This window comes from Acinonyx jubatus, chromosome D3 (genome assembly GCF_027475565.1).
Source record: "Acinonyx jubatus isolate Ajub_Pintada_27869175 chromosome D3, VMU_Ajub_asm_v1.0, whole genome shotgun sequence".
Classification (NCBI taxonomy): Eukaryota; Metazoa; Chordata; class Mammalia; order Carnivora; family Felidae; genus Acinonyx; species Acinonyx jubatus.
The window spans coordinates 21797338-21858285 of NC_069392.1; the positions used below are offsets into that span (position 1 = coordinate 21797338).

At 48.5% G+C, this 60948-nt stretch overlaps 5 protein-coding genes across 7 annotated transcripts in view; 1 reads left to right on the top strand and 4 right to left on the bottom strand.

Moving 5' to 3' along the window:
* The window catches only part of OSBP2 (oxysterol binding protein 2), a 191020-nt gene extending 180907 nt beyond the window's left edge, over window positions 1-10113 (bottom strand). The window contains exon 1 of the mRNA XM_053206344.1: window positions 8939-10113. Within this exon, the coding sequence (XP_053062319.1) occupies window positions 8939-9021 (83 nt within the window). The 5' untranslated portion in view covers window positions 9022-10113. The remainder of the gene's footprint in view (window positions 1-8938) is intronic.
* On the bottom strand, window positions 7282-16103 carry CD3H5orf52 (chromosome D3 C5orf52 homolog). 2 transcript variants are annotated; one of them, XM_053206354.1, is made up of 4 exons: window positions 15678-16103; window positions 13440-13548; window positions 10422-10574; window positions 7282-9066 (listed from the first exon to the last, which is right to left on the bottom strand). In XM_053206354.1, exons 1-4 carry the CDS (start codon window positions 15941-15943, stop codon window positions 9040-9042), a joined length of 555 nt encoding a protein of 184 aa, XP_053062329.1. In that variant the 5' UTR covers window positions 15944-16103; the 3' UTR covers window positions 7282-9039. The 2 variants fall into 2 exon arrangements, with proteins under 2 accessions (XP_053062329.1, XP_026906478.1); XM_027050677.2 differs by lacking the exon at window positions 7282-9066 and having other exon boundaries at window positions 10260-10574; window positions 15678-16100.
* Window positions 16035-21946, top strand: DUSP18 (dual specificity phosphatase 18). The gene is made up of 2 exons (XM_015081507.3): window positions 16035-16471; window positions 19154-21946. Exon 2 carries the CDS (start codon window positions 19223-19225, stop codon window positions 19787-19789), a length of 567 nt encoding a protein of 188 aa, XP_014936993.1. The 5' UTR covers window positions 16035-16471; window positions 19154-19222; the 3' UTR covers window positions 19790-21946.
* A 12239-nt stretch (window positions 21947-34185) lies between these two features.
* Window positions 34186-45116, bottom strand: SLC35E4 (solute carrier family 35 member E4). Its single transcript, XM_015081505.3, has 2 exons — window positions 39385-45116; window positions 34186-35145 (listed from the first exon to the last, which is right to left on the bottom strand). The coding sequence occupies exons 1-2, from the start codon at window positions 40001-40003 to the stop codon at window positions 34712-34714; spliced, it is 1053 nt and encodes a 350-aa protein (XP_014936991.3). The 5' UTR covers window positions 40004-45116; the 3' UTR covers window positions 34186-34711.
* A 93-nt stretch (window positions 45117-45209) lies between these two features.
* TCN2 (transcobalamin 2) lies at window positions 45210-59851 on the bottom strand. 2 transcript variants are annotated; one of them, XM_015081491.3, is made up of 10 exons: window positions 59703-59851; window positions 59138-59348; window positions 55016-55208; window positions 53841-54010; window positions 52639-52800; window positions 51395-51567; window positions 51071-51257; window positions 50057-50222; window positions 48182-48297; window positions 45210-45796 (listed from the first exon to the last, which is right to left on the bottom strand). In XM_015081491.3, exons 2-10 carry the CDS (start codon window positions 59199-59201, stop codon window positions 45735-45737), a joined length of 1293 nt encoding a protein of 430 aa, XP_014936977.3. In that variant the 5' UTR covers window positions 59202-59348; window positions 59703-59851; the 3' UTR covers window positions 45210-45734. The 2 variants fall into 2 exon arrangements, with proteins under 2 accessions (XP_014936977.3, XP_014936976.3); XM_015081490.3 differs by having other exon boundaries at window positions 59138-59351; window positions 59703-59849.
* Between the last annotated feature and the right edge of the window lie 1097 nt (window positions 59852-60948).

The window sequence follows — 60948 nt, forward strand, 5'->3', positions numbered from 1 at the left end:
ACTGTAAAAAATATATTTCCGGAACAGTTGGGTAATATTGAACAAAGAGTGGGTTTTAAGAAATATTAAGAAATTGTTAATTTTGCTATATGTGTTATAATGGTATTGATTTTTTAAAAGGATTTATCTATAGAGATACATTCTGATGTATTTATGAGTGAAATTATATGATATTTGGATTTACTTTAAAATAATACAGTTTTAGGGGCACCTGATTGGCTCAGCCAATTAAGCATCCCAACTTTTCTTAGGTCATGATCTCATAGTCTGTGAGTTCGAGCCCCATGTTGGGTTCTGTGCTGACAGCTTGGAGCCTGGAGCCTACTTCGGATTCTGTGTCTCCCTCTCTTTCTGCCCCTCCCCTGCTTGCACTCTGTCTCTCTCTCCCTGTGCGTCTCTCTCTCAAAGATAAATAAACATTTAAAAAATTACACAAAAAAATAATACAGCTTTAAAAAGAATGAGGTGGGTGGGGAGCAGATGAAAAAAGAATGGCCAGATGTTGACAGTGTTGAAGTTGGGTACACAGGCATACATTATATTGTTTTCTCTGTTTTTGTGTAGGTTTGAAAATTACCACAAAACTGCTTTTGTTTTACAAATGTTGGGCCTTTTACAGAACTCACCTCCTACCTTTCCAACAACTCTGTAAGTTCCCCTATGTTTACATAATAGGAAATTGAGGTTCACAGAGCTAAAGGCCTGCCCCCAGTCACACTATGGGCAAATGGGAAGCCAAGATTCAAACAGAAGGTTTTCTATCCACAAAGCCTGTCCACCTGTGCCAGAATAGAGACTCCAGACACCTGCCTCCCACCCCCAAAAGAAGCCTTCCCTGACTGTCCCTGAGGACCTTAGGAACAGGAAAATACTAAGAGTGACAGTCAGTGAAGGCCCTTGTGAGCCGAAAGACCCTGGGATAGCTGATCCAACCTCATGCAACAGAGCTGGTCACAGCCACCACTTACACCTGAGGTCAGCTCAAGGTCACATTGCTAACTGGATAAGAACTAGGCCTTTCAGTTCCCATTGGTCTTTGTTCAAAATCCAGACAGATTCTCCTATAGGCTTGTAGGCACAGATGTCGACAGTAGTTTGTGCCTCATTTTCCCCAGGAAAAGATATGCATGAGCTGAGAGGGAGGCAGGACGGCAGGTAGCTAAGAGCACAAGTTTGGAAGGAAGGCCTCTGTTCAAATCCCAGGTTAGCCACTTTCTGGCTGTATGCCCATTAGTGAGTACCTCGTAAAATGAGTTGGTGTGGGTTTCTTCTGCTATTACACAATTAGGTCTGTTGTACCTCTGGCCCTTTTGCTAAATGAGAGTAGCTGGCTGGAAGCCCTGTGTGAGGGAGAATCACAGATAGCAGAGTCAGGAGGCTTCTATTCTGTGGTGCCAACATCCACACTGCAAGCTCTAGGTGACTAGTAAAAAAATTTTTTTTTAATATTTTATCATTTTTTTGAGAGCAAATATGAGCGGTCAGTGTGTGTGTGTGTGTGTGTGTGTGTTGACAGAGAGAATCCTAAGCAGGCTCCACACTGTCAGTGCAGAGCCAGATGTGGGGTTCAATCCCATGGACTGGGAGATCATGACCTAAGCCGAAATTAAAAGTCAGTTGCTTAACCGACTGAGCCAACCAGGAGCCCCTGACCTGAGATATTTAATTCAATTTCTTTAGAGAAGAGCCATACTGTTTTCTGCCTGGGAGAAATGTTACCTGCACTTTGGAAACTTGAGTATAGAGAAGGGTAGGACAGTAGGTTGGAGTGGTTATCCAACCCCCTCTCCATTCCCATCCACCCCAGGTTGTGTATGAGTTTATTATATACTGAGTAGATACAAAAGAATATTATAAACTATGTGTAGGACATACAAATAACAGTACAAGTGACACCCATGAGCTTACTAACTAGCTTAAGGAATAAAATGTCCTATTTTAGTTCACTTTTCTCCCTCCTCCCTTCTTCCATAACCTGTTGACTTTGAGCCCAAAGCCTCCATGGATTTTTTTCAAGCCAACTGACTCCTGTCTCCTCTTTAGTTGGCTAAGAGAATATTCTCGACTGCTACTTCCACCTGATTCATTCATCAAGAGCTCTCATCCTCTTCCACATTCCAAGCACCTGTTGAAATTTCTCATTCATCAGTTATCCATCTTTAAAACTGAAACGCCCCAACATGGCCTCACCAAGCCCCCTTAACTGTTTTCTTTATCTCCGACAGAATTTGTCACCTTCTAAATGATTTCTTTGGTTTATTTATGTCTCTTCTTATTAGAATATAAGCTCCAGGATGGCAGAAATTTTTATCAGATTTATTTCACTGCTCTACCATCAAGGCCTAGAAGAAGACTTTTCATATAATATGACTTCAATGAATACCTGTTAAATGAAGTCTTCTTTCTAGTTCTCTTTGCTGTTGAGTGTTTAGTACTTTTAGAATTTACTATACTTCTTTTTCACTGGAGTCTCAAGAAAGATGGGAAACCAACATGGGTGCTACTAGTGCCTCCTGAACTAGAAGTCTCAAAGTCAGTGGTTCTTAATGTGTGTGTGTGTGGGGGGGGGGGGGATTGAGGACCCTTATAAGATTTTGATGAAACCTACAGAATCTATAAATCAGCATTTACATCTAAAATTTTACATATAGTTTATGAAGACCATGAACTTCATCTTAAGGACCTGTGCTCTTAGAACATTTCTGGAAAGATGCGTAGAAACTGTTAACTTGGTTGTCCCAGAGAGGAGGAAGTGGGGAGTTCTCATTTCATTATGTACCCTGTACATTTCAATTTTGTATAAAGTGTAAGTTTAAAGTTGTAGAAACTAGTTAAATATTTTAAAGGAACCTATGTTCTGGCACTTAGGGGTGATCACAAACTCACATGTCTTCAGGGGCCAGGGAGGTAAACGCACTTGGCCAATGGTGGTGGTTGGGGCTGTTGCTAATCAGAACTTGGATATCCCACTCAAAGTGCTTAACTTTCACAGCACGGAAAACATGGTGTTGATCAAACTCGATATCCCCACTGTCAGCCCTCAGAGGACTATTGGTTAGCAATCTCTGTTTTGCCCTCTGCTTAGAGTGATAGAAATCCTAGGTTGTGTTTGAAAACCTTTCTGGGTAGTCAAAGAATCCTCAGTGCTAGCGTATGCAGAATCTCTGAAGCGGTAGAAGGAAAAAGAAAATAGAAAACCTCTTGGAAATGACCTGGGAGCTCCAGAGAAAATGGTGGTGCATGATACAAATTTTACAAAGGGGTAGCCAAGTCTCCCTTTTGCCTATTTGTCCAACCCCTACCTAGTGGGGCCTCCCAGTCCCATTAGAGAACAAAGGGAGGATGGTAGACAATGACAACACCAGGTATGAGAGACAGATGGGGTAGGTCTGGGTCCAGGAAGGAGAGCTAACCTCAGGGCAGGCTTCATGAAGGTGGACCAGGAGTCAGGCCCTGAAGGGTCTGGGCTTAATATCAAGTGGAGAGGTGGGAGGGCTGTATTCCTAGCAGAGTAAACAGTAGGATCAAAGGTTCCAGGTAGAAAATCAAGAGGCCTCTTTGGAGAAGAGAATTCATGAGGTTTGGCTCATGGGAAGAAACACAGGAAATAAGCTTGGAAAGCTAGGTTCCACAGGATTAGGTGCTCCTGGTCCTCTAATTTACATTTGGAATGAAGCTAAGGAACTGTTTTTTCCCCTGTGACCACTTCATCCTGCAGAGCCTGTGTACTTGGCCCCATAGAACCACCAGAGGAAGGCTTGGTTGGGGTCCCCCAGTGACTGACCACTGCTCCATGACCAGGTTCCCCCAGGTAGTCATTGACTTACAGAGGCTCTGAGGCCCTGAATGGGTTATAGATGTATCTCAGTCCATCCTTTTCCTCCTGAGCAATTAACTAAAATTCAGGGAAGAGAGAAGTCCATCAAGACCCAGAGATGGGATGTATGTTGCCCAGGGTCTCAGAGCAAATTGAGGGGCTCACTCTCCTCTTTTTTCCTCAGGCTGTCTCTTAAAAATAAAAAAGCTTATTTATTTATTTTGAGAGAGAGAGAAAGAGAGAAAGCATGTGCACAAGCAGGGGAGGGGCAGAGAGAAAGGGAGAGAATCCCAAGCAGGCTCCTCACCATCAACATGCTGCCTGACACGGGGCTCGATCCCACAAACTATGAGATCATGACCTGAGCTTAACCAACTGAGCCACCTAGGCGCCCCGCACCAGGCTGCCTCTTGAGGTTTACATGTCAACTCCAAGTACATCTCAACGATCGCCACCACAATCCTCTTCATATTTACCCCATGAGGTGCCAGGCCTCATGCCATGTTCCTGATGTGAGCATTATCTCACTGAGTTCTAAGAACAAGCCTATAATGTAGATACCACAATTATTCCCATTATCAGATGAGGAACTAAAGCTCCGAATGGGGGGGGGGGGGTGGAGGGTAAAATAGCTTTCTCCTGAGAGATAGAGCTGAGATTCCGATTCAGAGTCATCCAACTACAGAGCCCATGTACATCAGATGAATGAAACCTCACTGTGGCAGTGAAGAATGAGGACACATGAATCCTCAAGGCTTGTGGGCAGCATTTCCAGTGGCTAAAGGGTTAAACAGGGCAAGTGCAGCCCCAATAGTTCTTCCTGTAGAACCCAAAGGAGGTACCAGCCACCAACAGCCAGGATTTTCATCTGATTCATTTTCCCCCACTAGGGACTATTCAAATGTAACCTCCATGAGGGCAAAGGATTTGAGCCAGCCAGCAGCTGAGAGATCTAATGTGAATAATGGAGGGCAGGAGGGCATGTGCACTTGAATGACAGTGACTTGGTGACAGAACCTTTAAAATGCTCCCAGATGAGCAGAGTGGCTAAAGTAATCTCATTAGGAATTATTCTGCCAAGTGATAAATAACATTAGTAAAGCAAAGTTCAGCCTGAATTATCATTTGGGATAAACCTGGATTAGCTAAGAGCAGGAGTTTCTCCCATCCATTCAAATGCAGTTATTTATGGGGCATTATGTGTGCAAAGCCCTTTGCCACATCTCAGGAGCTGAGAACTGGAAGGAAGTGCAGGTATCAGCCACCAGGTTGCAGGTGGGAAAGCTAAAGCCCAGAGAAAGCTTACTTGAGAAGGTAGGGAGCCCCAGGCCTGCTTCTAGCTCTGCCTCCTCAGCCCTCACAGCTGGGCAGAATTCCAAAGTCATCAGCTGGACCAGGCTCTGTACTACAATACCCAAAGTAACACTTCTCAATTCAACAAGGGGCTGGACTGGGATAGGTCCCCACCTCTCTGTGCTACGGGTCCCCAGGAATTGAATGACTTGGCCTCCCTCCCAGACCCCAGCACACAAGCTCCTGCCTTCCAGCAGATCCTGACTGAGCTCACAACTGTCTGCTGACCCCTTGTGGTCACTGTGGGATCTGTCCTGGCCCAGTAGCCTGGGCCTTGGTTGCTCCTCTGGGACATTCTGGCCTAGTAACCTCACTTCTCAAGGCGCTTTCCCACCACTTACCTTGTGGGGTCCTCCCTACAATCCCAGGAGGCTAGGAGAGCCAGGATCCCCACTCCCACTTTACAAATGAGTGGCAGCATCCTGCAATCCAGTCCTAAATCCACCATGAATTCCTTACTTAACCTTGACAAATCAGTTCCCCTCTCCCTGCCTCACTTACCCACCAGTAAAATAAGAGAAGTGACCCGCACCAGGCAGCCCTAAGGTTTTTTGAGCCCCACAAACTCCCAGAGTGGAGAGGTGACTTGCCCACCCAAGGTCAGAGTGAAGCCAGGCAGAAGCACTCCCAGCCAGCAGGCCACCCCACTTCTCCCCACTGATCAGGAAAACTGAGAGGCATCACAGCAAACAAGAAAATGAGTTAATCCACATTTGTGTTCTCATTATGTGCTGAAGGGCCACATGGATAGTTGAGTGGATGGATGGATGGATGGAGGAATGGATGGATGGATGGATGGACGGACTACTGGGGTGGATATGTAAGAATTCTGGGTTCACTCTGAGCTGCAGCTGTAGCAGCCAGCTGCCTCCCCCTGCTCCCTGACAAGCTGCGGCTATAATTCTAGCTGTCTAGCCCCTTGGCAGCCCACATTCCCCTGCTGGGGTTCCAAAGCCACTGCCCCAGTCTGACAGCCTGGAGCTGGGACCCGCCATGAGGGGATTGAGTCTTCATTTAAGACTTCCTCCCCACCATGTCACTGACCACCGTGGCCAACAGCAGTAGCCAGGAAGAAAGTCAGCGGCCAAGGCCATGAATAGGCCCACAACATGGGTATCCCTCACAGAGCAATTTCTGCAGCCAACAATGGCTGGAATTGGGTTCGGTGCTGACAGTGAGGTTGAGGATCACCAGAGTGACTGGATGGTATGGAAAGAGTGTGCCCTATGCATTTCATGGGCTGGATCAAACCTACTGACTCTGAGCAAGTTCCTTAGCCTCTCTGTGCCTTGGTTTTCTCACCTGCGAAATGGACATCATACCTGACAACTATTGTGAGGATTGAATCAGGTAAAATATGAAATGCCTTGCATGAAACAGGTGCTCAGTAAATAGAAGCTCCCTCCTTTTGTTCCAGGTCATGGAGAAATTCTGGAAGGAAAACAAGGTCCACTGTGCACCCAGTACATTTTATACACTGGGAATTTTTTCCAAGTACTCTAAAGTAGTAACATGCATGTGGTGATAGAGGAGGAGGGAATGAAATGTATTTTCAGCAAGAATTAAAGGTGTGCTGAAACAGACTCGATCCCTTTCAAAGAGATTATATTCATCTGTGCCCTGCCCTCAGCATAGCTCCTCAGACGCAAAAGATATCCCACAGAGATTTCCTGAGGGTGAAACTGGGAACATGTCTTCACAGCCAGTGGGCAGTAGGTGGGACTCCTGTGCCCTACTTCATCTCGCTCATCTCTATCTCCCTAGCCCAGCCTAACTCTCCTTAAACAGCCTATCCATCCCAGGATCACTGACAAGGTCTTCTTAGCCACCTGGCAGAAGGCAGACCTGGGCTTTAGTCCAGCTGCTATTACAGCTGAGGCTCTTGCAACACCATCTGTGAAATCATGCTCCAGAAGGCTCTAGGTTCCAGGCCCTCCACTTTCAACTAGAGTAATAAAGATGGGAAACTTAACACATGGTGGTTAGGAGATGGTCTTCAGAGTGAGACAGGCTTAGGGTGGCTTTTGTCACTTATTAGGTGCCCAACCTTAGACAGGATTCTTACTCTCTGAGCCTTCTCACCTATAAAATGGGGCTAATAAAATTACCTACTTTGTCATTGGGAGGATTCAATGACTCATGTTTGAAAAGAGCTGAGCCTTGTGCCTGGCACATGAGTGCTAAATAAATGTTAATATGGCAAAAGTCTTGATTACCATAATGGGCTTCCAGGCAAAATTTCATTTGAACTAATAGTTTCACACATGTGTGCATGCATGTATGTGTATCCACTGAACTAAAGAATCTCTAAACCTCCTTAACTTCAAGATTCTATTTCTTGAACAATATCATCCCATCCAACACCCCTCCATTCTTTCCTTGCTGATTTTTCTTCTCTTTAAACTTCTTTTTCCCACCCAACAATTAAGTGGAGTCTCCAGAATTCTATCATGTCTTGTTCCCTGCTTAAATGCAACATCCCGTTTTTAATTTTTTAAAAAAAATTTTAATGTTTATTTATTTTTGAGAGAGAGGGAGACAGAGTGCAAATGGGGAAAGGGCAGAGACAGAGGGAGACACAGAATCTGAAGCAGGCTCCAGGCTCTGAGCTGTCAGCAGAGAGCCCAATGCAGGGCTCGAACTCACAGACCTCGAGATCATCACCTAAGCCAAAGTAGGACGCTTAACTGAGCCACCCAGGCACCCCTTTTTAATTTTTTTTTAACATTTATTTATTTTTGAGAGATAGAGAGAGACAAAGCATGAGTGGGGGAGGGTCAGAGAGAAAGGTAGACACAGAATCCAAAGCAGGCTCCAGGCTCCGAGGTGTCACCACAGAGCCCAACAAGGGGCTCAAACCCACAAACTGTGAGATCATGACCTGAGCCGAAGTTGGACGTCCAACCGACTGAGCCACCGAGGTGCCACAACATTCCCTGGTTTTTAATGTGAAAATGGGAAGACTAAGTCCACACAATCAGAGGTGAAGTAGTGACCTATAACATGACTCATTAGGTTGACATCTCAGCTCCACCACCTGCTCCACTCCCAAGGATCCCCCAATCCTTCCAGCCACAGCAAGAGGATGCAAAGACCCTCAGCCAAGGCCAGCCATCCAGGGGAGAAGGGTGCATGTGGCTGGAGGCTAGACTGGGGTAAGGCTCAGAGAGAATGCATTAAATGAGATCCAGGAAGCAGGGAGACCCCGGGGACAGTTTGGAGAAAGAGGGGCTGGGGCTGCTCTGTGTGTCCTGTAAAGACTCCAGGATCCCCAGAGCCTTTCCCCTTTCCTGGTACATCAGCTGATGGTCAAGGGAAAATATTTGTGGAAAGGAAACAAATACACCAAATTTAGGAAAGACACCAAAGCGCTAACAATGGTTGATCTAACAGAAGAGGTCTTTGGCAAATGTGGTCATATTGCTTGTTTGATAAAATTTAAACATTGAAAATATTAAAATAAAATTTAAATATTGAAAATCAATTATTCTAATCAGTTGTGATCAGCCAAGGGAACAGATAAGAGTCTGGGAAAAGACTGCTTTTACCCCTACTGAAAAGCAGCACACTCCAGTTCTCAAAGGAAGACCATAAAGGAGGAAAAGAAAAACATCATGAACATCTCCCCCTCCCCCTCCATCTGCAGGCCACCTGGGCTGGGGACTCCTGGAAATTCAGCCTAGAGGAAGGTCTGCTGCCAGGCAGCAAGACTGGAGAGGGCATGGTGAGGACAGTGAGGACAGCCACTGAGAGTACTGATGTCCTTACCTAGCAGGTGTTGTGATGCAGAATGACCACTCCATGGCAGTAAGGAAACCTGCTTCTAGTTCTCTGCCATTAACATTCTGCATGACCTTGGGTATATCAGGTCACCTCTCTGGCCTCAGTTTCCTTATCTGGAAAATGAGGGGACTTGGTTAACTTAAAAAATATATATATACTAGGCCCTTGCTCTATGCACTATGCTAAAGCTATAATACAAAGAGGAACCAGTCATTTATTTAAAAAAAAAAAACAAAAAAATAAAAAAACACCAAGTGCCTACTCCATTTACTAGGCATTGTGGTTACAGATGAGTAAGTCAGGGTTCCTGCCATTAAGACATTCACAATCTGGTTAGGGAGACAGTGAGAAAACAAGAAATGGCCAACCATATACTCAGTGCAGACAGAGGTGTGGGCACAGGAAGGAGTGGCCTTTTCCACTGGGGCCAGGTGGGGCAAGTGTCACAGAAGAAGCCTGGACTGAATCTTGGAGGATCCTTCGTCCCTGCTCTTGAAGTCCATACCATCTAATCGGGGTTAGGACAAATGCCCAACAGCTACCACCTAAGGCAGAATGAAGCCACCCTGGGTAATCCAAGTTCAGAGGGGAGAAGAAACCCATGTGACAAAGGCAGGGTGGGAGAAGGGTCAGGCAGGAGGCAGAGGAGGTCAGAAACACTTTGCAGGAAATGGCATTGAGATAAACTGAAAGATGAAGAGTTTTCTGACAGCCCTGGGGGGCTAAAGGAGTGTTCTGGATAAGGGGCCTGTGCATGTAAAGGCACAATGTGAGGACTGTCAAGAGTGTAGTTGGAACAGCAGGCAGGCCAGGAAGTGAGAACTGGCAAGGCTGGAAGCCAACGAGAGCCATCATGATAAGAGCCATCAGCAGGCCCCAGGCCAACCACACCACACACCACATCCTCACACCAGTTCTTGGAGGTTGGTTCCCTCACTACTAGCCCACTCTTTCAGATAGGAAAACAGAGGCTCAGAGAGGTTACAAAGTCACACAGCTGAGGGGTAGCAGATATAGCCCTTAACCTAGGTCTGTCCAATGCCCCACCTTGACCCCCTTACCACTAGGCAGTGGCACTATTGAATCCTTCCCATTTAAGGTACTACTGTCCCAGGACACCTGGCCTAGCATTTCACTTCAGACACATGGGTACCAGAGGTCGATCTTTGCCTTAACCATGGAAACCAGCTTGATTCAGCCTCCTCCCAGTTAGGCAGCTACAGGACCTTCAGGATCACCTTTACCAGAACAGATGGGATGGGTAGGGGAAGGAATATTACAGTGGCTGAGGGTTTTGGTGCTCCACTGTCCGCTGATCTTAGTTTATTATGGTTCTGTGATGGTGTAGGCTGGCTAGTTTCTAAGTCTCCTCCTCCTGTAGTCTAGTGTCATCATGGTTCAGGGGCAGATTATTCTACCTTGACTAGGGTGGCTGGCTTTTCCTGTGAGGATGGAGGTTGAACTGGACCTTGCATACTTGGATGCTTCCCAGGTACTGCTGGATGTTCATGGATTCCCGTCTCCAGCACCCCAGCTTTCTGAGCTGGTCGGTCATGAACTTTTTCTTCAGATGGTCATACAAGTGGCTCATCTTTCTCTTGGTCTTGTCTGAAGCTCTTATCTGACAAAAAACAGAGGCGACGTTAGGATGAAGAGGCTACTTCACAGAAAGAGAAATGCTCATGCTGCTGATATGGGGGTGGAAAATGTGCCAGATGGACCCAATATTCCATAAATATATTGACTCATAGGGAACCTCAGTTTCCCTATTTGTAAAATGTGGGCATCGAGTTAGATTACCCCTAGAGTACCTCCAACAGTCGGCAGCCCAGGGGCCTGATTTTGACCTCAACATCTCTATTTGAAAACTGGTCAGAAAGAGGTGCGGGTGGGGAGGGTGGAGGAAAAGACCATCTTGTTCCTCCTCCTCCTCAAATCCTATCACCCCGTCCCTATGATTCATTCAGTGCTTACCGCATATTGTCTGCGACATCCTCTGTATCACACTGAACTCTACTTATTTCATCTATCATATCATTTCCGTCCTGTCCCCAACAAGACTAGAAACTCTGGGAAGGCACATTCTCTATCTTATTCACTCATGTACTTATTCCAATGAGCTAGCTGTGAGGAGGATACTAACAAAAATCAACCACAGGTCTTCATGACAACTACAACATAGTCAGGAAGGTGGGACACATGCCCAAATATTTCTAAGTGAGGCACAGAGTGCTATATCCCTAAAAGTACAGAGTTCAAAGAAGGGAGATATCAAGAAAAGCCTCCTGTAAGAGTGACATATAAATTGGGGTTGGGGTTTGAAGGATGGGGAAGGGTTGGGCGTATGAAATAAGAATCAGGTGGGAGGTGATCTTGGGGTTGACATTTTCACAAACTCTCCCAGGGACTCTAAAAACGGATGCTGTCTCAAAACCCAGCACAATATAAGCAAAGGAAAACTCCATAAAGGCCAGTCAGTGTTGCCATGATTATGTGACAAAGGGAGTTAAAGAACCTAAGTGGATCTTGGGAACAAGGGATAAAGAGGGAGGGTGGGTGATTTCTCTCCGTGTGCTCAGATTATTCCCAAGACACAAGGCCTTTGCTGTTCTTGTCAAGGTCCTGAGAAATCAGTGGCTAGTCAAAGCTGCCTCTTTTCCTAATGTGCTTCTTTTCCCCTCTGTGGGGAGACAGAAAGACTGCCATGCTGGGCCCTTAGCAAGTCACCAGGTCTACAAATAAGGAGAAGATAGTCTTTGTCCTTAAGGGAAGATGTCCCATACCGTGGTCAGTCAGACCCAGGTTTGCAATTCTACAATGATGCACTGTATGATCTTAATGAATTTACTCCATCTCTCTGAGCCTCAATTTCCTGAACTAGTAAGTAGGTTAATAATACATAATGGACACTGAGTATCTAAAACACATAAGGGCTCAATATAGCTTTAAAAGGAGAACCTCTGGATGGCTGGAGGGTGTTTGGCACAGCCTTCTGGTACATATAAAGCACCTCAGGAGAGTCTCCAGTTACAGTATCTCAGGGATCCTCAACCCATTTGCCAGAGGTATAACATCCCCTCCCCCACTGGTTATAGGAATTGACCCCCAATCCATCCTGGGCCAATCAGAATAGCTCATACCCACTGGCCACTCTGACCGGGGCAACAATGGACCAGTGACACATCCTGGGCCAATAGGAGTCCTTCTCCAGGAATTGTCTAATGTGAGCAACGGTGGAAACACTCCATTTCCTTTCTAGGCTACAGGCCAAGGTTTCCTGGGGCCATGCTCCCCAGGGATAGCCAGCCAACATGCAAAAAGACACAGGAAAGAGATGAAAAGGGAAAATGGAAGATACATCCAATGGTATTGGAGCCCCTGGCTCCTCTCATCCCAAACATTAGTGATCCTGCCCTACCTATCCTTGATTATGTAAACACACTGTTCTCCATTTACTTGTACTAGTTCAAGTTCAGTTTGAGTCACCTGCAACCAAAAGGATCCTAATAGATCCTAGTTTACAAACGAGAAAGAGTCCTACAGGAAATGTGATTCCCCAAGGTCACACAAAGCTGGCTTGCCCATTGCCAAGTCCACCCTCTTTCCACTACACAGTGCCATTGAAGTTTAGCAGAAGGAGAAACACCCAGACCCCTGCTCTTCTTTTGGCCTCTAAGACCTTTAAGAGGAATTAGCATCATCTCCCGAGCCTCTTCTACTCTCTTTAATGTCAGAATCTCATAGGCCCATCCAGATTTGGGCCTGGAAGTTGGAGAGAAGTCAGTAGAGTCGAGAAGGGGGCAGCAACTCAACTCTGGGCTGCCTGCTCTGCTTGAAGAAATGAGTACATTCTCATAGTCCATTGTGTTCACCAGCCTCTTCCTAGTGCCCAACACAGTGCCTATCCCAAAAAGCCCCTAATGATATATTTAATGAATTAATTGAGCCTGTGTGGTGAAAACACTGTTTTCTCTCCCATTCTTCTGTGGGCTTTTGGGTAAGCAGGTCTAACCCTACTTAAAAGCAAAAAAAAAAAAAAAAAAAAAAAGGGGGGGGTGGGCTTCAGTTCTCCTCCAGAAAACAGGGGGAATCTCTGAGGGAAAAAACAGACCTAATAGTGTTGATGCCACTTCAAACTCTAAGACCCAAGATTTCTTTCTACAGGATATAGTAGAATCCATTTATGGATTCCCTAAATAGAGAAATAACATGATTGGAGGGGGAGAAATGCCACAAGAGCCAAGAAACATAGAATCCTCTCCCTAGCTCCCGCAGCCCAAGAATCGCTAGGACATCTGGGGTAAATCAGTAACCCTGAATCTCAGTTGCCTCCTCTGTAAAATGGGACTAGCTTTAAAGCACCTTGATGGCCCCCTATCACCTCTGAGATCTGTAATCTGCACCCCCCAAGGCTACTGGGGAGAGTGAAGTGAACACGGGTCAAGCCACTAATGCCCTCTAAGCCAAAAGCTTTTGATGACTTTACCTCCATCTCATAGACTCGTTGTGCACTGAGGTTGTCACGAATAATCACCCGGGGTAAGTTGCTCTTGGGCAAAAATTTTTTCACTGCTGCTTCACTGGAATTCATTAAGCTGGAAATGGAAGGGAAAAGTGGTGCAGGGTGAGATGGCTGGGGACATATGGCAGGGCTAGGACAGGGACTGATTTGCTGGGGTCCTAGGGGAATGACTAAGGCTTCTCCAGGATATTCTTAGGAGAGACACAACTCTGTCATAATTGTCAGAGGAGCAAAGGAGTAGGCCTAGGCTACTCCTCTTGCAGAAAATGCACTAAAGGGGTATTTCCTGGATGTTGAAAGGAAAAGCCATCCTGAGAAGGATGTAGAAAGGCCCAGAGCAGTCCACAAGAAAAGTGTGAACAGGACTCAGAACTGTCCTCAGAAGCAGCCATCTTAAGGAGAAAATGTAGGATGAGATGGAAGGTGGGGGTCTTAGTGGAAAGGAGCAAAAGTTGTACGATAAGGGTCAGAGGGAGGTGAGGAGGGGAGCATTTGCTCCAGAGCCTAGGTCTAAGAAAGACTGGAAGGGGGAGGGATCAGGGGAAGCAGGGAAAAAGAGAGGTTTGGAGGTTAGGCTGGTTAATAGGGAAATTCTAAGGGAAGAAGGTTTGGAAAAAGTCTAGAAAAGTGAGGGAAATCTGTGGTGGAGAAAAGTTTGAGAAAACCCTCTGAGATGAAAAATGAAGATGGGATGGGAGGGAGGCGGGTGGGGTGGGGAGGGGAACAGAATGGAGCCAAGTGCTCCAGGTGAAACTAGAGATAAAAATTTGGCCAAAATGAAGAATTTGGGTCAAAAATGGATATGCCAAGTTTTCACTTTTTGATAATTTGGTTGCACCATGAAATGGTTTTGCAAATATGTACCTTTAAGTGTTTTTGCCTATTTCAAAATAATTCTTCATATTTTCTTCCTAAAATTTGTAAACTAAATGTACAATAGGGAAGCAATTGAATAAATCATAATTAGGTCATGCAATAAAATACTATGCAGCCATGAATAAAACAGACATCCATGGCGTATTAGAGGAGGGGGGAGCAGATAGATAACACAAGAGTGAACTTTCTTGTGACAAAATTTTCCCCTAAAAGATGTATCACTATGTTGTGGTACATATATATGAATGGATCTGGAAAAATATACACGGTGGTTGTATGTGGCCATACATTTTGCTTGTTTGTCTGGTCTGGTTTTCCTATAAGTGTATATTACTTTGATAGGACAAAAAGGGCAATTTTTAAAGGTTAAAACATTTTGAAGGATTAAAAAATGTTTCTCTAGTTTACTTTCAGCCAATTTCAAACTATCGTTTTATGAATGTTTTTACATTTTCAGACTAGTATAAACAAATGTCCCCAGTCCCGCATTTACATTTTTCTGACAGCAAAGGCATGAAATGAAAAAGGCTCACATACAAAAAGATGCTCACATACGAAAGTCTCCTAATTCCTTTTTTTTTTTTTTAAAGACCAAAAATATTTAAAGATAATATAAAACACTCTTCACCCACTCAGTGGTGCACCAAATTTACCAATACTTCCTGGGAAAATTTAAAAAGGGGGGGGCGGGGGCAGTGACTGTACGTATCCCCTTTCAAGTAATAAGTGGTCATTTTGAACCAAATTGCTTTCCAACCCAAGGCCTTTGTGGGAGCCTAGAGGATGCTGCCAGGGTTGTGGAATGGACGGGAAGGAGGGGAAGTTGGAGTCTGTGGGGACTGGAGCTGAGCTTAGGGGCTTTGTCAGGACTACTGGGGAACAGAGAGGCTGAGGACAGGGATGTCAGAGGCCTGAGGGGGCCTGGGACTTGCTAGGCTCTAAGGAAATTCAAGGCTGGCCCAAAGGGCGCTGGGGACCCTGGCGCCACGTGATGTCAAGCTTGGGTGACTGAAGGGCCCGGGAGATTTGGAAGACATGTGGGTGGGAGATGGAGATTCCAACTTCTCCTGGGAGTCCGGGCTGAGGGCGTTTGGGCTCCCGGGGATGCGAGGAGCTGGACTGGGAAGGAGCTGAGGGGCTCGCACCTGCGAGAAATCCAGACTCTCTTGTAGTTTCACGAAGTGCCAGGCTCTGAGGGGCTCGGGGCTCTGGGAGAGCCAAGGGCGGGGGGGGGGGGGGGGGGGGGGAGAGTCCCAAGGCCGCTGGGGGAGCGGGGATCTGAGAGATTTCCAGGTCTGAGCAAAGCCCTGGGCACCTGGGCCGCACCTGAAGAGCACCGGCAGCTGCGCTGTCCGCGGCCGCAGGAAGCAGATCTGCGGGTGGGTCCCTACGTTGATTTCGGGGTGAGAGCCGAGCCTATCGCGCTGGAAGGTCCAGGCCGGGGTGGTGCCGGAACTGGTGGTGGCCTGGGCGGCGGTCGAATAACCCAAAGGCGAGCCCAGGTTCCATGTGACCGAGGGCCTGGGTTGCTGGGCAGCCGCATCTACCACACTGAAGAACGACTCAGAAATGGTAACCAGATGATAAGCCATGCTCGGAGGGCGCGGGCAGACACCGAGTGAGTCTCAGGGCACACACGTTGCGCAAACCCATGCGCGTTGTTCGGGGGACTAGGTGGGACCTGGAGGCGGGACTTGTGCGGGGAGCCCAGGAGGCTGCGGGCGCGGCAGGATTGTCCCTCGGCGGTCGCCGTACTGCGGCCCGGCGCGTTGCCGTGGAAACGAGCTGGGCGAGATTCAGCGGGCTGCGGAGAGCGTGGCAGATACTACCTCACCGCTAAAACTGATGTGGCCCGGGCGTGATCGAGGGGCGGGTAACCTGGCGAGGGCGGGCGGGACAGCTCCAGAGAGCGGAGAGGAGGCCGGGGTTTCTCCGAAGACCCGGCCCTGAGGATCCCTCACCTCGAGGAAGGACCATCGCTATGGAAACCAGAGTGTGGGACGGCCCGGGATTGTGGCTCCCGGATGGTGGTGACCGGTCTTCTCTCTCCCCGAGACCCTCGCCCACTTCGGGCGAGGTTGCTTCCTGAACGAACCTGCTCTCTCGCCCACGAGAGAAAGGTAAGATTATGGGGGTCTTAACACCCAGCAGGCGAAAGAGCCTATTCCAACATTAACTCCCCCAGGAAACCTATGTGACTCACCCCTGGAAGGGGCTATTTGCTCTTGTCAACCCGTGGATCTCGTTCCATGCTTTTAACCCAGTATTAATGAACGCCCCGCGGTGTTTGCTGACTTTTCTCGCCCATAATGAGACCATAAAGATCAGCTTTAGGACCTTGCTTCGTGACCCTAGATACATCCTTTTCTCTCTCTATCTCACTTTACCCGTGTGTATAATGGAGATACTAACTCCAGACACCAGCCTGTTATGTTGGTTTGAAGACAGAACCAGATGAGGGAAGACAAAGGCTTTGTAGGCTATAAAACGGTGAAATTAATCTCCACCACCCTCCCCTTCATGCTGAATATTTTTCAAATCTTTGTGTCATTTCTTGAGGCAATCATTGCAACTCCCTCACCCCCAGCCTGAAATAAATCCTTTTATTCTTCACTCCCATAATGCCCTGCATTTCAACGTCCTTAACAGCAGCTAGTTACCATAGCTTACTCTGTGCCAGGCCCTGTTAAGCACTGTATCTAGGTTACCTCATTTCATCCTCAGAAGATCCTTATAAGATAGGCACTGTTTTTCCCTGTTTTCCAGCTCTGTTGTGCTTATTATTGTCTATTTAATGTCTTCTGTCTCACTTACTGGACTTTTTGCTCTGTGAGGAAGGACCATGACTCTCTTTTACACTTGATTTTCCTGGCACCTAATACAGAGCCTGATAAATATTTCTTGACTAGCATGAAAATGTCTCCTCCCATCACTACCCTCACCTTCAAGAGAAGTGTATTCTCTGCAAACTTTTTGTCACTGTGATCAATAGCATCCTCTATACCTGTTACCCACTGGGCACTAATTTTGGGGACCCTCAGTCCACTTTTCTCTGGATTTTTGGGCGATAAAGATCCTTCATTTTGGGTAATGGACATCCCATAGCATTTAGGCTTTCAACTGAGTTTTGAGGGGATTTTTCTCTGCCCCCACATGACCTTTAGAACAAACACCCCATCTGCCATTCCTGAGGTGAGCCTGATGCTTTGGGGCATTGGCTGGTAGGATTTGCCTATGTAGCCTTTGGCCATCCTCTCCAGCAGCTTAGGAATCATTCTTACTTCTACTAAGCTCTTTGCCCAAATTCTAGACAAAAAAAAGCCAGGGAACTCATCTTTTCCAGAAGATCTCTCAGAACGCAGAGTTGTGGCTGTTAGAGTCATTCCTTCTTTTAACAAATATTTATCAAGCACCTACTTGTAGGGACACAGAACTTAGCATTAGTGATATGGTAGAAGTAAAGATAGTTACAGTGAATCTCAACAGAACTCACAGACAAATCAAGGCAAAACCCCATCTTCAGGAAATGGTAGGAAGAAGAACACTCAGGGCTTAGAAACCCTGGAGCAGGGACTTGATCAAATTTGGGAGAGGGGTATGGTTCCAGGAGGTTTCCCTCAGGAAGCGACCCTTGACTAAGATCCCAAGTCCTCTGCTGAATGGAATAGATCAGGATCTGATAGGCTTGTAGGAAGGAGGGTTCTGGGCTGAGAGAGCAGCAAAGGCCCTGGGCCAGAGAGAACCAGGTGTCCATAAGGCACTGCTAATGGCTCAGCCTAGCTAAGGCCCTTCAGGATGTAGGAAAAGCTAATAAGAGGCTAGAGATGGGCAGGAGCCAGACCACAAATGGCCTTGACAGCCAAGCCAAGGGGCTCTATCTCATCCTGACAGTGGGCAGCCAGTGAAATATATTAAGCAGGGGAACAGAACTTCTGCTCCTCATTTGTCTATGCCTAATGAAGGCTGCTATTTGGCCTTGAGAAGTGTGCTTTAAATATGAATACTCCTATTTCAGTGGAACATGTGAAAATGTGCTATTTTTTTACAGCTATGTTCAAGACTAGGAGAATGAAGGGCCAGGGATTTCTTAGGAGAAAGCAGGGCTATGCCCCTCCATGGGGTGCATGCCACAGCCCTGCTGCACACAGCATCATGCTGGTGTAGCTTGTCTACCTGAGGCCCCTCTGCTTCTCTGCACTTGCTCCTGGGAGCTGCTATATAGTGTGCCTTATGCTGGCCTCCAGGAAGCTTTCAGCCACCCTCTTCCCCAGGCATTCCTTAGAGGCAAGGTGTAGGAACTTGGTTAGTGATGTAGTACTCTGTGATTTACATCACTTCTACAGGGGCACATCTGGTCTCTTCAAAGGGGTAGTTCTTGAAGGGGGGAAGCTGAGACCCTACGTCCTCTTATACCACTAGTGACTCCCAGCACAGTAGGCTCTGGTACCGTATCACTGGTTCAGAGTCTCATGATTTAAGCATAAAGTCAGAAGAGAAGGAAAGCTGTGTGAGTAGTTCCCACTTAGAGGGAGAAGAGGGCCGTGTGAACCTAGGTAGAGAGGCCAGGCCACATCTGATGGACACCAGTCAGCCTACCCAGCTAGAGACATGGAGCCCCTCAAGGGAGGCTTTGAGTTCCAGACTTGAAGATAAGTTCTCTGGCTAATTCTGCTGTGATGGCCAGAAGACCACCTTGGGGATTCTGCTGTAGATCCATCCATCCATTTCCCAGGAATCCCCTGCAGTTGGCTTTTTGGCCCAGCTGGGCTCCTGCTCTCTAAACATTCTCTCCTTCCTTGCAGTTTCCCATGGCACAGCCTAGCAGAAAGATGCAGCCTTTGTGCCTCACTGGCCGCTGACCCACTGGCCTGATGACAGCACCCCCGTGTACCTTTCCGGTTCAGTTCCGGCAGCCATCAGTCAGCGGCCTCTCACAGATCACCAGCAGCCTGTACATCAGCAATGGGGTGGCTGCCAACAACAAGCTCATGCTCTCCAGCAACCGGATCACCACGGTCATCAATGTCTCGGTAGAAGTGGTGAACACTTTATACGAGGACATCCAGTATGTACAGGTGCCAGTGGCTGACACACCCATCTCACGTCTCTGTGACTTCTTTGACCCCATTGCTGACCACATCCACAGTGTGGAGATGAAGCAGGGCCGCACACTGCTGCACTGCGCTGCTGGCGTGAGCCGCTCAGCTGCCCTCTGCCTTGCCTACCTCATGAAGTACCATGCCATGTCCCTGCTGGACGCCCACACGTGGACCAAGTCATGCCGGCCCATCATCCGGCCCAACAATGGCTTTTGGGAGCAGCTCATCCACTATGAGTTCCAGCTCTTTGGCAAGAACTCCGTGCACATGGTCAGCTCCCCTATGGGAGTAATCCCTGACATCTACGAGAAGGAGGTCCATTTGATGATTCCACTGTGAGCCATCTCACCAGCCTCTGTGCCCAGGTCAAAGGTGCAGATCTGCTGTTGACCGAGATCTGAACTTAAACGTTCTACTGTTGTTACAGAAAAAACAGATGATGCCTTTTATAAGGATCAGAAAAAAAAGGAAAGGTGCTGTAGTTTTTAACCTTATTATCCATATCTTCAAAGATTAAATTCACTAACTGTACGATGGTGCAGGTAAGTTTCCTACCCTGTGAGTGACAGGTCATGGCTGCTGGCCAGATGGGAGAGAGAGGCAAGTGCCCAGGTCAAATGGACCAGTGCCTAAAGCATATGGCAAGCTTGGAAGCCTGCTGCCCTCCCGCAGACCGACCAACCCACAAACGAGTCAGCCACCATTCCACTTCACTCTTTCAAACCCAAAGCCAGAGCCTTAAGCATCATGGCGCCTCCTGTGCCACTCACAGTCAGTGCCAACCTACTAGATAAATGGCCTTCAGGTGGTGCTCTGGGAGCCCTGGGGGCCCAGGCCAACCCTGCTTCTACCTTCAGCCACAGGGACCCAACTCTGGTTTTCTGGATTGGATTTACACATGACATAGTTTTCAAAGAAAGCATTCCATTGTATAAAACTAAAAAAAAAATTTTTTTTTTAGTGCTATTGTAGGTGGCAAGGTCTCAAAGTACCCATGGCAGTCCCCCACCGGCCTTTGATGGTGGCATTAGTTTCCTTCTTAGAGGCACACGTGGAGAGCAGGCCTGACATCAGGCTTCAGGGGTTCCTCTCACAGGTCTTGATTTGGAAGGCCAGAGCTGCAGACTGGAACCTAGCCTTGTCACCTCCTCCCTATATGATTTGGGACCTCTTGGAGCCTCAGCTTTCTCATCTGTCCAAGCAATTACAGCCCTTTTCTCCCAGCATTGTCATGAAGATTCAGCAATTCCTTAACTTGGTGCCTGACACATGGTCAGGGCTTATGGTAGCAACTCTAGGCATGAATGATGCTTTGGCCCTGCTGGTCCCGGTTATCGCGGTCATCCTCACAATGGCATTTCCCCTATCTTTGCACAACCCTTTACTGTTTACAAAATGTTCTTCCAAAAAGTCCTCCTGTGTGAAAAAAAAAAAAAATGGTTTAAGTCCCTTCACACCCTACTTTAGAAGAGGCCTAGCTTCTTAGCCTTTTCAGAGTTCCCATTGCATTTAATCCATGCATGCCCTGGGGGTCCTAAAGCAAGGAGCACTCTTCCAGATTCCCCACAAAGGCCTTGTTTAGATTGCTGACCACTAAAGCCAGTGCCCTGGTCTGGCTAACCACCTGGGTCTATGAGGGCACATGACAAAGGGACAAATGAGTGGGCCCAACCTATAGACCCTGAAATCCAAGATGGTTCAAACCTCCCAAGGACCTGAGGATCTGACTCAAGACCAGCAATTCTAATCCAGAGGTTTTCAAATGAACAATATAGGAGACAAAAGCACAACTTCTCTGTGGGTTGAGTCCAGTGGAAGCCAAATGCCTTCTACCCCACCCCCACTTCCATGACGGGCATGCCCAAGGGTACAATTTTAGAGTGTGGGGGAGAAGGAAAATCACTGCTGTAGACTGACTTCTCGTTTTATAGGCGAATAAACAGACCCCCAAACACCAGGGCTGGTGTGGCAGAGCCCCCACAAAGCAGACTTTCTGGAATAAACCCAAGTGGGAAATTTCTTCTATAGCCTTCTTAAAAAGAAATTGATTGGGACATGTTTTATCTTCATGTTAAAAAACTTTGAATTAATATACCATAAAATTAACTTTTTTGTATGTACAGTTCTGTTTTAACACATTTGTGTAACTACCTCTGCAGTTAGAACACAGCAGTTGCATCACCCAAAAAATTATCTGATGCCACCTCTTTGTTGTCAAACCTTTGCTCCACTCAAGCCTCTGGCACACACCAATCTGTTCTCCATTCCTGAAGATTTGCCTTTTCTAGAATGTCACATCCATAGCATCATAGAGGATGTAATCTCTGGAGACTGGCTTCTTTAGTATGTCTTTGAGATTCATTCAGGTTGTTTTTTATAGCTAAGTAGTGTTCCAATGTGCAGATGTACCACAGTTTGTTTTTTAACATTCACCCATTGAAGGATATTTGGGTTGTTTCCAGTTTGGGGTGATTTTGAATAAAACTGCTACAAACATTTGTGTATAGGTTTTTATGTCAACATAAGTTTTCATTTGTCTAGGGTATATGCCAAGAGTGGGATTGATCAGTTATATGGTAAAGGTTATATTTAACTTCATAAAATATCTACCAGACTTCCAGAGTGGCTGCATACCGTTTTGTGTTCCACTATGAGAGATCCACTTCCTCACTAGGATTTGGTATTGCCAATACTTTTTATTTTAGCCATTCTGATAGATGTGTGGTATTAGCTCAATTTGCATATTCCTAATGGTTCATGATGGTGAGCATCTTTTTGTGTACTTAATTGCCTTCCACCTGCCTTCTTTGGTGAAATGTCTATTCAGCTCTTTTGCCCATTTTAAAATTGGACTGTTTTCTCACTCTTAAGGGTTGGGAATTCTTTATATATTCTGGATACAAGTCATTTGTCAGATATAGATTTGTAAATATTTTTCCCAGTCTGACTTGTCTTTGCATCTCTCTTAGAAATGTCTTTTGCAGAACAAAAGTCTTTCATTTTGATGAAGGGCTACTTGCCAATTTTTCCTTTTATAGGTTGTTGTTTTGGTGTCATGTCTAAGAATTCTTTGCCTAACCCCAGAGCACAAAGCTTTTCTCCAATATTAAAGATTGGGGGGTTAAATTTTTCACTTATTTTTATTATCCTTTGGTATGAGGTGTGAGGTTTAGTTTGAGGTTCATATTTTTTTCATATAGATGTCTAATGGTTTCAACTACATTTGTAGAAGACTATCTTTATTGGTTGCATTTGCTCCTTTGTTTAGGTCTATTTTGGATTCTTTATTCTGTGTAATATATGTATCTTTCTCTTCACCTGTACCATAACTGTCTTGATTACTGTGGCTTTATAGTAAGTTTTAAAGTCTGATAGTATGAGTCCTCCAATTTTTCTTCTTTAAAAAAAATTGTTTGGGTTATTCTGGTTTCTTTGCCTTTCATATGAATTTTAGAACCAACTTGTCTGTATCAACAACAACAAAAATAAACTTCTACTGGGATTTCAATTGAAAATGTGTTAAATCTATTGGCCAATTTGGGGGAGAATTGCCATCTTTACTCTGTTGAATCTTCTGATCCATGAATATAGTATATCTCTCCATTTAGTTAGTCTTGATGTCTTCCATCAGTGTTTTGTGGTTTTTCAGCATACAAATCTTATAGATTTTACTGTATTTATACCTAAGTATTTCACTGAGAGAGGGAATTGTTAAAAAAAATTTTTTTTTAATGTTGGTTTCCAATTGTTCGTTGTTGGTACCATATAGAAATACAATTGATTTTTGTGTGTTGGCCTTGTATCCTATGACTTTTGTAAGAACATTTTTGTAGATTCCTTGGCAATCTGCATGTAGACAATCATGTAATATTCAAACAGAAATAGTTTTATTTCTTCCTTTCCAATCTGAATGTCTTTATTACTACACTGGCTACAACTTCCAGTATGATGATGAATATGGGATGAAAATAGACATTCTTGCTTTGTTCCTGATCTTAGAAAATGTTCAATCTTTTACCACTAATTATGATGTTAACTATAGGTTTTTGTAGTTAAGGAAACCCTTTATTAAGTTAAGGAAGTTAGGGATGAGTAGGAAAGTATTTTCTCTTCTTCTGTTTACTGAAAGAGATGTATGAATTGGTGTTATTTCTTTAAATGTTTGATAGAATTTACCAGGGAAACTGTCTGGACCTAGAGATGTCTTTTTCAGAAGTATTTAACAATGAATTCAATTCTTTTAATAGTTAGAAGGTTGTTCAAGTTATCTCATCTTGGGTGAGTTTTGGTAGTTTGTGAATTTTGAGGAATAGCTCCATTTCATTGAAATTGTCAAATCTATGGATGTAGACTTATGTGTGGTATTCCTTATTAGCTTTATTATCTGCAGGGTCCACAGAGACATCACCTTTTCATTCTTTGTGCTGATAATTTGTCTTCTCTCTTTATTTCTTTATTAGTCTGGCTACAGGTTTATCAGCTTTTAAAGTCTTTTTAAAGAACCACCTACGGGGCACCTGGGTGGCTTAGCCGGTTAAGCTTCCGACTTCAGCTCAGGTCATGATCTCGAAATCTGTGAGTTCGAACCTTTGTTGGGCTCTGTGCTGACAGCTTAGAGTCTGGAGCCTGCTTTGGATTCTGTGTCTCCCTTTCTCTCTCTCTCCCTTCCCTGCTCGTTCTCTTTCTCTCTCTCTCTCTGTCTCAAAAGTAAATAAACATTAAAAGAAATAAAGAACTACCTATCTTGTTTTTTATTTTCTCTATTGTTCTTCCATTTTCTACTTCTTTTTTTTAATTTTTTATTTACATTTACTTATTTATTTTTGAGAGACAGAGAGAGACAGAGCACAAGCGAGGGATGGGCAGAGAGAGAAGGAGACACAGAATCTGAAGCAGGCACCAGGCTCCGAGCTGTCAGCACAGAGCCGGACATGGGGCTTGAACTCATAAACCACGAGATCATGACCTGAGCTGAAGTCAGATGCTCAACCAACTGAGTCACCCAGGTGCCCCAATCCCCTTTTCTACTTCTTGATTTCTGTTATTATTTCTACAATTCTGCTTGTTTCAAATTTATTTTGTTCTTTTTTCTAATTTGATAAAGTAGAAACTTAGATTATTGATTTCAGACCTGCATCCCATAAATTTTAATATGCTGCATTTTCATTTTGTTCATTTCAGAATATTTTCTAATTTCTCTTGAAATGTCCTCCTTTACCCATGTATTACTTAGAAGTGTATAGTTTTAATTTGTAAGTATTTGAAAATTTTACAACCATCTCTCTCTTATTGGTTTCTATTTAATTCCATCATGATGAAACATCATAAGAGGACATCATAAGTCGTATGCTTTCGTTTCTTTTAAATTTGGGGCACCTGCGTGGTTCAGTGGGTTAAATGTCCAACTTCAGCTCAGTTCATGATCTCTCAGTGTGTGAGTTCAAGTCTCGCATTGGGCTCTGTGCTGACAGCTCAGAACCTGGAGCCTGTTTCAGATTCTGTCTCCCTCTTGCTCTCTGCCCCTCCCCCACTCATGCTCTGTCTCTCTTGCTTTCAAAACTAAATTTTAAAAAAACATAAACTTTTTTTTAATTTGTCAATGTTCACTTTATCATGTAGGATATGGTCTATCATGGTGAATGCTTTATGTGCACTTGAGGAAAAAAGGTTATTTTCGATAGAGTGGTCAATAAATGTAAATTTATTGATTGAAATTTATTGATTGATGGTGATGGTGGTGTCAGTTCTTTTACACTCATCCTGATTTTCTGTTTACTTATTCTACTGATTACCAGGAAAAGAGTGTTGAGATATTTAACTGAAGTTGTAGATTTGTCTACACCTCCTTTCAATTCTATTAATTTTTGTTTCATGTATTTCGAAGCTTTGTTGTTAGGTACATACATATTTAGGATTGTTACGTCTTCATGGTGAATTGACCCTTTTTCAATATGCAATGTCTCTTTATCCTTCTTAAGTTTTTGAAGTCTACTTTGATATTAATATAGCCACTCCAGCTTTGTTTGGAGTAGTATTTACATACTTTTACATCCTTTTACTTTGAACCTACTATATCATTATATTGAAAATGGGTTTTTTTGAGACACAATATGGTTGCGTTTTGTTTTTACACATCCAATAGGTCTTTAAATTGGTGTGTTTAGACCAAAATTATCAATATTTGGATTTAGGTCTACCATTTTGTTTTCCATTTGCCCTCTTTTCTATTTGTTTCCCTTTTCCTGCTCTCTTTTGGATTATTGAATACTTTTAAAGTATTCCATTTTAATTTTATATAGTTTTCTTAGAGGTTACACTAGAGAATATAATATACATACTTAACTTTTCAGAATCTATTTAGAATTAATATCTTAATCACTTCCCTTTGATGTTCAGTGGATAATGTATTAGTTTTCTCTTGCTGCTGGAACAAATTGCCACAAACTCAGTGGCTTAAAACAATACCTATCAATATTTCACAATTTCTGTAGGTCAGAAGTCTCGTTGGGCTTGACTGAATCCTTTGCGTAGGGTCTCACAAGGCCAAAATCAAGATATTTCATAAGGCTGAAATTACATGCATTTTTTTGTTGTTGTTGTTTTTTGTCTTGTTTTTTACTGGAGGCACTAAGGAAGGATTCTGCTTCCAAGTGTATTGAAGTTGTTGACTGAATTCAGTTTCTTGTAATTGTAGCACAAAAGACCCATTTCCTTGCTGTCAGGTGGGGGCTGGTCTTTTCTCCTGGAAGCTGCCCACATTCCTTCAAAGGCTTTCCAGCAGGTTGAGTCCCTCTCACACTTTGAATACTGTGACTTTTCCCTCTGTTGCATCACTCTAAATCTAGCCAGAGAAAATTCTCTGCTTTTAAGGATTCACGTGATTAGATTAGGCCCGCCCAACATTCCAGATAATATTCATATTATTTTTAATGTTTTTATTTATTTTTTATTTTTGAGAGAGAGAGAGTATGAGTGAAGGAGAGGGGGCAGAAAGAGAGGGAGACACAGAATCCAAAGCAAGCTCCAGGCTCTAAGCTGTAAGCACAGAGCCCGACACAGGGCTTGAATTTGTGAACCTCGGGATTATGACCTGAGCCGAACTCAGAAGCTTAACCGACTGGGCCAGCCAGGCACCCCAGGTAATCCTCATTTTAAAGACCATAAGCTCAATTAGATCTAAATGTTCCTTTTGGCATATAAAGTGACATTCACTGTTTCCAGAAAATCGGGCAGGACATCTTTGAGAGGGGTGGGCATTTCACACACTTGATCTATCTTCAAGTTTACAGACTTTCCTCTATCATCTCCATTCTGCTACTAAGGCCATCCAGTATATCTTCTAATTTTGATGAATATAATTTCTTAGTTTAAAACTTTCTATTTAGTTTTTTTCTATAGCTTCTATTTTTCTGCTAAGTTTTTTCATTTCTGAAGTCTTTTTCCAATAATTCTGTCCAGGTCATCTCAGTGTTCAGACTTTCTTCGTTCTTTCTACATAGAGTAATTTTGGATTGTATCCTGAACATTTTGAATACTATGTTATGAGGCTGTAGGTCTTAGTTAAATCCTATGGAAAATGGTGAGTTTTTGTTTTAAGAGGCAGTTGCCCCATTGAGGTTCAGTTCTGATCTGCCTCCTATAGACTGTTAAAAACAACACTACAAACAGAAAGCACAAAATGGAGTCATTTATGCTGAGCCCCATGTCACCAAACTGAGACTTTATTTAATTACAGTTTTGGCTCTACCAGAAATGGAATATTAAACCAGTCAATCAGAAGTTGCATGATCAGTACTAGTTAGGTAATCTGCCTGATAAATCCCTGCCATCCCCTAAAGAAAAATTACCTTGCAATAACCTACCCACTGTTTTGCCTAAAATAACTTTCTTGTACCTGCTCCCTTCTGTTTAAAAATGTCTTTCATTTTGTACAACTCCTTAGAGCTCCTTTCTTTCTGCTAGATTGGATGCTGCCAGATTCATGAATTGTTGAATAAAGCCAATAAGATCTTTAAAATCTACTCAGTTGAAGTTTGTGTTTTAAAAGAGCCATAGTTCCAACGTCATTTCAATTTTCAAAACTTTTGCAATGTAGTTTAGATCTGTCCTAAGTTTGTGCCACTCAGGGGCCAGTCTGAAATCTGGGTAGTCTACCTAGTTTAGTTCTGGAAGTCATTGGAATACTGTTTAGAGTCAGATCCATGTATGGAGCCTACCAGTTCATGTGGAACTTTATGGGATCTATTTCTCAAGCTCTCTCTTCTCCACGATCTCTGCCACACTTACGAGTTTTCTAGACCACCCATTCCCTGTTCCTCCAGCTAGAAATCAGGGCCTTTTGGCCTGCCTGCTCTGCAGCATACATTCTGTGACTGGGTCTGCTCTGGGGCCAAGCGACAGGATGAAGAGATAAAAGGTAATGAGAATTCCTCCCCCTGCCCCTCCCTTCCTCCCTCCATACACACTTTTCTTATGGCGACAGTTCTTTTGGTCAGAGAGCAGGATTCCCCTCAGAGTTTGGTGTGCTTTCCTAGCTGCCACTGCCACTGCTGCTGCCCTGAGTTCTAACTTAAGTATGAGGCTTGCCTGGGGATAGGGCAAAAGAAAAGTCGGGGTGGTGGGGGGGGGAGGATTTCCCTTACTTTGTTCTAAAGGGGCCCTCCTTTCTACTCCTCAGACCAGGAAGATGGCTTCTCTTGGACTGTTTTCTTCCACGTCCAGTGCACAGGTCCAGGAGTCACGCTGCCTCTGAGACCAGGCCAGGAGATACAGGAACAAAAAACAAAACAGGAAGCTCACCGCCAGATTGTTAATACTTCAAGATCTGATTCCCTTTCCCAAACCACCTGCTACACTTTCATTTTCAGAGTCCTCAGAGAGCTGCTCCATTCTGTCCAGTGTTTTTAGTTGCATTTGGGGGAAGGACAGATGATGCTTACTCTATCTTACTCAGAACTGGAACCCTAAGAAATTTATTTTTAAAAATATGTGCCCATTTGCAGAAAAAGGAAAACAAATATAGTCCACCTACAATACTATCTTCAGGCAATAACGAAGTCAGCATTCTAGTGTACTGGTATATTTCCTTCTATGCATTTTTTTTTTTGTAGTTGGAGAAATATAATTTTGGATCTTCCTTTTGAAAATAATCTTTTTAATTTTCAGAATTGGTTGTGGTAGGACCAGGATTTCACATCCTAAGTGGAGGAGGTTGAGATCAAGGGCTCTTGGGAGGGTTCAAGTCCTTTTCCCAAAAAGTTCACTTCATTCCTTCAGACTCAGGAGAGTAGCCCTTTACTCAAACAACATAGGAAAAGTAGGTCATGTTGGAGCTTTGACATAGTCTTGTAATAGGGGAAAATGAAGTGATCCTCACAGCCCAACATCCTGGCCTGGAGCAGGGATTCCAGGTCTCTGTGAGATTTTATGAACCTTTAACTTTCCCACTTTATTTTTTTTTAAGCTTATTTATTTATTTTGAGAGAGACAGGGACTGTGAGAGTGGGGGAGGGGCAGAGAGAAAGGGAGAGAGAGAGAGAATCCCAAGCAGGCTCTACACTGCCAGCACAGAGCCTGATTCAGGGCTCAAACTCATGAACCTGTAAAATCATGACCTGAGCCAAAACCAAGAGTTAGACACTTAACAAACTGAGCCACCCAGGTGCCCCTAACTTTCCCACCTTAAAAGTCCAGAATTACTTTCTTTCTTTATGATGAATTAAAGAATTAATGTGGTTTAAGAAGTTTCTGTGAAATTCATAATACCCTGTCAGATACATAGTGACATGATAGTGGCCCTGGTGATTTCCCTGAACAACATGTGTTAAGATGGTGATCCTATTACAAACCCCAAGGACAGTTAGCTCTCGACCCTGAAGCACACAACCCTGCTTACCTATCTCTGGGATGTTACATCCAAATGCCCTAAGAATCCTTCAAACTCCACCTCTGGATTTAGGATCTAGATCACGTAACAAGCTTGAAAGAGAATCAAAAGATGGATTTTCATCCTGCTTTGTGAGTTCAGGCAGACCCTGGAATTTTTCTGGAATTCTGCCCGCTCTGTAAAATGTGAGTGACAATGGCATCTATGGTGATTCTAAGAATGTGTCCCACAGACCTCCAATAACAGAAAGAAAAACTGACCAAGGGCAGGGTGAAATCCATCACCATGTTTATGCTGAGGCTTGATTTCCCTCAAACTCCTTCTAGCCAGTTCCTGAGTACAGCAGGGATGTACTCAGTAAGGCAGACCCAGTCCTAGGAGACGTGGGACTCTTCTGGTTGGCTTCTTTGGCTCAAGGACTCTGATGGCCCTGCCGAACCTTCCTTAGACTGCAGCATGGTCAGGAACGTTTCTCCCCAACCATGCTCCCCTCTCTCCTCCACTCAGAGTCTGATTTAAATCATGATCTTACAACTCTCCCAGCCTCCCCAGCTTCCTTCCCATTTTCTCTCACAAACGTTTGCCCTCATAAAACCCTTGTACTTTTCATTCCACCTTGGTGTCTGCTTCTCAGAGGACCCAGAGTAATACACCATCCTACCCACCTCTCAGAGTTTCCAAGAGACACCCAAAAGCAGAAAGCTCTCAACACATGTAACAGCCTCTTGCCACAAATCTTTTTAGACTTCCCCTTGACAAAACATTTGTAATTCTTTCCCCCTGAAGACAAAAATGTTTTGTTGACTAAGCTGGGGGATACCTGGCTGGTAGCTTCTATGACAGACACTCCCTGTCAACCTGAGCCAGACCCTGCATACCTCCATAACTTCACACCCTGGCTCTGTTCTCAGAGCACAGTGGGGAGCAGGATATGGCAGAATCCAAAAACTTAGGAGGTGAAATCCTAGCCCTGCTGTTCATTCTTTGCATAAGATTTTTGCTATGGTCTGAATATTTGTGTCCGCACCCCCCACTCAATTCATATGTTGAAAGCTTAATGCCCAAGATGGTGGTATTAGGAGGCAGGGTCTTTGGGAGGTGTTGGGGTCATGAGAGTGTACCCATCATAAATGAGATTAGTGACCTTATAAAAGAGGCCCTAGAGAGCCAGCTAGCCCCATCTGCCATGTAAGGATACAACAAAGTGACCCAGAAGACGCCCCTCACTGACCATGCTGACACCCAGGTCTCAGACCTCCAGTCTCCAAAACTGTAAGAAATTTCTGTTGTTTATTTCTTACAGTTTTGGAGCCTGTGGAATTTTGTTATAGCAGCCTGAACAGACTAAGATAATCATCTTGGTTCTTCCTCCTCTTTGGGCTTTAGTTTCCTCATATGTTTGACAAGGACTGAATTAGATCTGTGGTTTTCAAACAGGGTTCCTGGGAAATTTAGCAGCAATGCCTCAGGGGTAAGAGGTTTCCTGGTTCATCTAAGGCCACTCAGCTTTCATTTGCTATCCGACTTCAGCACAGTATGCAGGGACAAGTGTTCTTCCACCAAAGAAAGTTTATGTACAAAGAGAAATGGCCTAGTCCAGGCAGCAGGTGCTGCTGGGCCAGAATCTACCCAGTTGGGATGCTTGGCAGTGCTTAGAGAAGGAAGGAGGGTCACATGAGGGTTGTGGCTGTCAGGAGCAGGCAGTAGGAGGTCTAGATACTGGAAGGTTCCATCAGGCACCGGGAGCAGATCTGGCCTCATATAACTGGAAGAAATCAGAGGGAGGGGGCTTGGAGATATCAGAGCATCCAGGGCTTCAAATAGACCAAGGAGTCTGCAAGTGGGGAGCAGAGAAAGCAGCCTCCAGCCCTCATTGAGCAAACATTTGCCAAGTGACCATGGTGGGCAGGATCATATAGTATTTTATCAGGGAGGATGCGGAGATAAGGTTGACAAGATCCACCTGGAGCAGGAGGCTCCCAGACTAATTCCCCATGGCCCCAAGCTGTGTCCTCCTCAATCACTCACTCAGCCAACATTCACTAATGTGGTAGCCAGCCTGAGATGACCTCAAAGATCCTCTACTCTTGGCATTCATGCCCTAATGGTAGTCAAGGTGGGAGGGCCCATACTGAATGGAGTTGACCTAAGCTAGCAGAGAAATAACAGTATTAGAATTAAATAATAAATGAAGATATTAGAGAAATGAGTGTGACTTTTGAGATTGAGTCAAGAAGGCCATTGTGGCTTTTTGCTCTCTTTATCACTCACTCTGATGGAAACCAACTACCATGTCATGAGGACACTCAAGATGCCTTGTGGGGAGGCCCATGTGGCAAGGAACTGAGGCCTCCTGCAGCCATGTGAATGACCCATCTTGGAAGTGGACCCTCCAGCCCCAGCCAAACTTGCATATGACCACAGCCCTGGCCGATATCCAGAATTATTCCACTAAGCCACTCCCAAATACCTGATGCACAGAAACTGTGAAATAATTCATATGTGCTGCTTTAAGCCATAATGTCTAGAGATAATTTGTTACCCCAAACCCATACAATTTATGGTACTCTGTGCTGTGCCCAAAACACTGTTCCCATTGTCCTCTGAACCACTACAATACCTCTTCCCTGGTCTTTCTACCTCCTGTCAATTTCCCCTCCACATAGGATCCAGACTGTACTAAAGGGCCATTATCAGGAAATGCTTATTGAACATCATGGCTCTTGCCTGCTCAAAACCTCTCATGGCTCTCCATCACATTTTGTGTTATTTCCAGGACGTATTGGCAACTGAGCAGGAGCAGTGAGATGGTGGAGTTTCTGGCATCCCAGAGCTAATTCTGGAGCAGAGCAGGGAGCCAGAAGAGTCCTTGTTTGCACTGGCCCCCTGGAATGACAATCCAAGGGCCCCCTGGGGAGGCCGGGAGGGGCCTCCTGGCAGCTGGGGCTAAGACAAGGCAGCAGCTTTGTTCTGAATCCACAATGGCAGGATGCCCAGCACAGACCCAGCTTCCCTGGCTTCCTCCAAAGCAGGGCAAGGGGGCGGGAGCTAGGGCATCCACCCCGCTGTGCTCCAAAAGCACTCTCTGGGGGCTCTCAGTGTGCAGTGGAAGGCTGGGTGGGAGGGGGATGGCTAGTGTGAAAAGCCTTGGGAAGGAACTGTGAAGTGTCTGTGTGAGTTAGTCTGCTAACATTTCTTAAGGCCTATTAAGTTTCAGGCACTATTGCTAAGCACTTCCTACACATTAGCCCACTGCAGCCTCCTGGAGCTAGACAGGGTTGGGTTCTACTGCTGCCCCCACTTAACACACAGAGGCACAGGCAAAGGCCTTTTTCCCGGGTCACACAGCTTAGACACACCAGGGCTGGGGTTTGAACCCAAGTCTGACCCCTAGTATTCTCTTCCACCTACTCTATCCATGCCAGGTATTGGTACTGGGGAGACAGCCATGAGCAGGACAGCTGTCTTGACCCTCCCAGAGCCCCTCCTGGTGGAGAAGAGAGGTGATAAACTAGTTCTAAGAGTGGGATGTGCTCAACGCCCTGCCTGAAGTACAGGGAGCTGGGCTGACCTTTAGCTGTGGCTCTCAACTCAGCTTGGCATGGGGCAGGGCAGCGGTGCGGTTAGGAAAGAGTTTCCCAAGGAAGGGGACATCTGTTCTCCTGGGTACAGACATTGAGGCCTGGAGAGGCAGGGTGACTTGCCTGGGGCAATCATCTAGTAAGAAGCAGAGCCTAGAGGGGCAGGGGCCCTTGGTGGGGATCACCCCCCACTAAGCCTTTCTTACCAGTTATTCTAGCAATCCTCACTGCCCACTCCTAATGAAATGACTCTGTGATGCCAAGAGAGACCAAAACAGATCACACTGTGAGAAAGGGTTTTCTGATGGGGGGGGGGGGGGTGTGTGTGCTTTAAACATGACCTTGAGGGAATCTCCTCAATGCAGGATGGTCCTGAGTCTGGTGACAAGCCAGCCCCCCGCCAAGCACAGCTCCAATTCCCCCCTGCCCTATCCCCACAACCACCAAGGGCTGGCTTTGATCTGCCGGGTTTGGGGATGGGGGTGGGATAGGCTCACTCTTCAGCCAAGCATTCCATGGGGACCCAGGAGCCAGGGCAAGGGTGCTACAGGGAGGATCTTGCTATGGCTGTGGGCTCCCTTGAATGGGGGAAGGGTCCTGGGTACCAGTGAGATTCTGCCGAACCAAAGATATCTAATCTGTCCTCTCTGGCCAAGCCTCAGAGCGGAGGCTGGAAATGCCCAGGCTGCACAGGGACAGGGCTGGGCCAGTGGCATCTCTGAGTCACAGGCAGGGTGGGTAGTGAGTGACTCAGCCTAGGCCCACTTCCCCTCCACAAGGCCAGCCGGGTGGAGGCCAGGGCCAGGAAACCCTGTGCCTGTCCTTCCCAGGCCAGGTGCCTGAAGGAAGTCAGCGAGGATGGAAGGTAGAGCCCAAGGAGAAGAGAAGTGAGACAGGAGCCTGGTGAGGCCACAGGGGCCAGACCCCGGGGATCTTATGGTCTGGGGCAGGAAGTTCTGACTTTGTCCCAGAAGCAGTATAGAGCCCCAGAAGGTGTGTGTTTTAGAAAGATCCCTCTGGGGCTACGTGTAAGGTGGAGTGGAGGGGCCAGAGCAGAGCAGGGAGGAAGCTACTGCCACCATCCAGAATATGAGCAATGGTGGCCTGGCCAGTGGAGGGACTTTAGAGAAGGGGGCTAGGTTGGGGACCCAGACAGGCTATGACGGGTAAGGAAGGATGTCCCCGTTTCTGGGTGGGTGGCGGTCGCCAGCAGGCCCAGAGCTCTCCCTGTATTTCCTTGGCTGTAACCCTGAGCAATGACACAGGTATACAAGCAAAAATAGTTTATTTAAGGATGGAAGACCCAAAATTGGGGGGCCCAGGGGTGAGGCTACAGCAGCTGCCTGGAATTGGCATAGATGACCCCAATCCCCAGGGGATCCCAGCAACAAAGAAGCCCTTCCCTGGGCCCCCTAGCTGCCTCCCCCACTTCCTGGAGGAAGGATTGTGCAATCGCCAAGAATCATCATCGTCGTCATCAGAACATGGTGAGGTTTTCCAAATTTTTGGAGTAGTAGTTGATGCTAATCATAATAATCAGTCCGACAAGCACAGTGACTGTGCCAGGTCTGGACCCACCATCCAGTGGTGAGTGAGGTCTGTGATGAGAGGCAGGCAGGGACAGGAGGTGGGTGTCTGGGAATCCCCATGCCAGCTTCCAAGGTGGCCTTTCCAGAAGGCCCCTCTCTCTCCCATGGCCCCAGTAGCTGCCTGCTCTCCACTTTTCCCATGGCCACTGGCCGAGGCTGGATTCAGGCTGGGGCTGTTCCAGGAGCCCACATATTCCCCTAGATGTCATAGACCCTTGCCAGTCTGGTCCCTCCGCCAGAGGCCACGGCGGGCAGCCCAGGAGGCCACGAACTCGCAATTGTGGTAAAGGAACATTCCTGAAAGGGTGAGTGCAATGCCCACATAGCTGAGGGCGCTGAGGCGGCTGCCAAACAGGAGCCGGGACAGGATGAGGTTGCCCGCGACAGTGAGGTTGCCCAGGACATGGACGGTGAGGGCAGAGGTGAGAGCCAGCAGGGAGAAGCTGGCCAAGTTGTAGAGCACGGACAGGAGGCAGCTGATCAGGATGCAGGCCCAGAGGTGGGAGTTGGTGGGAGCGGGCGGCGGTGCCACACCAGCCTCCAGCACCAGGGCCGCGCCCGCCAGCAGGCAGAAGCTGGGCAGCGAGGTGGCGTACAGCAGGGTCACCGCGTCCAGCCTCTCCTCCTGCAGCAGGGCACCTGCAACCAGGACAGCAGCCATCAGCAACCGGAGGCAGACAACCCCCACTTGGCTAATCCGGCATGGCCTCCGGGGCGCATCATTCTGGAAGCCTGCCTCAATCCCTCGGGCAGAATCAGTGGCTCCTGCTCCCTAACATGACGGACAAGAACCCAGTCACACCACCTGGGTTGTGACCTGTATCCACTCCTTACCAGCTGTGACCTCGTACTTAACCTCTGTATCACCTGCAAAGTTCGGTGATAACCACACCTAATACGCAGCATTGTTGTAAAGATTAAAATAGATAACATTTATAAAGCCTTTGTAAGGTAAATGCTCAGTAAATGTAAAAAGATATGATCAATAAACATGAAGCATGGCTCTAAAAAAAATCTTCAGGGGCTCCACAGGCCCTGGAGAAAAATATCCGAGGTTCTTAACCTGCTCAGAAGGTCCTGTGCCAAGGGACGCCGACCCACCTTTCTTGGCCTTAGTCCTTACCACACCCACTACCCCACACCGCAGCTCCCACCACCAAAACAGGGACAGACCAGTAGAAGGTCCCAGCTCCGCCACTGACTAGCCAAAAAAAAAAAAAAAGAGTGTTACAATAATGAATTGTTTGAGTCAAATGGTGGGTTCATTCATTGCTTCATTCACTTATGACCCCTGGGATGACTAAGAACAACAAGAAAGTCATTGTTTGCGCTTGGCTGTCACTCACTGTTTATAACTGATCACTAAGGCTTGTCAAGATGAATCCAGGCCTAAGAGGAAACCTTTTAGTTTTGCAGAGAAGGAGAGGATCCTACCAGCTTGCATACGTGTGATTGTCTGCCTGCATGTGTGTGTGTGTGTGTGTGTGCGTGTGTGCGCACATATGTGTTATTGCCCAGCTGGTTCACAAAGGAAGCAGTGCCCATCACCAAAGTCAGACACTGCTTCAGTGAAATGATAGTATTTGCACGGGCAATGATGTTTTGGGGCCTCCTCCAAGCTTTAGTGGAGAGAGATGAGTAATCGATGGAGGCCCCCCTCCCAGGGCTCTTGGAGCCTCTGTGCATTTTCTGACACACGCTTTCCAAAGAGCTACAAGGGGTGCTTACTCATAGGCTAGAAGAGGAAAACTGTATTTCTCTCTCTCGATTTCATTTTGATGTTTTGGCTTTGTTCTCTAGGCAACAGTTCCTCCAGCGTTTCTAGAAATGAACAGATAATTGAAATGTCTCCTGCTCATTCACTCCAAATTTAGCACCATTACAAGCAGTGTGTGGCTTGTACGTCTAAGGTCCAATCGTTGGAAGGTGTTTAGGGTTTCAGGTGAACTTCACCTCTGTGAGGCAGCCAGGGAGGAAAGTCCTAACCTCCCCCCACCATCCCCAGCCCCTTGTGCCTATTCTACATCCCACCCAGCCCTCTGCCTCCCTTCCCTGCAGCCCAGGGGAAAAAGCAATGATCCTCCACCACAGGCCACTCACCCCACCCAAGCCCCCCCCAAATGCCAGCCTCTCATCCTGCCTCCTTAATGACCTCTCCCCTGTTAGCCCCACCAAACCCTCTATCTCAACCTCTCCTTCTCTAAAGGCATTTTTGTTTCAGCATCTGAACACACCCAGGCTTCTGCCACATTCAGACAAACATGTCCTCTAGACCCTCTGTTCCACTGCCTGCTGGCTTATCCCATTTTTGTTCCTTCACTTGCTGTGTGACATCACACAAGTCACTCTGTGTCTCGTCTCCTCATGTGTGCCTGGGGAAGGTGACAACAGCCCCCTCACTGGAGTGTGTGAGATGCTGAGCTTAGGGACTGGTGCCCAGCAGCAACTGCTCACTATGACAGCTGTCATGATCCCCCACACAGCTCCTGCTGGCTGACACCTGTGCCCTGGCAAGGTCTGCTTCCCACTCCCAGAATGCCCTCCTGCATAGAGTTGGGCACAGTGGGGGCACATAGTGAGGGCTCAGCAAGTGTTTACTACTACTATGATCTTATTTTTATCATCATTGCATGCCTCCTCCCCCAGGTAGCCTCCCCTGGTCTCCCCAGGAGGAAGAAACTGCCCCTGACCACACCTGTGCCCACCTTGGCTCTAGAACTTTTCTCTTGCCATAGTAATCTCTGTTTCTGAGTGCATCTCCCCACCAACCAGAGAGCTCAGGCAGGGATCAGGTCAGGTTGCTCTCTGATGCAGGTGGGTACAGCTAAAAGCAAGTTCAGCAAGCTGCCCCCCCCCCCCACTTTCCAGTCTTTTTGTGAGTGTAGACCCCTGGGCCTGCAACTGGTCCAGGTCGGAAGGAAGCTACTGGCCCTGCCTGTGGCTGCCTGGATGCTCCTCTTCCTGGACTTTCATGCCTACTGCCATGGAGTCTGCTCTCAGGAAAGGAGCTGATATCTGTCATTTACACTCTAGTCTGAATCTGGAACCCCTGGAAGTAGACACCTCCTCTTGTCCAAAACCCAACTCATTTCCTGGCTCCAGTCTGTTTCTCCCCATCCCACCTCTGTTGGTGAGGCCTCCAGCCTCCCAAGCGCCCTCCTTAACACTCTAGGCCATATAGCCTAACCAGCCTGCCAATTATTCTGTCAGAGCCATTAATAACACCACCACCTAAGGAGTACTTGCCCTGTTCCAGGCCTCAGGCCAGGTGTTGGGGACAAGGAGACGCCCAAAACCAGTCCATGCCCACTCAGAGCTCCTGTCTGGGGGGACACAGACAGATAAACCAAGTGGCTACAATACAGGACATTCAGAGTTGTGATAGGGGAAGTAGAAGATGCTGTGGGAGCCTGGAGGAAGCACCCAACCAAGCCACCTCGAGGGCCAGGCAGTTGACACTTGAGAGAGAAGGCTGGCAGCAGCCAAGAAGCAGCCCAATGCCAGGCACCTGCTGTTCCGTGCCCGTGTGCCTGTGGCCTGGGCGAGAAGCACTGGCCTCAGCAGGCATGGCATGGGCCTGGAAGCTGGGGCCTTCCCAGGTAAGGTGGGGGGGCAAGAGGTCAGGTTTCCCATTGCGACTCCTGCCCAGAGCTCAGGCCCGAGCTTAGTCACCAGCTCTCATGTAACTGGGAGGGCAAAAATAGAACTGAGCTTTGGCCATGCCTCAGGGCCCAGTATGGGGACAAGGCCTCCGAGTGCTGGCTCTGAAGATGCCAGGGCAGGGGCTGAGCTCTAACTTCAACTTTCTCTTGCCTTCAGGCTGCCCCAAACCCCAGCCTAGCACCCTTGGAGCCCCCTCTTCCTTCTCCCAGGCTTGGGTCACAGATCTCAGAGCTGGAAGGGAGAGAGAGCAAGAGACCCCTGGGACTCCCAACAACTCCAACCCTCCTCCACTGAACAGATAAGGAGACTGAGGCCCAGATAAGACCCAGATCTGCTGAAGGCTGACCAACAAGTATGAACAAGGGTGTGGCTAGAACCCAGGCCTCCTACCCCAAATGGGCACCTTGCCTTCCCCAGCCTCTCCCTTCAGTTGAGGAAGAGAGAGAGTGAGGACTGTGACTTGGATGCCCCTTGATAAGCCACAGGAAGGCATCCTCCACCATCAGACACAGTGATTTGGCAGGGTCTAGGCCTGGAGCCTCCACTTCACCTTCTCCCAGAGCCCCCTGGCTCCTTTCCTCAGAGGTGAGGTGACCCGGGGCACCTCTAGGTCTCAGTTCCATGGGCTATAAAACAGGGATGAAGGTGGTGGTTGCCATGACAATTCAAGGTCAACACCCAGCATGGGGCCTGTTACACTGCAGCTCCCACTAAATATCACCTCACCTCCCAGATCCCGGCTCAAAGTCTTGCCCTCTTTCTCTCTCCCAGGTCCCCACTATCAGATTCCCCTCTGGGTCCACAGCCTTATACCACATCACTTGGACAGCATGGAGTCTGACTGCCTGGATTCAGATCTTGTCTCTGCTGCTCACTGGCCACATGACCCAGGACAAGTCTCTCTACCTGTCAGTGGGAACAATATTGTGCCTTCCTTAATCAGGGCAGTATGGAGATCCAAAGAGATAAAGGGCTTGAAAAAAACACGAGACACAGATCAACGGCAACTATTATTAAATATCGGTTGGGGTCTAGAGCCTAAGTTTGGGGCCTGGAATTCACTGAGCTGTTGGCCCTTTCTGAGTCTCAGTTTCTGCCTCTTCCAAAGTCATGAACCTCAGTTTCTTCATCTGGAAAATGGGATAACAGCCATGCCCCTCCCAGGACGACCCAGGCCACACAACCACCCCAGTCCCCACCTCCTCAACCACTCACTCTGCTGAATGGACTTGAGGCCACGGAGGCAGGTAGCAGCCAACAGGAAGCCACAGCCAGCAGGAGGTGTCCGGAGCTCACCAGCCAAGCTGCAGGCAGCCCCCAGGCAGAGTGGGCCCATGGCAGCAAATTGTAGCGGGTGGTGGCGACGGCCGAGCAGCAGCGCTGACAGGGCCAGCGTGATCAGTGGTGTAGTAGTGGTGGCCAGTTGTGCCAGGTCTAGGGGCACAGCGCTCAGGCCCACGTTGCCACAGGCCATCGAGGTGCCGAAGGTGAAGCTAAGCAGCAGCACTTGGCGGCGGGTGCGGCTGGGCATGGGGCGCTGTGCCCCCCAGCGGCATGCCAATGCTGCTGCCAGCATGTGCAGCGCTGAGAGCAGGAGGGGCCGCCCGAAGCCATGCACAGTGAAGATCCACTTGTTGAGGCTCGACATGCTGGCTCCTGCCAGCAGCCACACCAGCGCTGCCACTGCCACCCTGACCCGGCCAGGCCGACCAAGGGCCTGGGGAGTGTCGGGGGGCCACTCGGGGGACCCAGCCACCCGAGCACCACTGGCCACTGCCACTGCCTCCGCTGAGGTCATCCTGCCGTCATGGTGCTCCAGTGAGCAGCGACACATCCGTACCAGTGGGTCTGGGGCAGAAGGACAGCTCCCCAGTGACCAGCTCTGGGCCACCAGAGAGTCCCACTCTGGGCCAGGCCTGATCCCAAGTTCCTCGGGTCCTGGGCCCAGTCTCAGACAGGTTAAGGCACTGCTTCTTGTGCCAGGCCTGTGCCAGCCAAGGTCCAGGAGCTATGCTGTATTCCTGGCTCAGGCAGGACAGAACCCAGGTCGTAGCTGCTGGGATGCCAGGCTCTCTGGTGCTCCAGCCTGGCCTAGTAAGCTGCAGGCACCTCTGCTCAGTCCTAGGTGAAGTCTCCACTCTTCTTCCCGCTTTTAAGCCCACTCCACAATTAGATGGAACCCTCGTTCCTTTTTCTCTTTGGTCCAGACCCCGCGACCTAATGCTTGTTCAGGCCGGGCCCAGGCCTGGCAGGGGCGATCCGGGCACACGCTCCCGGTGGTGTCCGGTGGTCGCGGCTCGCTCCCTCCGCCAGTGCGCCCAGGCCCTGCGGCTGGCTGACACACCGGCCCGCGCTCAGGCTGGTGCCAGGCGACGAGCTCGGCTCGGTTAGGCTGCGGCAAGGCCTGTATTTTAGCCCCGGCTCCGGCTCCAGCTCCTGGCGGCTCCGGCTCCCGGCGGCTCGGGCTGCGGCTGCGGCTCCGGCTCCGGCAGCACCTCCCGCCAGGCTTCAGCCCGAGCCGGCGCGGCGGGCGAGGCCCCGAGCTCTAGACCCCGCCTCCACCGCCGCCGCCCGCGCCCCACCCGGAAAGTTGGGGGGAGCCCCCAGCACCGCCCCTGGCCAGGCACCGCCCCCGGAGCCGGGTGGGCGGTCTCGCTCCGCCCCCACGCCGCCTGCTCACAGCCCCTCCTCCATCCTCCAAGAAGTCCTCCCCTCAGCCGAGACCCCCAGCTGGAGTGTTCAGGCTGCCTGTTCCTTACTCCTCCCACCAGTGAGGGATCAGACCCCTTCACACCCAGCGCCAAGGCAAGCCCCCATAGAGACCAACACGAGGCGGGGACAACAGGGTGCCTTTCTGAGGGATCTCAATAAAATCCCCCAGCCTCACAGGAGACTGCACCTTCAAGGACCCCCACCCAGGAACCCCCATTCCAGGACCAGTCTCGGGGCCACACGATCTCTGGCTACAGTTACTCCGTGGGACCTCGGCATCCAGATGAGTTGGACCACCGGGCCCCTTAGGCCCCTCCATAGCCCCTCCCTACTCTCAGCACCTCCTCCCTCTCCCAGCCCAGGGCCGGCCCCTTCTAGGCAGGCGCAAGGAAACTGAATCACCAAGGCCACCGACATTTGTGGAAGCGGGGTGCCAGCCAGCATCTATCCCTAGCCAACAGCCCCTGTCCCGTCCCCTGGGCACTCAGAGCTGACTCATAGCTGGACTTTCTGGGGTCCACCCTCTGCCCCCTAACAGGACAAAGAGCCCTGGGTGGGCTGGGAGTCAGAGCAGCAGCCACTAAGCCCTTGCCCCTGTTTCGGTCTCCGTTTTCCCATCTGAACAACGGATGCTCTCTGAGCTCAGAGTTGGGCAAACAACGCACCCCAGAACAGAACAAGCTGTTTCGGATTCCAGGCTCGACTCTGAGCTCTGAAGTGTGCGCCAAGAACCAAGGTGGAATGAATGTCTGGAGCAGGTAGGTGCCCACTGCCAACTGTGAGCCTCTTTCCTGACGTCCGGCTTCCTTTCCTGCGGAAGCTCCTGCCCACTGGAACACGGCTCAACCTTGGCCTGCTGTCTGACAAGCAAGTCCTGATGACCGCAGCCCTGTTCTGAGGAACAAGATCCCAAAGGGGAACCACTTAGCTCGGTCCGCGGCGCCCCGCCGTGGTCAGACCGCGGGATGACAGCAAGCGTCCCCCAAGCCCCATCACAATCACGGGGCAAGGATTAGTACCGTGTCCTCCCTCGACGCTTGTCCCCAGCTTCACTGGAGGGCTGCTGAATCATACGGTTTCTGGTGGGCCCAGGAATCTGCATTTTTACACTTGCCTCTGGTGATTCTGATGCCTGCTGGAGACTGCAAATAGCTGCTTAATAGCCCAAATTGTAGGCTAAGGGATTTCTAGGTCAAGGACTAAAATAAGGGAGTATTTGGACAGGGTTTCTCTAGGAAGGGTTGTGGGAGAGAAACTGAGCCAGCCAAGGGGGCAACCTCCCTCCTTCTATATTTCCTGAAGAAGAGGAATCAGTGCCACCTAAGAGTTATATTCTTTTTGAGATTCTGTCAGTTTTCCAGTAAGTTTCCTTTAATTAAAAAAATAATAATAATGATTTTAAAGATAGTAAATACCCTGGCCTTCTCAGAGCTGAGCTCCCAGGGAGTGTGGTAAACAGTGTTTACAACTCCTCCAAGACCGCCACAAAGCAGCTCACCTCCTACCTGCCCTGCCTGGTAAGGGATGGGCTATGAGTAATGAAGATTAGTCAAGATAAGGCCTGAGTGGGCCATGGCAGGATAGAGAGAGCTGCCCATGTTGTGGTGGGAGACGAGGCAGCAGCTGAGAGCACAGCCCAAAGCAGGGGTTGTGCAGCCTGAGTGCTGGTGGGGGCATTCAGATTAGTTTTGCATAGGTCCAGAGCCCCAGTTTTTTAACCTGCCTTGACTTGTAGGCAGCAAGATTCTCTATAGAATATTTCCTTGTGCAAAAATGGGAGCAGGGGTTCCTTCCATATCCCTGGGGTCCACCCAAAAGCCCAGAGCAGTCTCTCCTTGCCCACAGACTCCCAAATCCTTTAGATCCAAGTTCTGCCCATGGGGGGCCCAGGGTACTATGGGAAGCAGGTAATTCAGAGAGGGACTCTGGGTGGCACCAGGGGCAGGAGAACCCATTTCTAGCAACTGTGCTACAGAGGCTGTGAGATAGACCTCTCCTCTGGTCACTGCATGTCCCTAGATAAATCACTGCTAGGACCTCAGTTTCCCATCTGTGATATGATTATGATAGGAGAAGACAGGATTCAGTAGGCAGAGAGGAAAAGATTAGGGCCTGAGGTCCCTGTGTGGGGAAAAACACCTATTTTGGAACAATGCTGGGAGTGTCCAGGTTCCTCTTAAGAGTGTAACAGGCCCCAGCTACTCCACCTCAGGTTTCTCTTCTGGAATTTGACAAAAGACCTAAGTATGGCCATTGACCATCCCTCACCACCAATCAGGAATGGACAACCCAGCACCTAGAACTATCAAGCCAAAAAGGGTAGAACTTGGGAAGGAACAAGGGGGAAAGGAAGGGGGAGGGCTGACCAGAACCTTATAAAACAGGGACCCTTGCCTTATAGTCCTCGGGCGTTCACTTTTGAATGTCTCTTCTCTGTAAAGAGAGCTTTCCTATTCTTCTTCCTTTCTAATCTTATATTCTAATAAACTTTTGCCGGCTGTTCATTTTGTGTCCACCTCTTCATTCTTCAAAGCAGTGAGACAACGAATCCTGGGTATTGTGGTAAAAAATCCTGCAACATGATGAGCTGATAAGCATGAACATGCTATGTAAACCCAGGCACCATCGTATAGCTGTGAAAGAGGGGAAGTGGTTTGTCTGGAGGTCTACAGATCTAAGTTAAGGCTAAATACAAACCTGGTCCCCAATCCCCAGGGAGGGCCTCTGTTTATCTCTGTTTATCTCTTATGGTGGGGCCCTGCACCAGACATGATTGTGCTCTCACACACACCCCTTCTCAGGGGACCAGCAGATTGTGCCAGACTAGACACCTAGCCCAGAATCCACAGGTGGGCTGGGCTGGGCAGACCCCTCTCCAGGCTATGGAACATGGGCTGAGAAAATGAGAGGGGGCTGGGAAATTGAACTGGAAAGTGACAAAGCCACTGCTAGGGCCACATTCAGAAGAAGCTGACTGAGGGGGAAGATACAGAGAGTAGGGAGCATTAGCAGAGCTGAAGGAACCTTGAGCCCCAACTTCTGTTTCTCTACCACCCTTGGCTGCCCCTGAGTTGGTGAGCTGGGCTTTTTCAGCAAATAGGCTTTGATTTGAGCAGGACTGAGTAGTCCCTGCTCCTCAGAGCCAAACACATCCTTGACTACAATAATCCCTTTGGAAGGGGTAGATCACACCTACTACATATGCCCTTGAAAGCCCGTGCAGGGGGCTCTCCCTAGCCTGGCCTGAGACCTGCCACTGCCAGCTGGTGAGGAGGCAGGAGGGTGGTACAGTGGCAAGTGCCCGAGGGCTGGCATCAATGGCTCTGACACCTCCAGACTATGTGACCTAAGGCAAGCCTCAGGCCTCTCTGAGTCTCCACCCTTCTTTGTCAGGATTATAAAACCAAGGAGCACAGAGCAGGTTCTGAAGCCTCTGAGAAGTGCTCCTGATGGTGACTAAGGTGGGGCAAGGGAACAAGCACTCTGGGGTTCTGGGCACATACATTTCACCTTCAAAGCAGGCTGCATATCTTCATTTGGCTTTCTGGTACTTTGACGTTTGTTTCAATATAAGAATTTTTAAATCGCCTACTTCCCCTTCCAATCCAGATGCTAAATATTTGAAACTGGAGCCCTAGGAAGAGGCATATATGTAATATGCAGGTTTGATAACTTTGTAGCGCTGTAGCTCAGAAAGCCCCTCTGAGACAAGCCCCCTTCCTAACCTCGGTGAGGTGGGGCATGTGGGGTGCCTCCTTGGCCTGAACCCCACTTCCTGAGGTTCCCAAGGTCAGCTCGGGGTTCAGGGCCCTCCCACTAACAGGCAAGGTTCTGGGGCCTGGCTGCTGGGGGCTGGGGTGGTACCCTGACTGTGTGTTGGGCAAAGCAGAAGCGAGAGCCCAAGCTCTAGGGTCCTGGGCCTCAGGTTGCCTTTGGGTTCTGCCATATAGTCATAACAACCATGGGAACCCCCAACTTTCAGTGTTTGAGTGAAAGAGCCAGGAGGCCACCCCAGGCCAGGTCTGTCTCCTAAGGCACGTCCCCTGCCTGACATTGTGGGTGAGTCACATGTCCTCTTTGAGTACCAATTTCCTTAACTGTAAGGCAGAGATGGAAACAAAAATATCCACAACCTCAGAGTCATGCAAGAAAGTGTCTAGCAAGTACATGCTCCCTAAACAGGAATCACCTTTGCTACAGCCTGCATCACTCCCCCAGCACCCAGGAGAAGGCTCACCCACCTTCCTTTGCTCCCCTGCAGGTACCTCTTCCTTCTGTGTTCCAGCCCCCGGCACTCACTCGCCAACTTGAGGCATCAGGATGCTGGGGCAGGTGCACAAACACTTTAATCATTTCATAGGCAGGGTTTGAGCGTCTCTGCGGAGCCCCCACCAGCTACTATGCCACAGCAAGCACTGGGGCCACCACCATGAAGGTGGAGTTGAGAGCTGGGATCAGGGCTGTAGCCCCTGGGCCATAGAGGTCTCCTTGCAGGGCTTCAATCCCAGAGGGGCAGTCCTCATAGCACCAGTAGCCGGTGACTTCTCCTCCTTGTGTTGAGGAGTCAGAGATGCTTTATACCCTACAGACCATGCATGGCCTTCAAAGGATGCCTGTGTGGCCAAACTGGGCCAGACTGGAGCAGACAGCCCTCTCAGGGAAAGCGCTTGGTTAACTGATCCAGGGTGGATGATAGCTTAGGACCTTCACAAGGGTGGTAGCTGGAATGATCCAGGGGACCCTATCCAAGTGCACATGAGGTAGCAGCAGGGTTGGGCTGTTACAGCGATGTCTGGAGGGAAGGCAGAAGCCCAGGGAGTGGGCAAGGCTGCTGGGGTGAGTGAGCGCAGAAGCTACCAGGTAGCCAGCCTCAGCTCAATGGTTTCTCCATCCTTGGGGGTGTATTCAGCAATACCTGCAGAAACAGATTGAGCAGGGGGGTTAACAGGGAAGAGAATCCTATCCCCAACCTCTTCTTATGGACAAGCACCCTGAGGCCAGGGTCTATAAGATCCATTCAGGGCTTGGTGGTGGGAAAGTGGGAACTATCCAGAGCCGTCTGGAAACTGAAATTAGCTGTAACCTCGGGTCCCTAAGGCCCACAGGCTTATTTTAAGGTGGGGGAGCCCCCCCAGGGGGATATACAGGACAGCACTCTGGATAACTAACACAGGGTGAAAGGAGCCAGAGACCCCTTGACAACACCTGGTGGGAAGGGTCACTGTCTTCATAGTCCCCTGTGGGGCCAATGGGAAGAGGGACTTGCTCAATGTGGTCTGAAGGAAGAACCAAGACCGTGAGTGAAGTCTCCTTCAGGGCCAGCCTCTGATCACTAGAGACAAACCAGGCTCCAGCATGATACCTGGGTTCAAGCCCCAGCTCTTCACTCATCAGCGGTATGACTTTGAGCAAGTTATTTAACCTCTGTGAGTGCTAGTTTTCCCATCTCTGAAATGGGGACAATAATGGTATCAACAACCAGGTATTCCTTTTTCCCCATGAGAGGGGGTTCAAGCTGGACTGGAGGGCTAGGGGGTGAGAGATAGAGGACACATGGCCCACATCTGCCTCATGATTGAGTTGTCCCAGGCTACCCTCCCTGTGCCACCCCCTTCCTTCCCCACAGCACAGCCTCAGTAATTAGAGGCCAGATCTGGGGTCTCCATATGCCACGTCTTTGTTTTATTACTCAATCTTCTCAGAAGCCAGGCAGAGAAAGAGAATGCTTTTTCTTGGACTCCTTCAGAAAGTCCCACATTCTGGAAAGCACTTAGCTCAATTCCTGGCACATGACAGGTGCCCAACAGAAGCTCCAGGTAGCAAGAGCAGGGACAGATGACCCTTAAGAGTCTGCCTGGTGACTGGGGGCTGATGCACAAGGATGCTCATGACAGCTTGAGGTGTAAGAGTTAAAACTGGAGACACCCCAAATATCTAGCAGAAATCAAGAAGCTGCGCCTATCCATCTCACTCCATGCCCCACTGCAGCACACAGTGCCAGGGCAGGCCCTGACTGGCCTAAACCAGGTGTGTGGCAATCCTTGCTCTCCAGCCAATGGTGAGTGCAGAACCTGAACCAGCTCCTAGAAACAGGGATGGGTCCAGGAATGTGCCTGTGTCCCAATTCCACCTTTGTCTGCTGGGGGCAAACAAAGTTCTAAAAGGGAGCAGCTCTGGGAAGACATAAGAAGGGTGTGGAAGCCAACAGAGAAAGGAGTATGGAATCACAGGGGAGCAGGGCTGGAGACCAGGTTACACCAGCCCTGAAGTCCTCAGTCCAAGACACTCTGGACTTGGGTCACAACAACCCAATGGATGTCATACAGTGGAAGCTAGTTTGCATCGTGTTTCCTGTTACTTGCAGCTCAAAGCATCCTCGTGAGTGATATATTCTACGTGGCATTACAAAGGAAGGGGGAAATCTACATACAGCAACACAGAAAGATGTCTACAATACATTAAGAATGAAAAAAGGGGCGCCTGGGTGGCTCAGTTGGTAGAGCATGTGACTCTTGATCTCAGGGTCATGAGTTCGAGTCCCACACTGAGCACAGAGCTTACTTTAAAATAAACAAACAAACAAACAAATAAAATGTTTAAAAAAAAGAACAAAAATTAAAAAAAATAAGTTGCAAAACAATATACAGGGCTCTGCCATGCAGTATGCTAGCACTAGCCACATGCAGCTATACAGTGTTTGAAATCTTAGTACAGAAAAAGCATGCAAAATGTCACTAATAATTTTACATTGATTATAACTTGGAATGATAATATTTTGGATATATTTGGTTAAATAAGATACATTATTAATATTAGTGTCACCAACTAGAAAATTTAGAATTACACATGTGCCTTGCATTTTACTTCTGTTGGACAGTATCGCTACAGAGCATGGCTCCATTTTTATGAAAAAATAAACTTATGTATTTAAAAAATTAGGTAGAAAAAATACACCAACAGTTAAAAACAAGAAATAAAAAGCAAAAACAAAAACAAAAACAAAAAAGAAAAAAGAAAGGAAAAGAAAATATATCAATAGTTAAAAGAAGTTATTTCCGGGTAGCAAATTATAGGTGATTTTAACTTTCTTCTTTTTTGCCTGATTTCCTAGAGTTGCCACAGTAACTTACATAAAAATTCTTAAGCATTCAGTTAAAATAACGTACAAGCAACCTTGAGCATCAGTGATTATCTGAGGCTGAGGCCCAGAAAGATTCAGAGGAAAGCAGAGGTGTGCTGGCCTCACTGCAACAAGGCTGGATGGGGGAAATGTCCAGAGGTAGCTGGCCACCAGACCTACCCTGTAGCAATGGGGTGTCAGGGGCTCGGAGGAGCTGCCAGAACTCACGTTCCCCAGATTCTTTTCCCATCACAGAGGTCAGGAAGGGGCCTGACAAGGTGTTCTGCGTTCCATACCTACCAAAGGGACAAAGAGAGGGAGAAGTGACTTTTGCTTCCACTGACCCAACAGCAGGAGCAGAACTGCCCCCACCAAGAAAGTCCTGGCCTCTCCCTTAGGGCCAGAGTCCTTCCCAGGCCATAGGCCTCACCTCCATGCCTCCTCTGCAGCCCCCTGACACTGCCCACCCAGGGGACTTCACCCCCTCTGCATTGACCAGGACCATGGCCTACAGGAAGGGACACCTATTATATTAACAACTCAGCAGCTGCCCCCTCTCTGGGAGCTGATATTGCAGGGGTGACGGTCAGAAGATGCCAGCCCCATATATAAGATGCCAATGCCCAATGAGAGAGGGTGAAGCCAGCATGCAGATAAAAGCAGGAACATGCGAGATGGAGACACCTGGTGGTGGCATTGGGTCTCTGGTTCTGGAAATTTTATGACTCAGTGGCACTCCCCTCTTCTTGTGGCAAGATTGCTGTCTTCTCTCTGATTCTACACACCCCATGCTCCCCGTTACCAGAGAGAGTTGGAGTTAGATTTCTGACCTTTGCAACCAAGAGACTCCTTATTCACACCACCCCCACCCTGAGCTCCTGGTCTCCAACTCTGTGTTTCTCCAGACCACGTGGATGCTGCTGCCAAAGGGATCCTCTTAAATCCATAGGCCATGTTCTTCCTCTCCCCAAAAGGCTTATCAACGTTTCTGTCTTAGAGAGGGAGGGTTTTTACAGTTTTAAGAAACAGAAAACCACTCATGGTGACTTAGTCAAAGGGAAAGTGTTATTTGAGGGGGTGTCATGGAGCAGTCCCCATTGCCCTGTCATTCCCTAACTCTATGGGTCCATGTGGCTGCTTGGAGCACGTCTCTCTGTTTCTCTCTCTCTCCTCTCTTTCTCTCAGGAATCTCTCTGCAGTTCAGCTTTCCCTGCCATGCATTCATGTGCCGTCAGACATGGCCTTCCTGCCTGGCCTCTGCACCCAGTTCAGACACCTACTTCCACTAACAGAATTGCTTCTCTGATTAATATCCCTGATGTCTTCTCAGAGGCTTTGGAATTCTGAATTAAAACGTTAAGTTCTTTTATTTATTTATTTATTTTTTCATTTTGATGACATTTTACAGACAGGAAGGCCAGCAGGTTCTGGGTAATCTCAATGCCTGCTGGACTGTGGCCTGCCAAAGGTGCTCGGTGTGTGTGGCCGTCTGGGACTGTGTTGGCTCCCAGCAGTATTGCTGTATGAGCTGCAGGCTACCAGGAAGAGAACTGAGGTGGGCTTAGTAGGTAACTCATCACAGGGAGTAGACCAAGCCCATCTGATAATAAAAATTCTTATTCTTATGAAAGCTAACATGTATTGAGCTTACTAAGTGTGGGACCCTGCATATATAATAAGCATGTTCCATGTCTTCTTTGTGCACTAATTCCTAGACTCTTTGCATGGGCCCCGTGAGGAGCAGGGTACAGCTGGTGTCTTCAATGGCTCATTGGAAATAACGGGTTCTGGGCCTGTAGCTGGGGAGTGGTGGAGCTGGGATTCCAGTGTGGGTGCTCTGCCTCCAGAGCATGTTTTCATAGCTACAGAACAACGCTGGCCCATGGCTGTCTGTTTCCACTACAGCGTGAGCTATCAGGGTTGGAGAAGGTGGAAGCAGAGCCTGGGCCGGCACCTCTCTTGAGGGAGCCTTCTCTTCCATCCTTGTCCCATCCAAGTTCTGTTTCAGGGGTGTGGGATCAGGAGGGGGTGAGGGCTGGGAGGTGGGGGTCTCACATGAATCCTCTGAGCTTCTGGGCCTTCTTAAGGACATCTTCCAAGGAGGACCCAGCAGGGACAGAGATGGAGTTTATGTATGGTGGCGAGACACTGGGGACCTTCAGCACGACACGGATGACCTCTTGGGGCGGTGAAGGGGTCTCCACAACTGGTTCCAACATGACTATGTCAGGGAGAGAGGAAGGGGCAGCTGGTGTGAGGGCAAGGAGCCAGGTGTTGGTGTTCCTTTCTTCCCTCGAAGACACGGTGTCTCGTCAGAACCTCTTCCTGCCCCTTGGTCCCATCTCAGCCAGCACCACCAGCTGCCATCCCAGCCTCCCTTGTCCCTTAGCCCCCCAGTTCCCCAGCTGCCCAAAGTTGGGCCCCTCACTGGTTTTTCTGCCTCCAGTATCCCCCTTCCCACATAGCACCCCAGAGGGCTCTTTCTAGAACATGCATTTATTCATATGACTCCCCTGTTACCTCTGAAGGTCTCCTCTCTTCATTCTCCTGCCTGTAAGCCCAGCTCATTCTCCCAGACCCTACTCTCTAGTAAGACCTTCCCCAAAATTTCAGTCTTTTCCACCTCGGTGCCTGTTCTTGCTGCCTCCTCTCTCCTCTGCCCTTGCTACCTTCTTCCTCCACTAGCAGATCCCACTCTCCAACTCAAGTCCGTCTCCCAGATGAAGCCCTGATTCAAGCTGCTAATTGGAACTCATTACGATGTATCAGAGCTACCCAAAATGTGTCTCTCCCATTCATTCATTCAAACATTTCTATATCGGGCATCATGCAAGGGGCTGCAGATTCATGGCCCACCCAGAGCTCTCTATTTGGTATCTCTCTCCTCATACTGTGGCTTTCTAGAAGCTGTGACTGCATCTTAGCTGACAGTATGTCCCACGTGCACCCCCAAACCTCCGTTGACTCAGCAAATCAGGACTAAGCAACTTCCCTTCCCTGACACATGCAGACTTCAGGAAGGGCCCTGCAGACTGAAAAGAACAGGGCTCCCCTGAAAGGCCTAGCTACCTCTTGGTGCCTCACAGTCTGGGGAGATGAGATCCACATAGCTCTTGCCATTCAGGACAGGCAGCAGCTGGGAAATCATGAGAGCGTTCTGGAAGGCCCCATCCTGCACACTGGCCAACAGAGCAGCCCTTGCCTTAAGGCACGCTGTGCCCAGCTCCACCCCAGGCATGGAGGACTTCATCAGTAACTGGTGACAGAACGGGGAAGAGAAGGAGGAGGTGAGGTGGATCAGCTGGCATGGAGGGGGCAGGTCTTCCAGCCTCTGACCAGGCCACCTCCCACCAAACACCAGGGTGGGCTATGGCCCCAAGCTCTCCTTCCTACCTGTAGTGCCAGAGGGGTGCTGTAGACATTTCCAAAGTAGCCCTCAGGGGTCTGGGCCTTTAGGATCTTCTCTCGTATGTTCTCAATGGCCCGGGTGATCTGGTGTTTCCGATTGGGGTTGAGGTTGGAGTACTCTAGACAGGTGAAGGCCAAGCCTGCCATGGCCACTGTGTCTGCAGGGGACAGAGCCAATTGGGGTCAGACCAGGCAGGGCCCTGGGGCAACAGGTGACCACCCAAGGCCTCGAAGAAGGGCCATAATCAGATCAGCAGTTTAGAAAGTTTTCACCAGCTAAAGGGAACAACTCAGTCCAGTGTGCCTAGAGTTTGCTCAGTTTGGCCACTGTAAGTCCAGAGTCCTGGAAGCCCCTTAGTTCCAGGCAAATGGGGATGATAGGTCACCCTACCCCTGTCTATTATTTAAGGGTTAGAGGTTAGGGAGAGAACCTGGAGGAGAGCGATCCAAGAGGACTTTATCTTACACCACTCATTCCCAAACCTGCCTGCCCTTTGAAATCACCAGGGAAGTCTGGAACTCACTGATAGCTGGGTCTACCTCCAGCTAGATTTAATAGGTCCAGGGAGCTTCCTGGGCCCCAAGGTGATTACTGTGTCCACAGTGGTTTTTCTACAAGCCTTGGGCAGAGAAAGCTTCCTACTGCCTTCTCTCTGGGGCACCTCCTTGCCCTCCCAACCTACTCCATCCTACCCCCACCCTATGCGAGGCACACACACTCACTCACAGAATGCCAGAACTGAAAGAGACCCTGAATCACAGTGACAAGAAAGGGCACTGGAAGCCCAAGGTCACATAGTGAGGTAGCAGTTCCAAAATCCACGTCTCAGGCTTCCAAGCTCATATAATGACAAGATCATAACTATGTATCCAGAACTTCTCTGTGCCAAGCACCAATCTAAGTCCTTTATTTATAAGGCATCTTCTATCAAGATACTGCTGGGAGGTTATTTTACAGGAGAGGCTGAACCAGAAAGGCCAGCTGGCTTGCCCAGGGTGTCCTACAATCAGTGTGTGTGACAGAGCAGGGGTCAGGATCTCAGTTCAGCTCCAACACTGGCTCACAACCACTGTACCACACTCAAGAGTCCTCACCATTTCACTCCTAAGGGACTCATGAGGAGGGGCCCCAAGGAAAGGTGATCTTGGGCCGAGGGGTAGAGGCCCTCAGTTGGGGCTGGGGACTGGAGGAGTGCCAGCCTGGCTTTAGCAGGGTCTAGCCCACTCACCCACAGAGAGGTGGCCCTGGTGGAGATGCTGTTCATGTTCCACGGCATACAGGAGCTTTCCCACCACACTGTCATGGAGCCGCTTCTGGTGAACACACAGGGCCAGGATGCCCAGGCCATACTGATAGTAGCTGGTGTGGGGTTGGCCTTTGTTATTGTGTCCTGGGAGGGAGAAAACCATGGGGCAGGGACTTCATACCAGGCCTGAGGGGTTGCCTCTCTGCCCACTCCCAGCAACCAGCCCAGCCGGCACACAGGACCCCCTTGCCTATGCTTCCTGACACCCTCCTTTGGGTCACGAGATCCTTCATTCCTTCATTCCCTCAATCCGTTCTTGCTGAAGATCCACTACGTGTCAGGTGCTGTGCTCAGAGTGATGACCAAGCTGGTGGTGACCGGCCAGGCACAGCACAGCCAGGGTCTCCAACAGTAACACAACCTGTACTCATGACAGCATGATTAGTACTGAAATGTGGACCGAGGTCTCTGGGGCCATATGGTAGAGGTCTTTGACTAGCTGGGGAGTCAGAGCAGGATTCTCTAAGACAGTGATGCTGGGATGGTGGGCGGTGGGGGGGGGGGGGGAGCTAAGGTGGAGCAGGAGTAAGCTAGAAGGGGAGGGAAATCTTCTAGATTGAGAAAACATATATTAAGACCTTGATCTGCAAGCTGAGAGATCAGTGTGGCCAGAGCCAGAGGGGCAGGTGAGTGGGTGAGCCAGAGAATGGGAGAGCAGGTCTTAGAGAGGAGAAGAAGGGCAGACAGACTGGGCTTGAGGTGCTGTGGACACAGCAGTGGGCAGCATGTGCAGGGTTTGAGCAGGGCTAATAACATCAGATTTACATTTAAAATGCTTGCTCTGGCTGTCATGTGCTGGGCCGAATCAGGAGGCAAGACAGTTGGCAGAGAGAGGCTGAGGAGTAAGTAGTACAGGGGCTGTGCCAGGGGTCGACAGTCAGGTCAGTCATGGTGGCTGAGCAGTAGAACTTGTCAACAGAGTATATGTAGAGTGCAGGAAAGGCTTGATCAAGGATGGCAACTGCAGCAGGCCTAAGCCTCTAGGTGGATAGTGACACAGGCAGAATGGGGGGTAGGAAAGAAGCCTGAGGAGAAAACCCAAAGTTCTGACTTAGATGCTTCCCCACAGAATACTACCTGATGAGCCCCACCCCCCAACACTTGGCAGACCACATCCCCCTCACCAATGGCCTTTTTCTCGTCCTCCAGGAACCGCTTCAGCTGCGAGACCAGCCTGTCCCCCTTGCGGCCCTCAACAAGCTCACAGTTAGCCCTGAGAGCTAGCAGGTAGAGGGCCAGCTGGCCCATGGAGGGCTTGTCCTGGTAGTCACTGTTGTCATCGTTGAAGGTAAGCCTAGGAAAAAGCCAGTTAACAACACTTCTGTAAGAAAGTGCCACCCTCTCAGTTGGTTAAGCTTCCGACTTCGGCTCAGGTCATGATCTCATGGTCCGTGAGTTCGAGCCCCGCGTCGGGCTCTGTGCTGACAGCTCAGAGCCTGGAGCCTGTTTCAGATTCTGTGTCTCCCTCTCTCTGACCCTCCCCCGTTCATGCTCTGTCTCTCTCTGTCTCAAAAATAAATAAACGTTAAAAAAAAATTAAAAAAAAAAAAAAGAAAGTGCCACCCTGGTGAGCCTGGCTTGGGGCACCCCCCCTCAACATCATAAAGTGAAAAAAACCCTAACAATAAGAAACTTTGAACTGCCCAAAGCAGATGTAATCAGCTGTGCAAGTTGTAAGGTGCATGCCACACATATTTCATAAAGATGAAAAATTAGACTCAAGGACAAACCCTGAGGGTTCTCACATCCAAATGACCTGTGCTTACCCCACCATTTTGATCACACTTTGCCTACACAGTCTTCCCTTTCTTCCCTCTCCCTGCCCTGCATCCACTCTTTGAGAGGGAGTCCAAGCAGGACAGGCTTCATGGTGTTCCTGATCCTTCACCTCTCATTCAAACTCCCACAGTGAGCCTCAGAACAGGTCTTCCTTAATGCCCCTGGAAAGGGAGCACAGAGTTAGATGCTGCTAGATGCTGCTTCTGGGCTTAGTATGGAAGACTGCAGTCATGGATTAGTGATGTCTGCCTTAGCATGGGAGGGAAGCACAGATGGATGCTGCTTCTGGGCTCAGTATGGGATGGGGGGCAGAGGGGGAACTGTGGTCATGGATTAGTGATGTCTGCCTCCAATCTGGTCAAGCCAACCCCATTCTACAGATGGAGAAAGTGCCAAAGGAGACAAACTTGCCCAAAATCTCCCAACAAATCAATGGCAGCCCAAACGAGAATATAGTTCTCCTGTCTCTTAGGATGTGGAGCAAGGCGTGGGGAAAGGAGAAGAAAGTGAACAGCAATACCCCAGGAGGCTGCGCTGGTAACTGAGTTTGAGGATGTGCAGATAGAAGGCCTCCCTGGCCCCGGCCTGCAAGCTGGAGAGGCGCAGACCCACGTAGATACTGGGGTTCAGGTGCTCCAGAGAGAGCCAGTCCATCCAGGGCAAGAGGCGCTGGCCCAGCCTCTCCACCAGCTTGCTATCCACCTGTGGTATTTCTTAGGAAAGAGAACAGACCAAGTGAGGTCACAAGGCTAGGCCACCGGCAAGGAACTGCTTTTACCTTACCAGGGCCTTCTCCGGGGTATAAACAGCTCTACTCCCTCTCCATCCAGTACACACCCTACTTGTATGGGGAAATATGGCTGTAATAAAAGGCAGTATGTAAATAGGGGAAAGTAGATTTCCCAGAAGAGCAGTTGGAGTGGGCCAGGGAGAGGTGGCGGGCTGAGGGCAGAGGAAGCTGGTACCGGGCAACCAGTCTGCCATCAGGAGTAACAGAGAATGGAGGCCAAGCCGTGTGATATGCCCCAGCCACTGTGCCCGACCTCACTTGGTCCTCATGCCAGCCCTGTGGCATAAGTACTGTCATCATTGCTTTGCACAAAAGAGGAAACAGCCATTCAGAATCAGGTTGTGTCTTCCAGAAGGTTGCACAGCCAAGGATAAACCTGCCTACAAAACCCCTGTTCTCTGGTGCTCGGCTAAATTCACGTTCTATCCATTTACACAAACTGCAACCCACATGCAGAACATGTTACATACCCAGTTTTAAAACTCTGCTGGCTGCCTATGGCTAACTGGGGCTCTCCTGGTGAGCTTCCTCTGTATAGATCTCAAAATAATGCTTTTCCTATCACATCTGTTTAGGTGAAGGGGACCTGAGATTGAGGGGTGAATCCTTGGAAAGCCATCATCGTTTACAACCATTTCTCTGTGTGCTTTGGGATTTGCCTGAAACTGTGTAACCAAAATGCTGACATACCAGGGGAAGCCTCAGGGATATTTTCTAGCTCCAGCTGACTGCTGCCTTCTGCCCTTAAGGAAGGAAACTTGAGCTCAGTAGGTGGCCCTGGAGGCACTTTGGACTTTTCCTCATTTACTGCCTCCCAGTTGCTGTAGGGCTCCAGCTACTTCCACTGGGCCACATCTCAGGATGCTGGTCAGGCCACCCCTCCCAGGAGATTCAGCAATGGAACTGCCAACCAGAGCTCTTCACCTGCCTCTTGGGCCTTCTGATACGAGGACAGGGTTCCTCTCATACAGGCCCACCTTTCTTGGTTTGGGTCCCACCATTTTTTTTTTAAAGTAATCTCTACCCTCAACGTGGGGCTCGAACTCACGACCCTAAGATCAAGAGTCCCATGTTCTACAGACTGAGCTAGCCAGGTGCCTAATGGGTCCCACCATCTTATGCCTCTTTTCCCAAAAGTCACAGGTATTTGTTGCTACCTGTGGAGGTGGTGAGGGTAAGGGGTAAGGGTGACTTTTCTTTCTCTTTCTCTTTCTCAGTGCCTTTCTGTAATCTGCTTCCATTTCTGTAGGTATTTCCCTCATTCTCTCTGGATCTGTCTTAGTCTCTACCTCTTTCAGCCTATCTCTCTGGTCATCTGTCTCTCTGTAACTCTCTTTCCCTCTCTCTTTTCTTCAAACTGGTAGGGGAGCCTCACCCCCACTCCAGGCTTTGACCTCCAGCAGATGAGTCAGCCCTGGGGCTACAAGTGATAAAAAGAGGAGCCAGAGCTATAAAGAGAGACTGATAACCACAATTCAGCCTCCTTAAAAGGAAGGAGCCAGGCAGATTCACCTCAGTAATAAAAGTGGCACTGGGCAAGCTCCCTCCCATGGTGCCTCCTGCTCACAGGGCCACCCAGCATTGCCAGCTGACTGGCTTTGACATTCAGAAGCATAGAAGCCTACCCTGGGCAAGCATTAGTGCAGCATCCTTGTCAATTTCACAACTGCACAGAGCTTTAAGCTGGTAAAGCAGATGTTATGGGATCCTTCACACCACACCAAGGAGGAAGGCCAGGAAGCATTCTTAGACCATTTTGCAGGTGAGGGAATGAGGGTTGAGCAGGTAAGTGGCTCAGCAGTAGTGGGCTGTACCCCCAAACCCTGCCCAGGGCTTCTGTCTTGACTATGGGCCCACTATTGAATGGTTCACGCCCAGTGAGGATGAGGACTGGGTCCCAGGTCTCCCCTGGGGACTATCTAGACAGGAACCAAGATCCAATAGTGAGGGGTCTGGTTGCACTTATGGAACACAGGTTGGAGGCTCCTGGTGCTCAGGGAAGACCCTGGCCTGGAATTCTGAGAACTGAGTCCAACAAAGCCCCGACAGGTCACCGGGCTCCTCCAACCCTTGACAGACTCATCTGTCACTTGGACATGACTGAACCTGCCTCTCGATTTCTCCAAAGATCACAAGAGACACTGGGAGTGAAAGCATATTGCACAGTGTAAGGCTGTGGGCAGAATATAAGGAGGGAGGAGAGGTGGGTAGCCCCAAAACACAGAGGCTTCCCTGCCTGCCTTCTGCCCTCTGCCCGTCGCCAGTGCACAAATAGCCCCAGGCCTGTGTGCTCAGACTCCCAAGGGTTCCCAGAGAGACTCCTGGGGACACGGGCACACAGAGCTGAAGCAGCCAGGCTCCTATGCTAGTATGCAAATGCCTTGCCATGACCTGCCACCTGTGCCTCTCTCGGGCTTATCTCCTGTAACAGTGACTGCATACTAGCTTCCCTCTGCCTGGGATGCCCGTTCTACCCCCCAAACACACTCCTTTTCTTGCCAGCTCCTTTTCTTCCTCTGGGCCTCAATCCCCCTGTCACCCCTCGTCCTCGGAAATCCTTCCCTGAACGCTCTTCCTGAATCAGTGGCCCCCAGCTCTCCACCTCCATGCCTGGCTCACTTCCTTTGGTGCTTACCACGGCCCCCAAATACAGCACTGATTTGTCTCTTGACTTCTTTTGTCTGTCCCCTTTACTAGAACAGATGGACTAGGAAGACAAGGATGGGACCTGTCTTGCTCCTTGTTCTTTCCCCAAAGTCTAACACTGCACTGACACAGAGAAGTCTTAGTCAATGCATGTTGAATGAATAAATAAACCCATGAGTGAATGAATGGGAGCATTTTTATACGGTGGGCTATCAGACATACACAGTTGACCCTTCAACAACACGTGTTTGAACTGCATGGGTCCACTTATATGTGAATTTTTCTTAATACAGTACAGTACTTTAAATGTATTTTCTGTGGTGCCTGGGTAGCTCGGACACTTAAGTGCCTGACTCTTGGTTTTAGCTCAAGTCATGACTTCACGGTCTGTGGGTTCGAGCCCCAATCTGGCTCTGCACTATCAGTGCAGGGATTCTCTCTCTCTCCCTCTCTCTCTGCCCCTCCCCTGCTCACACTCTTTCTCTGTCTCAAAATAAATAAACTTAAAAAAAATGTACTTTCTTTACCTTGTGATTTTTTTTGTTTTTAATATTTTTTAAATGTTTATTTATTTTTGAGACAATGCGAGAGACAGAGTGCAAGCAGCGGAGGGGCAAACAGAGGGAGACACAAAATCGGAAGTGGGCTCCAGGCTCTGAGCTGTCAGCCCAAGGCCGACGCAGGGCTCGAACTCATGAACTGTGAGATCGTGACCCGAGCCAAAGTCGGACGCTTAACTGACTGAGCCACCCAGGTGCCCCTACCTTGTGATTTTCTTAATAATATTTTTTTCTAGCCTACTTTATCATAAGAGTTCAGTATATAATACATATAACATACAAAACATGTGTTAATTGACTGTTTACCTTATCAGTAAGGCTTCTTTCCAGTCAACAGTAGGCTATTGGTAGTTAAGTTTTAGGGGAGTCAAAAGTTATACATGGATTTTTGGCTGCATGGAGGGTTGGCAGCCCTAACCCACGTTTTTCGAGGGTCAACTATAACTAATCTCATTATAGTGTGTCAAACATTGAGGTCCAGCTAAGTCCCAACTGTTAATGAAGCCCAAAGGGGCAGATACAGTGCACCCTCCCACACACCCCAGCCTACTTCCCCAGGTATTATATAATCAGGGGCTTGGACATTATAGTCCTCCCTCCTAAGGACCCAGGAGGAAAGAGGCGCAGGATAGATCTGGTTACTCACCACAGATATCAGCGAGAGCCCCCAGGCCCCCAAGCAGGAAGAGGAGGACTCCAAGGTGCCCCATGGCAGGAGCAGGTGGGTGAGCAGCAGGCGGGAAGCTGGACAGACTCCTAGGGCTGGTCTTGCAGAGGCTTTCCTAACCACAGCCGGTCACGGCTCTAGAAGAGGCAGCTTCCTGTCACTGATTAATCCCTCCACGCCAAGCAGCAAACTGCTAAGTCAACAGAAAGAGGAAAAGATCTGTAGCTGAGGGAAAAGGAAGGGCAAAGAACAAAGGAAGGAAGGGCAGAGCAGTCTTCCTGGAGGTAGGGAACGGCTGGGGGGGGGGGGAGGGGGAGGGGGGGCAAGTAGGAATGGTATGAGACACCTTGAGGCCAGCCACATTCTGTCTTGCTGCCTAAAGAGCCCTGGGCAAGCACAGAAGGCCTGACATCTGATCTGCCCAAGTCTGTCCAACTGTGCCTGTGTGGTATCCCTTTCACTGTTCCAGCTGTGGACAGGAAGGACTGGGGTGCCTACCTGGTACACCCCACCCCCAACAGAAGGAGACCCTGAAAGTGCTCACCCAGTTCTGGGACAGGGAGCAAACAGAAAGCTGTAGTGGTCACATGAGTGACTGCTGGCGTCAGCTGTTCTCTGCCTGCCCGCCCAGAGTTGGGGGTGGAAGGGGCTGGACCCGGGCCAGTTTTTTCAACCGGCCAGGAAAGCTGGAGGCCTCCTGAAGACAAAACGAAACAAGGAACAGGATTTAATCATTTGAGACACGAAGCGCTGGGTAGCAGGGCTACTTATTAGGTCTAGGAAAGTAACCTTAAAAAAATCTGTAAGGAGAAGAGAGAACAAAGGATTCCTCATCTGCCTAACTACACAGGAGAATCAATGTCTAAGAGTTAACCCTCTGGTGGTACTGTGTGGCCTTGGCCAGGTCACTTAACCTCTCTGAGTTTGAAATAGTTTCTTCTGTATGAGATGACAGGGTTGGATGAGATCATTCTAAGCTCCTTTCCAGCTCAACTTGTGAAAATGTTATGATCTTAAAACACCTATAATCATTTCCTCTAATGAGGAATGCAGTCATATTATGGCTAATTGCCAAGGTTTAGCCTTTCAAGATAATCTGGTTTTGTGCCTGACTTATCACAATTCAAGCTCTTGACATCGATAAATACAAGTATATGTATCTGTTTACAGAAATACTTTACAAATTAAAATTAGATTCTCTGGTGCAAGAAGACTGGGTGTGGCCCATAGGAGTGAGGTTCTTGGGAAGGAGGGAGGCCAGCTGGAGGCCCAACATCTGCAGATTCTCAGGTTTGGACCTCCAGGGGACCCTCAGCAATTTGTGTGCAATGGAGTTGTCTTGATCTGGGACAGGACCGTCCTGGCCCCCCAACCCTCTGCCTGTGGTGGGTGGTGGTGATTCTGATTCCTGCCACTTCCAGGAAGGCAGCCTGGAGGAGGTAACCATGATGGAGGAACTCCCCATCCCCCAGCCTCTGGTGAGAAACAGTTTCCTTTAGGAGGATCACCTCTGATTCCCACAGACTCAAAAGTACTGTGGTGACCAACCAGGGAGGAGGCACATTTCCCATAGCTTATCAGAAACAGAATCACTGGGGGCAAAGCTGGGCTGTTTTAGGTAATACCGTCTAGAAAAGTGAAAAAGAAAGATGACTAAAATGTTTGGTTCAGGATTTCTACTTAGGGATCTACACCAAGAAAGTAAAAGTTAGCTTGGAATGAACAAGTGAAAGTCTGCCCTGTCCATGCATCAGGACAGGTACCGATAAAGTCAGCTGCAATGTTAACAG

Excerpts from the sequence above, each read along its gene's own strand:
- CD3H5orf52 (XM_027050677.2), bottom strand. The coding sequence starts at position 15,943 with ATGGCTTATCATCTGGTTACCATTTCTGAGTCGTTCTTCAGTGTGGTA. Across the intron at positions 13,549-15,677 it reads CAGCTGCCGGTGCTCTTCAG|CTTAATGAATTCCAGTGAAG; the intron begins GTGCGGCCCAGG and ends TTCCATTTCCAG. Across the intron at positions 10,575-13,439 it reads AACGAGTCTATGAGATGGAG|ATAAGAGCTTCAGACAAGAC; the intron begins GTAAAGTCATCA and ends GTTTTTTGTCAG.
- DUSP18 (XM_015081507.3), top strand. The coding sequence starts at position 19,223 with ATGACAGCACCCCCGTGTACCTTTCCGGTTCAGTTCCGGCAGCCATCA.
- SLC35E4 (XM_015081505.3), bottom strand. The coding sequence starts at position 40,003 with ATGTGTCGCTGCTCACTGGAGCACCATGACGGCAGGATGACCTCAGCG. Across the intron at positions 35,146-39,384 it reads CCTCAAGTCCATTCAGCAGA|GTGCCCTGCTGCAGGAGGAG; the intron begins GTGAGTGGTTGA and ends TCCTGGTTGCAG.
- TCN2 (XM_015081491.3), bottom strand. The coding sequence starts at position 59,201 with ATGGGGCACCTTGGAGTCCTCCTCTTCCTGCTTGGGGGCCTGGGGGCT. Across the intron at positions 55,209-59,137 it reads GGCTCTCGCTGATATCTGTG|AAATACCACAGGTGGATAGC; the intron begins GTGAGTAACCAG and ends CTCTTTCCTAAG. Across the intron at positions 45,797-48,181 it reads TGACACCCCATTGCTACAGG|GTATTGCTGAATACACCCCC; the intron begins GTAGGTCTGGTG and ends CTGTTTCTGCAG.